We start from the raw sequence: 72089 nt of genomic DNA, 5'->3' as shown, positions 1-72089 counted from the left end.
AGGTGCTACAGAATCACCTACATTGAAGCTAGATCATGGGCACACTGGAGTCCTCCACTGAACATGACAATTGCCACAGGCAGGGAGAAGACGCAAAGGAAGCCAAGCGGAGGGAGGGGAGGATGAGGACACCAAGGAACCAAAGAGAGAAAGGTGGATAAAGTAACAGCAAGACTAGAGAAGATGTATAAAATGTGGGCGAATGTAGCCAAGCCTAACAATGCTAGTTAGTATGTGAAGGGGTTAAGTACCACAGAGTTCTAAATGACTAGACTCTGTGATGTCACATCCCCTTTTCTCCAAGGAGGGAGGAAGTAACACTTGTTTCCTGTTCCTCTCTTTCTGCTCAGGATGGGGTCAGACATGACTTAACTGAGCTCTCTGCTTCAGATATGTGTCTGAGGCTGCCTTGCTGTATTTTTACAACTAAGAACATTTACCGGCATTTTATCATTGCTGCTAAGGCAAATGCAAATATGAGACCTAGAAACTGTAAGTAAAGCATTTAAACTTACCTTGCAGTCTGTGGTCTGCTTCATTGAAAAAGTGGGGAAAGGGGCCAGCTGCCTTAAGGAGCTTTATTCAGGCTCCGCACTCCTAGTAAGGATGAGGGCCACAGCCAGATAGGCCTCCATCCACAATAAGACTCAAGTCATGCAGTTGCCTCTTTGGTCCCTCCCCTTCAGCAGAACTGCCTGCATCTACTCCTATGCACATTCCACCTTTCCTCCATGACTGTGGTACGGTGGCAACACTGTGGCAAGGAAACAGGCAGGCTGTGTCCTCATAAAAGTCTGTGAAGGTATTGTGAAGGAATGAACCTTTTATGCCAAGAGAAATCAACAGAGCCTTATAGTACATCTTTTGAAAGATCCTAATTCTATCTCATGGGATAGCAATCCCCAAATTCGTCTGGAATCTGAGTTACTGTACTGGAAATTAAGTGCTGCACCCCAGTGATTTAGTATAGCTGGCTCTTTTGGAGAGACAAAAGAGGTGGTTATGCAATTGATTTTGATGATGGACGTGTTCATTTGGAAGGGATCCAGCATAGCCCCCTTGGGTACCCAAGTAAGGAGTGCTGGCTTCTTGCAAAGTGGCTAGTCAGCCTGCAGTACACAAGAATTGGGCACACTGGGAGAGTCATTGGCACATGGAATCCAGTGCCAATAAAGTGCATGGTCATGTTGTGCTAAGGCATTCAGCTTCCTGTTGGGAATGCATGCCCCTGGGTTTACTTTTGATGATGGGAGACGAAAAGCATAACTAAGCCCTAGAACCAGCTTTTCTTCCACATCCTGTTGCTAAGGTCTTGGATGATGTCACCTCTCAAAGGTCTCATGGTGCTGGGTGTGTTTTCTTAAGCACATATTACAGGCAAATCACGAGACACTTGGGTTGCTTTAAAAAGGTCGTTAAAAGGGGGTCAAATCAGCAGTGATAAGCTTGCAACCAGAACCTCATATCTTACAATCAGACATTGTAAACACGGATGCCTGGATCCAATGGGAAAGAAATTGGTACACAAAGAGGCATTACGCATGCATGTCCCTCAGATGCAATGCCAGAACCCAGGAGCAATGCTCTGCCCCAGTCTGCCTGCCTTTAAAAGTATTAATCATTTGCAGGAAGCAGAGAATGGGCTGGATTCAGGCCCCTGCTAGCCCTCCATGCTCCCCTTGAGCAGATGATCAGCACTCCTGAAGGCAATTTGAGTGTGGTTGCAGGCATGTGTGGTTCTTCTGAGTGCACAGCTCCTGTTTGCATGAGTTTTTCCTCCTATTGAATCAGGATAAAATCTGAAAACAGGCGATTTGCTTTTCCCATGCGGGAAAAAGGTTCCCACTTCCATTGTGAAAGGGTCACACACTCAAACACCCAAACACATTTACTGCGAGAAACAGGTTTGAGTCCCATTGGGTACCCTCGCCTGGTTTAGGTGCCAGTTGAAGCCATTTCCCAGACAGTGGCTGCTGTCGCATACTGGCAGCTTCTAGGAGCCACAGGTGAGAACTGAATGTGGACCAAAGGTGGACAAACCACCCCAGAAGGAGCCCGACGTGTCCCCCACCAGAGGTACTACCCCCCAACACCCCATATACCCCTTAAACAAAGCAGTAGCAAGCAATCTGCTCCTTCCTTCCATGGAGGGAGTGACTGTGCACTGTTCCTCCATGTGTTCTATCTCTGATGTTCCAAAAAAAAAGAACATGGAAACAATCTGAGGCATGGACGTTTCACCAGCAGAGCAATGTGTAGAAGAGATGCCCTGGTGTTCACCTACAGAGAGGGTGGGATTTCCCCCCAGAGAATCCTGGGAATCCTGGGAAGTTTGTTAAAGATCTGGGGATTGTATCTCAGTTCCCAGGATGCTTTGGGGGAACCAATGTGTTTTAAAAGTGTTAAGTTGTGGGTGAACATATCAGATGACACAGCGATTCTTCAAACAGCTCTTGTTTATTCACTGGCCAGAACAGAACTGAACTGAAGGATTCAGCCAGCCTGCTTATATAGAGCTCCACTAGAACGCAACAGTAACCATTTTCTGTAACTATCCAATCACTGAACGTCACTTTCAATCCCTTATTTGCATATGTGGATCTGAGTGAAAACTATCTACAGTATCCCCCTGCTGGCCCAGGGTGAGAACTTCAGTACATAACAAAACGTATGGTGTGTGTGCAGCCACAGCCTTACTGGGTGGGCTTTATGAACCAGTGATGGTGTACCGTGTACCGTGACTGGGTGTGGATGGGGTGGTCATAACTGGGAGTGGGGAGCTGCTTTTTAATTGACTCCCCCCACATTGAACTCGTTATGGAGACAGATGTGGTTTAACATTGTGCCATCACTGTGGGTGTGGCCAGTGCTTGAGGGAGAAACTAATCTTCAGATAAAACCTTGGAATCAAGGTTTGCCTGTGGTAGAGTTTCTGGATTGACTTCTTCCCCCTCCCCTCCTTGTTACGGTACCAGAAATGTCAATCAGCAGCCCTGCAATCTCTCCTTTGTACAATAGGCTGTTGTTGTCACTACAGAAATTCCATGACACACCAGCTTGTTGTGCAACCTCTCTGAAGCAGAGCTTAAAAAAGCTCCCTCGATTATAGGAAATTGCCCACATGAAATTGCCCAACATCTTTGTTCTTATCAAAGGACTAGGTCCCATAAAGAGGCCAAATGCCAATAAGAGGAGCTGAGAGTGCTACTTCAGCTTCCTTGCAACTTCAGCAGCCTCCACGGCAAGCAAATAATAAGACTTGGCAGGTATATTATGCTTTGGGAATTTTCCAAATGCTTTGAGGGGAGGAGCTGTGCCTCAGCGGTGGAGCATGTGATCTGGAACAGAAGGTCTCTCGCGCAATCCCTGGCATTGCTGTGAAAAAAGAATCGGGCAGCAGGTGCTCGGAAAGACTTTTACCCGAGACCCTGGAGAGCTGCTGCCAGACAGAGTAGGTAACACTAAGCCAGAAGAACAAAGAGTATGACCTACATTGCAGCTTCCAGCTACAGCAGGGGTGGAACAGAGGAAGCTGCTTTATACTGAGTCAGACAGTGGGTCCATCTACCTCAGTATTGTTTATGCTGAGTGAAAACAGCTCTCCAGGATTCCAGACAGGAAGTGAAATATACTCGGAGTCAAGTGTGAATTTCATGCTCTTTATTCAGCTCAGAGTAGCAATGAATGAAGCTTTCCCCAAAACGCCTAGCTATCTATTTACACAATGAGCCCTGCATGATTGGCTAATTCCGGGCTGCTCCTGTAGGCCAATCAGGTCACTGATTCACTTCCACCCGGAGCTGGATTGGGTGGCTCCTGCAGACCAATCAGACCGCTGCATTCTGGATCCTATTGTTCTAGGATTCAGCTCAGTACAGAACAGGAAGCATTCCCAGCCTTACCAGGGGATGCCAGGGATTGAACATGGGGGCTTCTGCATGCACAGGGGGTGCTCTCCTACTAAGCTGTAGCCCTTCTCTCAACTGCAACTCCCATCCTCCCTGACCACTGAGCATGCTAGCTGGGCATAAAGCAACAACACTTGCAATAAGCTACTTGAACTGGGGGGGGGGGCACAATACAGTGGCACCTCGGGTTAAAAACTTAATTCGTTCCGGAGGTCCGTTCTTAACCTGAAACTGTTCTTAACCTGAAGCACCACTTTAGCTAATCGGGCCTCCTGCTGCTGCCGCACCGCCGGAGCCCGATTTCTGATCTCATCCTGAAGCAAAGTTCTTAACCCAAGTTACTATTTCTGGGTTAGTGGAGTCTGTAACCTGAAGCGTCTGTAACCTGAAGTGTATGTAACTCGAGGTACCACTGTAGATGGAAATGCAACTTCTTCTTCACTGATTCTTTCCCTTTCAGAAACTACTTGTTGGTAAAGCAGATCATTTCCTTGCTTTACTTTACTGGTAAAGCTTACTTTACCAGGCTTTACTTCATGTTCAGTCAGTATCAGTATGAGTTAGCACATGCTAGTGCTAAATGTTTTGGCTTCCTCTCTTGGCTACGTGGAAAACCCATAAGCATTGTACAGCCTTTATTATTATTTACCCATATGAAGGTATGTTCATGTTAGGGACTTAAACCTGAGCTGTTTTGCCTCAAGTGTTTACCCCAGGTGACATAAGGAGTGGGCCTCTGGCTCATCCCTGCAGGTGGACAGCAGTGAGTGAAGTGGGACACCCTGTGCTAAAATAAAGATGGGACAATTGGTTCATCCACGAACCTCCGCCTGCGATAAGGACAACAGGAAAGAGATCAAGGCCTGCTTCTGCCTCACTCAGGTGGAATGCCAGGGCAAAGTAACATCTAAACTCAGCATTACTGACATTCCAAAGATTTCTTTTTTTCTAATCCACATGACTTTGTATCATTCGTCTGCATTAAAGCTTTCGTTTCCATCTCTGGCGTTTGCTTAGAGTTGGGTGTGTTTGTGGCTTTGGCTGAGAGAATATCAAGGTTTTTAATCATCTGAAAATTGAGCAACGGCAGAGGTCGTCCTAGATCTGTTCCTGTCCCAGGGTACAGTCTGTTCTTTCCCAAGGCACAAGAGGCGGCACATTTGCTGAAGCAAAGCAGGGCTGGGTCTGGTCAGCATATGGGTGGATGAACCTTGGGAGCAGCAGCATGTATATGTCCTTGGGTTCCATGAAAGAAGAAAGGAGGTATATAGAAATTTAGGGAAATAAATATATTATATGGCTGTCATTGCCACAATCAAGAAGGGACAGTGTCTGAAAAACTACAGGTCTCATTTTCATAAACAGTCTGGATTACACCGCCTAACATTTTTGCTGCTTGTTTCTTCTGAAGGTTTATTTTAATGATTAAATGACCCAGTGAGTTTTATAACGAAAGCTTAAGAGTTAAGCCAAAATTTCATGATATGTTTATTATGATGTCTGCATCTATCTATTCCATAGTTTCAATCAACAAATGGAACAAAGCCATTTGGATCTGTGCGTGCATACGTGTCTTTGTGCGTGCGCATGAAGGCCCTTCCTGATTTTTTTATGGCGAGCACAGGAATGGGAGATATGTTATGACTTGGGTTGTTTACAGAGCTTAAAGCAAAACCTCCGCCTGGTTCTCCGTTTGGTTCTCAAACTTAATCTGTTCCAGAAGTCCATTCCAAAACCTTAGACTAATCATATCACATGTGTCAGAGCTGCCCGAGGTCCCAGCTCACAAAGGACCAACGCCAGTTCGTTGTTATATACAAAAGTCTTTATTGAAGTTCAGTTTCACTTCCACAGCCGTAGCGTGCAGCTCTACGTCTGAAACTCTAGACCGCCGAAGCTCCGTCTGAATCTCCTCCCCCCAGACACCAGTTTAAGATCCTAGCCTTGCTCCACCCCTTCCTTTGCTCCTTCCTCCTCTGGGTCCGCCTGTCCGCTGGGGTCTCGCCCTTCCTAGACTCTTCTGACGCTGAGTCCCCTGAGTCTTCCCCCTGCCTCCGGCGGGCTTTAGGACCTGGTTCCCAATCCGGGTTTTCTGCTGTCCCACGCGCCTGTACATTGGAACTTGGCGCGCGCGCCCAGCCGGCAACCTTCCTCCTGACCGTTACACTGCTCCTGTCATAGAATCATAGAATCATAGAATCATAGAGTTGGAAGAGACCACAAGGGCCATCGAGTCCAACCCCCTGCCAAGCAGGAAACACCATCAGAGCACTCCTGACATATGGTTGTCAAGCCTCTGCTTAAAGACCTCCAAAGTAGGAGACTCCACCACACTCCTTGGCAGCAAATTCCACTGTCGAACAGCTCTAACTGTCAGGAAGTTCTTCCTAATGTTTAGGTGGAATCTTCTTTCTTGTAGTTTGGATCCATTGCTCCGTGTCCGCTTCTCTGGAGCAGCAGAAAACAACCTTTCTCCCTCCTCTATGTGACATCCTTTTATATATTTGAACATGGCTATCATATCACCCCTTAACCTCCTCTTCTCCAGGCTAAACATGCCCAGCTCCCTTAACCGTTCCTCATAAGGCATCGTTTCCAGGCCTTTGACCATTTTGGTTGCCCTCCTCTGGACACGTTCCAGTTTGTCAGTGTCCTTCTTGAATTGTGGTGCCCAGAACTGGACACAGTACTCCAGGTGAGGTCTGACCAGAGCAGAATACAGTGGCACTATTACTTCCCTTGATCTAGATGCTATACTCCTATTGATGCAGCCCAGAATTGCATTGGCTTTTTTAGCTGCCGCGTCACACTGTTGGCTCATGTCAAGTTTGTGGTCAACCAAGACTCCTAGATCCTTTTCACATGTACTGCTCTCAAGCCAGGTGTCACCCATCTTGTATTTCTGCCTCTCATTTTTTTTGCCCAAGTGCAATACTTTACATTTCTCCCTGTTAAAATTCATCTTGTTTGTTTTGGCCCAGTTCTCTAATCTGTCAAGGTCGTTTTGAAGTGTGATCCTGTCCTCTGGGGTGTTAGCCACCCCTCCCAGTTTGGTGTCATCTGCAAATTTGATCAGGATGCCCTTGAGTCCACTGCTTCCCCCTTCGGGGGGGCTAGCTGGACCCGACCTCCCCTCCGATAGAGGCGTGGTCAGTCCTGACTCATCTTCTCCCCCTGCTGGAGGAGATGCTGGCCCTGACACATGGGACTCTTCCCCCCCCACTACGCTCTGGTGGGGAAGCTGGTCCTGATCTCCCGCTGCTGCTTTGGGAGTCCCCGCTGGCCCCTTGTTTCTGGTGTGTCCCCCCTGGGACCCCCCTTGCCCTGACCATCGGCGCCTCCTTCTGGGAATCTTCTGATTCGCTGGAGAAGCTCATGGAATCTCTCGGGTCACTGTCATACTCCCCTACGCTGCCCTCAGATTCTTCCCCTTCGCTCTCCATTTCCTCTCTCCCCTGTGCCTCTGTCCCTGAGCCCCTGACAACATGTTTTACTGTAGCATTGCTTTGAGAACTCATGAGCAAATGGCTGTTTAGTACAGTGTTACCTCTAGATACGAATGGGATCCGTTCCGGAGTCCCGTTGGCATCTAGAGGTAAACGTATCTAGCGATGGCATGTCTGCGCACGCATGCGTCGAGTTTCGCCGCTTCTGCGCATGCGTGCGACATCATTTTGAGCGTCTGCGCATGCGCAAGCGATGAAACCCGGAAGTAATGCGCTCCGTTACTTCTGGGTTGCCACAGAGCGCAACTCGAACGTGCTCAACTCGAAGCGTATTTAACCCGAGGTATGACTGTAAATGGCCAATCACTTAAATCATGCCTGAGCTTTCATTTCGCTTTAGAGAAATGCATTTTTAATGCAACCCCTTTATGAAATAGATACTGTCTACAACAGCATAATTTCATTTTCCTTTTGTTTATCAGCCAGCATTTTTTTTGTGTGTCCATCAATGTCAGACTTCAAGACAGGTCGGCTGTTGGGTACTGAGACTGTCTGTCTCCCCTTGGGCTTCTTGCTTTCTGCTGATTTCCAGCAGAGGCTAGTAACTCATTCCAAAGGGTATTTAGGGGCACAAGGCACTGGGACATTCTGTTGTCTTAACATCTACAGAGCTGTGATCTTTGCACATCACCCAGCCCTGGGCTTTTCTGAAGGGCAGGGGAATGATGGGTGCATAAAATGCCTGTTACTGGCATATTGACGTTATGAAATGAAGTTCATTAACATTTATCGGCTGCATGGTTAATTTCCAGGAAAGTAGATTTATGGTAATAAAACTATTAAAATACACGAGATAACATTGTTATGAGTGCTGTTAACACGCTCCCTTTCTCAGTCTAAAAAGTTAATGAGCAGCCTTATTGACACAGACTGGAAGGTCTTCACGTCCACCTTGACTCCTGTCCCTGTACAGTGGTACCTTGGTTCTTAAACTTAATCTGTTCTGGAAGTCCATTCCAAAACTAAAGCGTTCCAAAACCAAGGCAAGCTTTCCCATAGAAAATAATGCAAAATGGATTAATCTGTTCCAGAACTTTAAAACAACCCCTACAATAGAATTCAACATGAATTTTACTATCTAATGAGACCATTTATCTATAAAATGAAAGCAATAATCAATGTACTGTACTATAAAATAAATAAGACAATATTGTAGATGATAAAAAAAATTCTTACCTGCACCATTGTTTTGATGGGGGGGGGCTTTTATCCATTTCTGCAGTCGCACAATCAATCAATCAATCAATCAGTAGCTGAACTGGGTTCCACACAGTCACAAAAACAAATAAACCGAAAAAGCCTCAAAAACACAAAATAAATAGTAAAAACAAAAGTGCCAAATATAGTGGTACCTTGGTTCTCAAACTTAATCCATTCCGGAAGTCCGTTTGACTTCCAAAATGTTCAAAAACCAAGGCGCGGCTTCTGATTGGTGCAGGCCCCCTGGAAACAATAGCCAACAGCCACATCGGATGTTCGGCTTTTGAAAAATGTCCGAAAGCCAAAACACTTACTTCCAGGTTTCCGGCATTTGGGAACCAAGGCGTTTGAGTACCAAGGTGTTTGAGAACCAAGGCAACACTGTATTGCCTTGGTTTGGTTAGATCGGGGTTAGATTGGTTAGATCGGGGCACATAAGTTGTGCCTCTCTGACTCTGTGCTACACTATTACTATTGTGTTTTAAGAACAGGTAAAACCATTTGAGGCACTCTGGCGTGTTTTTTTACAAGACTCTCTGGATTTGGAAAACACAGGGCAAAATGTCAGACTGGTGAAATCAAATGCCCAAACACTTATTTTGTCTAAGCTTGGATTTGGGGGCTTTGCTCAGCCTTGAGATAATAAAGCAGCAGATCCCTACTGCCTGGGCAGATCCTTGGCATACATCAGGGATGTCCAAGTCCCAAGAGACTGCGATCTACTCACAGTATAAAAAAACTGGTCGTGAGCTACCCATTGTCGTTGGATGGATCAAAGTTGTTGAGCTGTTTCTTAGGGAGCCAATGAATGAATGAGACTGAATGAGCATTATACACAGAACATAATCAAAAGTCGATTATAGAAAACACAGCTTAGGGCCTTGAGTTCACAGTCCGATAGTGGAACTTAATCTGATGGCCCACTTTTTTACTAGGAAGCAAAAGTTGCAGAGCTTTTTTAGGAAACCAAAGTTGTTCAACTTTTCTTAGGAAGCCAGAGTGGTTGAGCTTTTTTTTTTAGGATGCAGTAGTTGTTGAGTTTTTTTATTCTATTTTTTTAATTTTGGGGGAAGGAGATCCCTGACGGACCAGAGATCGACCAGGATCTACCAGGAACACCCCGCGATCTACCAGTAGATCGTGATCTACTTGTTGGACATGCCTGGCATACATTTAAAGTGTGTTCAATGGACATTTGAAGGAAATGACTTCACCCAAAGAATCCCGAGAATTGTATTTTTCTCCTGCAGACCTACAATTTCCCATACCCTTACCAAATGATAGCTCCAAGAATTATTTGGGGGAAGTCAGTGCTGGTCAGAGATCCAACCAGAGGGGAGTCAACCCAGAACGTAACCTTGAATGGTGCTCTGTACCTGGTGTGAGATGCAAGTGTTGAGTCAATTGGGGGCACCACTCAAGGTTATGTTCTGGGTTGACTCCCCTCTGGTTGGGTCTATGACCAGGCATTTACAGTACTGTATCTAGGAATTTTATCTCTTTGCCATGACTGGAACTTGTAAGTAGCCAGTCTACGCCAATGTAGTTAAAGTCACCCATTACTATGACATTTTCTCTTTGGGGTGCTTGCTTGATTTCATTCCTTCAAATATACTCGGAGTCCTGCAGTGAGTTCATGCTCTTTATTGCAGCTTGTAAAACAGTGATTGCATTCCGCCCCCCCCCCCCAAACCTCAGGCCTTTATATACATTATTTACACAATGAGTCCCGTCTGATTGGCTGATTCTGCTTCCCTCCTGGAGCTTGATTGGTCTTCTCCTGCAGGCCAATCAGTTGTTGCATCCTACGATCCTACCAGTCTAATATGCTGATTAACTTCCTCCTGGAGCCTCATTGGTCTTCTCCTGCAAGCCAATCAGTTGTTGCATTCTAGGATCCTACCTACTTATTGTTCTAGGATCCAAACTTAGTACATAACAACCCTCATCTCAAGATCTTCCTGAGCATTATGATCAGGAGGACAACAGCGCATCCCCAGCTCTAAATTACTCTAAGGGCCCGGTATCACCATCCACCATGATTTCTGAAGGAATCTTCCCCCTTGAAGTTTTCCGGTTTGCTGGACTGAAATACAGACAACACCATCTACAGTACGTCCTTCCTGTATAATTTACAGTGGTATCTCAGTTTACATATGCTTCAGGTTACATATGCTTCAGGTTACAGACTCTACTAAACCAGAAATAGTACCTCGGGTTAAGAACTTTGCTTCAGGATGAGAACAGAGACCGTGCTCCAGCGGTGCAGCGGCAGCAGGAGGTCCCATTAGCTAAAGCGGTGCTTCAGATTAAGAACAGTTTCAGGTTAAGAACGGACCTCCAGAATGAATTAAGTACTTATAGAATCATAGAATAGAATCATAGAGTTGGAAGAGACCACAAGGGCCATCGAGTCCAACCCCCTGCCAAGCAGGAAACACCATCAGAGCACTCCTGACATATGGTTGTCAAGCCTCTGCTTAAAGACCTCCAAAGTAGGAGACTCCACCACACTCCTTGGCAGCAAATTCCACTGTCGAACAGCTCTTACTGTCAGGAAGTTCTTCCTAATGTTTAGGTGGAATCTTCTTTCTTGTAGTTTGAATCCATTGCTCCGTGTCCGCTTCTCTGGAGCAGCAGAAAACAACCTTTCTCCCTCCTCTATGTGACATCCTTTTATATATTTGAACATGGCTATCATATCACCCCTTAACCTCCTCTTCTCCAGGCTGAACATGCCTAGCTCCCTTAGCCGTTCCTCATAAGGCATCGTTTCCAGGCCTTTGACCATTTTGGTTGCCCTCCTCTGGACACGTTCCAGTTTGTCAGTGTCCTTCTTGAACTGTGGTGCCCAGAGGTACCACTGTATATCTAAAGAAAGCCATCTCACTTGTTCTCTGCATTCCACCAGGTTTCCATTATGCCCACTATATATCAATGCCATCCTCTAAGACCAAGCAGTTTAGTTCACCCATCTTGGCTCAGAGGCTTCTAGCATTAGCTTATAAACACTTGTATGCTGTCTGTCTCTTCAAGTGTCTTGCTCCTGCCTTTTGACTTGTGCTGCTTTGGCCTTTCTGAATTGCTTTCCTGTGCCCTGTACTCACAATGCCTAGTTCTATGCTTTCCCCATTTAATTTTTCACCAGTTTTTTCATCTTCAACGCAGAGGATTCATTCTGCATTGGAGCCTCCCCAGCTCTTGTCGGCTTCCCTCCCTCCCCACAATCAGCTTAAAAGCTGCTCTGCCACCTTTTTCAAGTGCCAACAGAATCCTCTTTTCACATATACTAATGAATACATAGCCCTCTGAATTGTACTGTGACCTTTTTAGTTTGGCTCAAGGGGATTCACTCAGCAAGAGGTTTCTTATTTCTGATGTAAATCACCCTTGCTTCCCACAAGGCTCTACCACACAAACCCTCCAAGGTCTCTTACTGAGGCAGGTGGTTTCTTTCTGCTATTCTCCTCTCGCCGCCTCAAGCAATGCTGGGCTCTTTTCACACCAGCCTTTAGCCATTGTGGTTTGGCCACCAGGGGGCCTACGGTTCAATAAAGGATGATTGGAGCGAATTACTGGGGGAAACGGTTTTTATTCTGGCCCAAGATCTGAGGGAATGCAGAACGGCAGTGAGGCTGGTCGAGGCAGACTGAAGACTTTCTCCGTCTTGGCTCAATCCGGGCTGAAGCACCAGGGTCGCCTCCCCCTGCTCCCTGCCCTCTTAATACCTCGAGTCAAAGCGTGGGAATTTTCTCCCTCATTTCCTCCTAGTTTGCTGTGCCATCTCTGCTGGCTCTTTTTGTAAGTTGCCTTCTGTGTGCATCGTCCTCCCCATCTGTGCAGAAGGAAGGATGCCTTTGCCTTGGACAATGATGCTTTTGCTTCCTTTCCTGCAGCCTCTGGAGACCAGGGAGAAGGAAGGTGCTGCCCCGCTTCTTCAAGAGCCTTCTATATCCTCCAGGAGGGAGCAGAGGGCTGGAGAGGGTCATTTAACAAGGCACTTTGTCTCTCCAGAGGCGCTGCTGGAGATGCCTGGAAGACCGGGCAGGCTGAGATGGCCAGGATCCCTTGGCAATCAGAGGGGGTGGCAGCTGTCGGAAGAGCAACTGAGGTGGAGAAGGACTCGCCGGGGAACCGAGGATGAAGAGCCCAAGCCAGTTCAGCAGTATGTTCCAGGAGTAAAAGTGGAGTTTCCTCGGCCCGTGCTCCCTGGCAGCTTACGGCCCACCAAGGCCCTGGTGCCGTCCAGCACGTATCCCTCTGAGCAGCGCCAGCGGAGTCCGGCGGTCCACGGGGCCACAGAACTCCAGGACAATACGACTGTGGCATCAGGGAAGCGCCCTCAGATCCAAAACCCTCTGTACCCAGTGACCGAGAGCTCTTACAGCGCCTACGCTGTCATGTTCCTGTCCCTCATTGTCTTTGCCGTGGGCATCATTGGGAACCTCTCCGTGATGTGCATCGTCTGGCACAACTACTACATGAAAAGTGCCTGGAACTCCATCTTGGCCAGCCTTGCCTTCTGGGACTTCCTCATCCTCTTCTTCTGCCTGCCAGTGGTTATCTTCAATGAGATCACCAAGAAGAGGCTGCTGGGGAGCATCTCCTGCCGCGTGGTGCCTTTCATGGAGGTAAGAGATTCCACTGCGGTCCTCCCTGGTTTCTCATCAGCAATTTTGTGCGTCCTCTTTGGGGGGTAATGTTTGAGCATGTGCCCGGCTATATATTGCAAGCTTGGACATACCCCTCTCCAATGTAACTCAGTGCCTTCTATGCTATATATTCTAACCTCATATGAAAGGCTGGAGCAGGCATAGGCAACCTCAGCCCTCCAGATGTTTTGGGACTACAATTCCCATCATACCTGACCACTGGTCCTGTTAGCTAGGGATCATGGGAGTTGTAGTCCCAAAACATCGGGAGGGCTGAGGTTGCCCATGCCTTGGCTGGAGGCTACACCAGCCTTCTTCCCAACCAGGCAACAGGTGTGTCCCAGATCACTGAGATGCCTTTCAGAAAGTGGAGATAAGTATCCTTGTTGGATGAGGAAAGTATTGCCACAGATGGTATTTTTAAAGCCTGATTACCATGGGCATTCATCTGAACTGTGCTTAGGCCATTTGAAAACTGCTGAGGGTCTTGGTGGACCACTTCATGGTTTTTCTGCCTGTTGTAGCAATTGCCACTGTGCTAGATGCTCTCTGGTTTCTATTTGTATTTTATTGCTTCTTTTATTTCTTATAGTTATTTCATTGTATTACACTTTGAATTCCATAGAAGCAATAGCAATGCAATTAAAAATCAGTATGGCTATTTAACACGGGCATGCCATGGACCACCTGAATCAAGCTAGCCGACCACTGGTAGTCCGTGGAGCACAGTTTGGGAACTCCTTGCATAGTGATTCGTTGCTTCATTGACTCCAGATACTCTGAGCTACAGAACAAACATGGGGAAGTTGTGCATTATTTGCCTAGAAGAAAACAATATAGGATGGAAATACAGCTAATTTACGGAGCAAGGTTATAAATGCAAATACTTTTAAGTCCCCTCAGGAAGATAATGCCCCAATTAAAAATAATAAACATATCAAACAGTTGCACTGACTCCATTAACCAGCAGGGCTTCAGACTGCTATAACAATCTAAGCCAATTCAAAGAGCTGTATTCATACCATTGCAAAGTTTTATTCACAACTTTTAAAGGTTCGGAGCAGGTTTCTTGTAAGACAAGCACAGAGAAGGCAGAGCTGAAGTGGCCATTCTTGGAAAAATTCTCTCCCATTGGGTACCACTGCCTTTAACAGTCATGGGACAGGAATACTACATCATGCTGGGAAAGGCTCTACCTGTTGAATTTCTACCTGTTGTGCCTGCTTTTAAAAGAACAGAAAGAGACAGTAGTTGCAGCCCTAACTTTAAGACTTCATCCAGGTACTTATCACTTAGAGATATATGCAGCAGTGACGTAAGAATAACCTCCTGGATCAGGCCAATGGCCCATCTAGTTCAATATCCTATTCTCACAGTGGCAGGAAACCCATTAGAAGTGTGCCACATTTCTAAACTGCATAGAAGTTCCCCTCTACTTGGGTTGTGTATGCTAGTGCATGTGATGGCGCATGTTCATAATACTTCTGGTGTGTCTTAAGCTTTTGCACCTGGGGATAACCTTATCTTTTTTAATAGACTGGACAGTTAGTCTGACGTACACAAATGCTAAGTACCTCACTTCAGGTCCCAGGGGAAATCTGTGGCAAAGGAAGGAACTGAACCAGGGATTCAGCTAGTATTTGAGGAGAGCCATTTTGGGCTTGTGGATCCTCTTTTGAAATAACTAGCAGAAGAAGGAAGAGCAACCAAGTGACAAATCCCTCTTCTACACAACTGTTGAAGGCGCAATAATTCTGCCGTCTTTTTCATCTGCTCATGCTATCAATATATTTGCTTTTGCACATGAACCTCAAGCATCCCTGTGTGCAGGCAACTGCATCAGTCCTGATAATATATTAGTTTAGTGTTTCGGCATATCCAAAATACATTTTATTTTCAACTGCATTGGTTTCTAAGGCAGTGGGGTGAGAGCAGATCCTGCACTCCTGTGAGTGCTCAAAACATTGCACCTTTGAAAACAGGGAGGCTTACTTTTGAGTAAACATGGATAAGATTGCACTGCACACGCAACATTTGTGCAGAGTTCCCTGCCCCCTTCCATGCCTTGCCAGAGTGTGCCTAAAAGACAAGTCTGAATAATCAACCGCTGTCAATGAAGATGGTTGACAAATACTCAGTATGGCGGATCTCTGTGAAACTCACTCTGCACTTAAAGACATGAAAACTAGGCTGTCAGGTGGAAGGATGGCAAAGACATGATGGACCTGTACATTTGCCATGTAATTCTGCCATTAGAATATCGTTCCCTGTTCTGTCCCAAGGCACTTGGGCTTCAGAGGGTTCCTATCCAAGGAAAGCATCCTGGTGTGAGGCCAGATTCACACAATCCTTTATCTCCAGTCAGATGTGGGAAAATAAATTAACATGGCCATGTGGTGGAGCAGTTGTCTGATTGTCCAGGATTCTTTGGGAGAAACCATTATGTTTGAACTGGCCCAAAACGGATGTGAGTTAGAGCCAACCAACGATCAGGATCTAAACAACTAGCTCATGCCAGCTTCATTCCGGTTTGACCATAATGGCTTCTCCCAAAGAACATTGGGGATTATGGGGCCAAACTAGACATTAATTACATGCTTGGGATTGGCTACATCTTTCTTTTTGCCCCAATTTTCAAATATTATGTAGAATTTTAAAAATCTAGGCAAATAGCAGCTGGTGTAAAACTCAATTTCCAATGGGAAGACAGTGCAAGGAAAATGATTTTCCAATTTTAAAAATCTCGCTCTCCGGATCAGGATATGGGGCTTTGAAGGTGCTTTTTGTAAATGAAGAGACATTGCTGGTCCCAAATGCAGGATGCAAAAACATGGTTAAAGTCATGCCTAGTTTGGCTGCTAAATTTGGTGAAGGTGCTAAGAATTCTGATACTGATCCCTAGTCTCTCCCCATCAAATTACATTTCCCAACCCTCACCCCCAGGAAAACAGGTGATCAATGACTGCTAGCCATGATGGCTATATGCTACCTTCAAGATCAAAGGCAAAATGCCTCTGAATACCAGTTGCTGGGGAACAACAGTGGGAAATAAGAATGCTATTGTGCTCACGACCTGCATGTCAGCTTCCCATAGGCATCTGGTTGGCCCCTGTGGGAAGCAGGACATTGGACTGGATCAGCCTTTGGTCTGATCCAGCAGGGCTTTTCTTACAACAGAACCGTCAAGACCATTGTGTCAGCTCATGGCCAGGCTGCATTAGAGTTCATTCGACCCACAATTGGCCCAGCGAATTTGTGTGGCTGGCTTTGTCTCATATAGGGCAAAGCACATAGGAAAGCTCCATAGAACGTAGGCACCTCTCTTCTCAAATAGCTCCGACTGAAGCTGGAGTGTTCTCATTTGCAATGAATTGGAACTGCCCAGGTTTATGGTAGTGCTCTTGCACACATCTCAATCATTTCAACAGGGTTTGTACCAGGGAATATCCCAGTAGCTTATGCCTAGGACTGAGAAGACAGGTGATTTATTGAAAGGACAAACGCCGGCTCCCTCGGCCTATAGAGCGAGATGAGCACGCAACCCCAGAGTCATCCACAACTGGACGGTCAGGGGTATCTTTACCTTTACCTTAGAGTTATGCAGTAAGCAAAGTGTTGGAACCTGGAACTGGGTGATGCATGTTTAAATTCCAACTGGAACGGAAATGAAATTTTGTGCAGATTAAAGTCTTTGCGATTTCTTACAACCCAATTGTTTACTTTCTGAATGATGAATGTTTACAAATGTGGGGCTAGGCTGGTAAGTGGGGGAGACCAATGGGACCATGTGTCGGTGGTCCTGAAAGTGCTACACCATCTGCCAATGAGCTACTGGGCCAATTCAAGGGGTTAGTATTAGCATGGGACCCAAGTACCTAAAAGAGTGCCTTCCCCAATACCAGTCATCTTGGTCTTTATGATCAGCAGGTGAGGACTTGCTGGTGATGCTGCCGCTGGAGACTGTCCAGTTTGCATTGACCCATAACAGGGTCTTTACAGTAGTGGTTCCCCATTTGTGGAACCATCTTCCCTAGAGAAGTGAACCTGTCTCTTGTCCTGCATTATTGACTTTTCAGGATAAATTCTGACACATTTCTGTTTACCAAGGCATTTGGTAGCTGAAAGACAATGTTTCTGGCAACCCTGAGATCACTGGTTGAGAAAATGTTTTAAAATTGCTTTTGGAATGTTCTGAACTATTTAGTCCCCACCCCACCCCAAAAAATAATGTTTTAACATTGCTGTGTCTACCACCCTGGGCTCCTTCTGGAGTAAGGACGGGATATAAACCAAATGAATAAATAAAAAATGATGACGATGATATTCAGACTTGACCCTTGGCATGTAGGCTAGTTTTTATATAATATATATACAAGTTCCTTCTTCTCTCCTGTCCTTCCTTGCGAGAGAACGTGCCACGCAGGCTGCTTACTCTGTAGCTTCTCTGGTCGGTTCCTAACGCGAAGCAAGATGAGAGCGATGCAGGTGGTGGAACATCTGTGAATGATTCAGTGCTTCGCTATGGGAACAGCTCCATGCATGGGTGAGGCAGGGAAGACAATGCAGCCTTGGTATTGTTTGGCAGGATCACAGGCAGTAAGGGAAAATAGGGAAACGCAGTCACGGGTCAAGGACTTATTCATGCAGTCCACACATCCCAACACTGCCAGAGGCCGCTTTTGCTTGCTCTGGAGAAATATTTGCCAACATCTGAAAGTCCAGAACAGGCTGACGGTACTTGCAGACATTTACTACCCTCCATCCTAGAAGCTGCATACCCAGTGCCACTCTAAAGGAAAGCAACTGAAACCAGGACAGGAATCTTAGTATCTGCAGTCATTCAGGGGGGAAAAATCCTGTTAAATGCTAGAATGTTAACATGCTTGAAACTGCTGACTATGAAAGCAGCATAGTACATATTCCTTACTCCGCTCCGTTTGTCAGTCTTAAGTAGTTTGCAAATTGCCTTTTAATAAAACTTGCAGAGCAGTTGTGCCTTTGGAAGACATTCTGGTTTAACCCAGCAGCTCAGCTTTTGCAAAAGTTACCCTGTGCCTTTGAGTTTCCCTTTCAGAACAAATGTCAAGCACATGGCAGCTAGCATTTGTCTGGCTGCCTCTTCTCTACCTCAAAGCATCTCAGAGAGCAGAAGAGTTGTGGCAGGAAAGACGATGCTGAACCCATCCTTCACCTTCCACTTTCTCCCAAAACTCCCCATAAATGCAAGCTACTCCTCCCCTCCCAAGTTTTCTACCTTAAAAGCCCTTTTAAGGCTTTGCTTATACAGTAGTACCTCGGGTTGCATACGCTTCAGGTTACATACGCTTCAGGTTACAGGCTCCGCTAACCCAGAAATATTACCTCGGGTTAAGAACTTTGCTTCAGGATGAGAACAGAAATTGTGCTCCAGCGGCACGGCAGCAGCAGGAGGCCCCATTAGCTAAAGTGGTGCTTCAGGTTAAGAACAGTTTCAGATTAAGGACAGACCTCCAGAATGAATTAAGTTCTTAACCCGAGGTACCACTGTAACTGTTTTTCCTGGGACTGTAGTACCTACCACTCCATACTGCAGATGGAGGGTGGCATGTTTGAATGATTCTTCAGTTTTTTAAAAAACCCTATGTCAAGAAAAAGATAATGCGCTGTGGTTTGGTGAGGTGCAGAGATCTGCGATGAGGCTTCACCTGTGACTGTAAGGCCCAAGATGGGCCTTATTGGGGAGGCATTCTTTTAGGTACAGTACATGGGTTCCAAGCCATTTAAGGATTTGTTTTCTAGTACTAACACCATGAATTTGGCCCGGTAACCCACCGGCAGGCTATGCAGAGTGTTTAGGCCCGGTGACACATGGTCCCATTGAAGGCAGAGTAGGGATGCACAGCATCACATGCGTACAGAGCAACTGCTTGGAGAAGCAAAATGAAACACTTGGGCTGGGCCTACAATGTTCAAGGCAGCCCCTTGCTCCAGTCTCCCACCAGTTTCTTGGAGAGAAACAAGGGCATTGTCAGCATCGTGGTGTGTGTGTGTGTGTGTATCTTTAGATTAAGAGGGAACCTGTGGGTACCCATTCTCATGTCTTTAAAAAGCACCGTGAGAAGCAGCCCTCAGAAGCGCAGGCTGCGGCCTGGAAGCGTTCTGTTGTGTACCGGTTTGGCTGCACTTAAAAGGAGACGGAGGGTTTCTGAGGATTTCTTCCCAATTTCCGATGCTTCCTGCACTCAATGAATGTCCCTTGTTCCCCTCAGAAGTGAGCGGGTGCCTGCAATTAGGGCCCTGGAGCTCTCGCGCAGTCTATGGACAACTGTTCAAATGGGGCGTTGTGTTTCCTGAGCCCAAGGAAAGCACAGCGTTTGTAATGGAGAGGGCAGCGTGAGGGGGAGGGCAGCCCCGGCTGCTATTTATTCATGCTCTTCATTGTCTTTCAAACCCACCCAGAGTTTGGCATTTTCTCCTCCACGCTTTGCCCTCTTCCCTTTTGGCAGAGGGGGATGTTTTCCTGGGCTTCTGAATGCAGCGGAAATTAGCTGGGACTGGCTGGGGACACCAACAAACTTATTTGAACTCGCTTATCCCTCTGAGAGCGGATGCGTTTAGGTAGTAAGAACCAGAAGGGGAGCAGGGTTGGGAGGGGATTTCAATGACCAGCGCTGATTTTGTCAAGAGCTTGCTAGTGGCCTGGGAAGGATTCACAAGGAGGTCTCTCCCACCCAAGCCGGACGCTCTTGCTTTTAGTTGCTAATTGCAATCTGTAAATATATGAAAAGGTGCAGCAAAATAAGAGTCCCAAGGAGGTAGAATGGATTGTACCGCTTCTGGGTGTTCCCCAACATAATAATTTCCTTGCAGTTAGAAGTGTAGTGCATCATAGAGAAAAAGTTCTGGTCCCAACCCTTCGCCTGCCATGCTGGCTTTCTGTTTGCATGAAATGATTAAGATGGGCAGCATTTGTGACTGAGATCTCTCCACCTGTAGGCTGATGTGATACAGTCCATTGTAGCCCCTGTCTTCTGTTCCATGAGTAGAGCCTGCCCAAGTCTGGTTTCCTGGGGAGGGATAGCTAGTAAATAAGAAGTGCAGCTATAGGAAAGTTTCTAGCCATACCACAGATTCATGTTTTGACTGATATATATATACACAAACCACAATGAGCCCCCTGACTTCCTACTGTGCATCCCTATGCTGTCACCAACTGATATAAAAATATAGGCAAAAATGGTAAAGGTATAAAATACAAACACTGAGGTATAAGGAACCAAAAAAGGGTGGTAAGGGGGAACAATGAATAAGAGAATGCTGCTTAGCTGAGCCTTTGAGCATTTTTATTTCAGATACAGCTTTTGGAGAGTCCACCAGATTGCTTTACCAGATATTGACCGTACAAATTTATACTAGTGTTAAAGCAGAATAGCAGCCAATAGCATCTTAGGCTGAAAAGGGGGTATATGTGCCTCAAGTTTACAAAGCAAAGGGGGTCATTCTGATAATAGGGCTCATTTAGCACTCTGAATTTGCTTCTTTTCAATCCTTCGGGCTTCCAAGGGTTACTGTCTCTCTTTGCTTAGGCCTACATTGGAGTAACCTTTTCCAAAGCATCTTTCACCTATAATTCATTATGTATTTTCACACACTTTTGGCCTTAACCAACTGCAGTGCTCTTGGGAACGTATAAAAAAGCTGTTGGGGATTTGGGTGACCTTACCTGGTTTTACAAAAGGCATGCATATAAAAATAGCATGGTATATAAAAATATAAAAATAGTATGGTATAAATTGGGGTCTGCATCAATCCTTATACAGTAGGCCCATTTCTTGTACTCAGAAAGAGGCTTTTTGCACTCAAAAGAAATAGAGAAACTGATTTTGCAGCTCATCCATTGATGTCAACATCCCCTTCTCTCTTTAAAGCAAACTGCCCCTTTTGGTCAGTTCACTTACCCTGAACAACAGTCTGTCTCTGTTCTTTGTGATCCTAGGTGTCTTCATTGGGCGTAACCACCTTCAGTCTCTGCGCTCTGGGCATTGACAGATTCCATGCGGCCACCAGTCCGCAAGCCAAGCTGCGACCCATTGAGCACTGCCATTCCATCATTGCCAAGCTGGCTGTCATCTGGGTGGGTTCCATGACTCTTTCCGTCCCAGAGATCCTCCTCTGGCAGTTGGCGCAAGACACCTCACCAGTCTCTGGCGTCGTGACTGACTACTGCACCATGAAGCCTTCCCAGGACCTGCCAGAATCTATTTACTCTCTGGTCCTTACTTACCAGAACGCCAGGATGTGGTGGTACTTCGGATGCTACTTCTGCCTGCCCATTCTCTTCACTGTCAGCTGCCAACTGGTCACTAGAAGAGTCAGCAGCCCAGACAAGACCGACTGCCGTGGCAGTAAGCACGGGCAGTGCGAGAGCCAACTCAACTGCACCGTGATCGGCCTGACAGTGATCTATGGTCTCTGCACAATTCCAGAGAACGTCAGCAATATCGTTGTGGCTTACCTATCTCCTGACATGGCCAAGCAGACCCTGGACCTGCTAAGTCTCGTCAACCAGTTCTTCTTGTTCTTCAAGTGCTCGGTGACTCCGGTGCTGCTGCTGTGCCTCTGCAAACCGCTGGGCCAGGCTTTCATGGACTGCTGCTGCTGCTGCTGCGACGAGTGTGGTCAGGAAGCTGCCTCCAGCGACGGCGGCTCCGACGGCAAGCTGAAAACCGAGATGTCTTCTTCCATCTTCTTTGACAAGCCCCGGGAATCGCCTACCCCTGTGGGGGCAGTTGGCACGCCATGCTAAGCTCAATCAGCTAAGCTGGGAGCACTAGCAGTTCTTCCACCAGCTTCTTCCCAAGACCAAAAGTTGTTTTTCTCTTTAGTTATCAGCTGGCGAAGTGGCTGGACAGTGGAAATGGAGCAGGGCTTGTTCCAACACCAGCTCCGACCAGAGTGACTTAGTTATGAGGCCTCAACAGGCAGCTCTCTCTCCTCTGCTGAACTATTACCTAGGGTGTGAGTGCCCCCAAATCGCAGGCACGAGCAGAGAAGGCTGCTGCCATGAAGGAGGGGGGTGCTGAGGAAAGCTCCGCCTGCAGCCCCTCAAGGACTGAAGAGACCCCAAGTGTCTTAGAGAGGACATAGTACAGATTAACCCATCTTGCAGTTGTGCAGGATCTCACTGTCCCCTTCTCTGCTCCAGGCCCAGAGACAGCCTCCTATACAAAATAAGCACTACCCTAGCCTCAATAAACCAATACTCTAGATAGTGAAACATGTTTCCTGAGATGACATTTTTAAAAACAAAAGATGTGCTGTAGAGCTGCTAATTGTTGTGTGTCTTCTAAAGTGAATCTACCCACTTAGTGCCTTACCAGATTTCCTCCCTGACCAGCATAGTTTTCCGGGAAGGTATATATTCGGTACTTTTTTTTAATGTGATAAGGGAAAGCACTGGAAAGGCATTCTGATTTATCACAAGTCTCCAGGTGAGTACTACTCACTGAACTTTGATGCTCCTAACTAAGCTTATATTTGCACTCATGGTGGTGCATGTGTGGTTTTTGTCAGCACAGCCTCCCAGAAGGAAAGAGTTCAACTCTTTCCCTGCGCACCATGGTCCGTATCATAACCAGGATGCCAACAGGTGCTGTTAATGGTTTTATAAGTATTCACATAACTACATGTGACACATAAGGTATGATTCACTCTGTGTATTTCCTATTTGTGAGCCAAACGTCACAAGTTTGCCTCCTTCAGTGAGGTCAAGCAGAGAAGATAAGGGCTCACCAAACCCATGCTGAAGATCAGGAATCCTGCTGCTTAATCCCCACTGAGTTTATTTAACCCGAGTTTAAGGATATTTAATGTCTCCCTTGTGGAAACATACACTGCTGTATTTAGGCATCCCTCCAGTATCTAAAGTATTTTGCTGCCATGGACTTTGCAATGCCCTCCAAAAGGAAGCAAGTCTCTCGCATTAACACACACAGACAGGCTCAGATTCCTGTGCGCATGCTGGCGACGGCCTCCCTTGGCAATAACGTTCATCGGGGCACAATGAGCTCTCTCTGCTGGGTTCAAGCAGCACCTGTGGCTGCATACTTTGAAGAGGGGGAAGCGATGGCTTGCCCACAAAGCCAGAATGCAGCGCTTCATGAAACCCGCATATAGCACAGTCATAGACAGAGAAAAGTCAAATACTGTAGGCATCTATGCAGACCTTGAGCCAGGAAAACCCATCTCTTTATCCGGGGCTCTGGGTCTCCCTTTAAATCCTGAGTAAGGAAGTCTCTACCTTCATGCCATCAATGAAAAGCAAGTGACTTGAGAAAACACTAACTGCAAGGACCTTCTTTCAGGCTAGACATCCCTTTGGGAATTTGTAGGTCACTAAATCCTCAAGAAGGGACGCAGGTGGCGCTGTGGGTTAAACCACAGAGCCTAGGATATGCCGATCAGAAGGTTGGCGGTTCAAATCCCCACGATGGGATGAGCTCCCGTTGTTTGGTCCCAGCTCCTGCCAACCTAGCAGTTCGAAAGCACATCAAAGTGCAAGTAGATAAATAGGTACCACTTCAGCGGGAAGGTAAACAGCGTTTCCGTGCACTGCTCTGATTCGCCAGAAGCGGCTTAGTCATGCTGGCCACATGACCCGGAAGCTGTACACCGGCTCCCTCGGCCAATAAAGCGAGATGAGCGCCGCAACCCCAGAGTCGGTCACGACTGGACCTAATGGTCAGGGGACCCTTTACCTTTACCTTAAATCCTCAAGGGGCTCTTACATTCCCTGCCAATGTGGTGGTCGAGCTGTATATGTCGCCACATATGTTGCACTCTTTTTCCTCCCCAATTGTACATTAGGCAAATTCATGTAGGAACCATTTAGTTTTAGCTAATAACAGTGATAGCCTGAAGCAGAAGCTCCTTGTTCAATGGAAGTAAAGCCCTGCTTTCTGGACGAGTATCTCCAAATGCTCTGTGTCCCTAGTCTGTACTAGGGACATCTGGAATTCTATTCAGGTGTTACGCAGGTATGGGGAGGTGGGCATGCATGCATACTGCCTCTGCTCCCAGTGTCCCTGTATGCACTGACCTACCCACCCACCCTGTGCTCCATCTCAACCTTTGTGAATGGGATGGGAAGCACATTTGACTGACTGTGCTTAAAAGCCTCTGCCTGATCAGAAACCCTGCCTTATCAGGGTCCCAGCTGTGCAGAGGCCTCTAAACCCATTCAGCAAGATGCACTTTTCACACCTTCCCATTCAACGTGGGGCCTGCATGTATGCTGCATACACTCCTTACTTGTGGTGACATTCCCTATTTGGGCAGAACACTTCAATACAGCTGGCCACTGGAACAGGCATAAACATGAGCCATGCTTGGTTGAGGCTCTCAGGAATGCACTTGTAGCTTCAGCACAGCAGCATGCAAGGGACAAACAGAAGCTCATGTTTCCCTTTTCATGTGCAGTCACTGCCAGAAAAATGCTTCTGTAGCTCCAGGTAGCACTGCACTAGCATTTCCTGTGTGACTCCCAAGATATAGGGAATCCATTCAAACATTCACTACCACAGCGATTCCTCCACATCTCTCTTCCCTTTCCTTCTCTCACCGCACCAGCAAAGCTTCCGAGGCAAATGACGTTAGGCCCATGAGAATCTCATTGTGCTTCTTCGCTCTTGCAGAGAATAGCTTGGGAGTACGGCCCGCGTGTGACCTAACTGCTTCAAATCCACAAGACGACAGAAAGAACCAACCGTTTATTGATTTGGCCTTCTTTAAAGGTTAGACTGAGTAGTTTGGTTGATGCAAAGGCTCCTTAGGTATGAGCCTGCTGTGAATAGATTCACTCAGCAAGACTGAAAGTTCTAAAAAAACCTCCCAGGCCTAAGATTCTTTGCATCCTTCAGGACGCTGGCAGACTTTGGGCTTTAAAATTTCAGGGGCACACACCTTCCATTGCTCACTGTTGCGGCAGCGCCCCTGCGACACTCAGTGCTGGCGAACTGGTCACACTCCCCTAAATCTGCCTCTGCTCAGTAGATTCAAGGGCATAGGTCTTCAAAAGCTGCTGGATCACCAGAGAGCGAAAGAGACCAATGGTGTGATCTCAAATGGAAAAGATCCTAAAGTAGTTCTGAGGCAATGATGATGTTGGTGGGCTATTCCTGTCAACCAAGGTGGGGTGGACACCTACAGCAGTGTTTGCCCTCAGGCATACTCAACCATACCCTACTGGTAATCAGGAAAACCCACACTATGGACCCAGCTCCTGTCAATGGTCAGGGGCAATGGGAGTTGTAGTCAACTTCTGGAGGACAAATGGCTCTCACCTCTGTGCAAGAGACACACTGGCAGTCTGGCACAGCAGAAAAAGGCCTCTTCACCTATCGTCCACCCGTACCCATTCTAGCAGTTTGCAGCAGCCCCTGCATTCAGGCCTCTCCCGCATTTCCCTGTTAGTGAGGCTCCCAGCTCTGTTTGTGCAGAACTGTTAAAGGGCCTTGTTCTCTGCTGTCTTTGGATTGCACCCTCAGGAACAGTAAACGCCACTGCGAGAGGGAGGCAGTTGCTAGGGGATGGGCTGCAACTCAGGGGATCAGTGAGGGCTTTGTATAGGGAATGACACCCACAGTTCCTTCTTGGGACTGCTGCCATGGAGACAAAGCTCCTGTCTTTGTACAAAGAAAGTGATGTTTGGATTGCTGCCCCCATTAGCAAACAAGAGCAGTCTTGGGGTAGGCACACTTGGTATGTATCCCAAGGGCTGCTCTCTCTCGTCAGCAGACTAGGCCGCAGCTCCTCTCTGTGTGCACAGGCATGGGGGAAGCCCTTTTGCTCTGAAACTGTTTACCATTTTGCCAGAGAAGGGATTAATCTCTGGGGGGAGGAGGGAGAACAGGGAGCTGTAGACTCAGCACCACCAGAGCCAGCCAAAGTCCTCACCCACCATCCCTGGCTCATATGCGGGAAACGGCAAGGCCAAAGAGGGTGAGAAGATCACAGAGGAGGAAACTGCAGTGGTGACCGGGGTAGAAAAGGAATGCAAAGAGACCGCTTTCTCAGAGTGCATTTCTGTTTGCTACGAAACAATGGTTTTCTAGCATCACAGTCCTTTCGACATGAACGTCTGCCGCAGAATGTCACCCAGTGCCTACAGACCCTCCCACCTGCTGCAGCAAATTCTGGGAAGCATTCGAGGGTTCACACTTCACTCACAAAGGACACTTGCCAGACCTACTGAGATTCACATTCACTGTGAGCACAACCTAGAGCACACTCACAACTCTGTTTGGACACTACAGAGGAAAAGTCGCAATGGTATGGGATCACAAGGTTCTGCCCAACTATACAAAAGCCAAGATGACCGTAGGGGTTTTCTTTTTTTAATATAGTAATTTTATTAAATTTTCAAATTTTACATTTCAAATTAAAACATCTATTATAACCATACGTTCATTGACTTCCCTCCCTCCCCTTCCAAGGTTCATTTAACTTACCCACCATTCCTGCATATTTTGATATATCCATCGAATTCAATTTTCCTATCTTACAACACTTCAAAATTTATTATACTGTTGAATTACTTTAATACTATCAGCATTTTAAACTGTGCAATCATTTTCAATATACTCAACAACAAAATTCCACTCCTCTTTAAATACCTGCTCTTCTTGTTCTCTTATTCTGCTTGTTAGACCTGCTAACTCTGCATATTCTATCATCTTAAGTTGCCAATCCTCCTTGCTAGGGACCTCTCTCACTTTCCATTTTTGGGCTAAAAAACCCCTAAGCCACTGTTGTTGCATACATATTTTTTTCCTGACTCCTGGGAACCTCTGTCTGAACAATTCCTAGCAGAAATGCCTCAGGTTTTTGGGGGGAAGTTGTTATAAACACTTTTTTATCTCATTATATATCATTTCCCAATATTCTTTAACTTTTTTTGCATGCCCATCATATATGAAAAATGGTTCTTTCTACTTCTTTACATTTCCAACACAGATCCAATTCCATATTATACATCTTGGCCTATCTACTTGGAGTTAAATACCATCTACGAATCATTTCCCTATAATTCTCTTTCAGTGTGTAGCATGCAGTAAATTTCAGCTTGTTCTCCCAAAGTTTCAAATCAATAAAGACTACCATAGGGATTTCAGTGTCCTTACTTTCAGGTTTTATCAACAAACTAAATAGCTGCAGGAATTTGTCTTCCTTTATGGTGAGCATTTATTTTGGCAGCTGATCTCATTTGAGCCCCATTCTGGAGTGACATCTATTAGAGACACGTTCTAGCACTTATGGTCTTCCCTGTCTGAAATACCTATGTAAGTTGCTTTCCTTGGTTTGCTGTGGTTTCTGGAGCGAGATGACACACTGCCATTTGTGGCTATTGGCGGATCTTCTGCCTTTACCTGCTATTGTCTTTTATGGCTGCTGAGAACGCACTCCTTGCTTCTTTCAGCTTCGTTAGTTCCTTCATTCGCCAAAAACATTTGATTTGATTTGCTCAAACTGCTGCTTTCTACCATCACACTCTTGCTTACAAATTTACACTAGTGTTAAAGCAGACACACGCATCTCTCTCGAGGTTTCACTGCTCACAGCAAAATCTGCTTGCAATCTCAAGGGCTGCAGTGTGGCACTTCCACTCCACTCCCACGCCCCAGAATTGATCAAAAGGACAGAATATGAGAAAATCTTTGGACTAAACAGTCCACCTTTGGGTCAGTTTGCATAGAAGGCAAGACTCTCTATTCTGAAGAAAGCCTCTGCCTTTTGCTAGCAGGGGGTCCTGTCCTATTAAGAGGATTAGAAATCGTCCCAACAAAGTGAAGCAACCCAGAGCAATTATGAGACAGAGAGTAAGAGGAGGCCACTGTCTTGATCCTCGCCCTGCCAGGGAGGGTGAGGGGGTTTGTGCATAGCCTAAGTGGTGATGTGACCTGAATATGTAACAAGACAGCAGAGAATGGATGGGAGCTGCTATTCATGTAGTGCTTTCCCTGCTGGCTTACCCTGAGCAAGGGCCAAGTGAGAACAATGCTGGGCTTGTTGCAAAGGGTTCTGGTTGGTCAGGGAGCTGGGGGTGGGGAAGGGAGAAGAGAAAACGAGAAAGAAAAGAGATCGAGCCTGGCTAGAATGCAGTTTGGGGGGAGGAAAGGAGCATGTCTAACATTTCAAAGATGCTGGGGCCATAAAGGGTTGCCCCCTTCAGTCAAGTGTTCAAGACACAGCATCAAGCACATTATGATGCCATTTCCAATAGGGACTAGAGCCCAGGCAGCTGCTGCTGGAGCAGAGATGATCTGGGGCAATCCCAGTAGGCAGGGGCCAGATGGCCGAATCAGCATCATGCAGCCTAAGAATGGACAGTGAATGACAAGACAGGGATGTTTGGGTATGGTGGCTGCGTACACACCAGTTTTAATACACATGCGGGTTGTACAGCCCTGATTTTTCCATGCGTACTTTCATGCACATTTGCCCACATGAATGCTTTCAATTGCACTCTCTGCGTTTCCCATTCATACTAGCGAGAGCTGCTTGATGCTATGATTTGCACTGTGCGTTGAGCCATCCTCTCATTCAGTACTTTCCCACTTTTGCAGAGTTCCCTGAGGTCCATTGTAGGCATGCGTACAGGTAATTGTTTACCTGTGAATGCAGTCATTTTCAATGTATCTTTGATAGTTTTCTTATATACCAGACCTGTACAAAACAGGTCCTAACAGCAACAAAATGTTGTGTGGTGCCCAGCAGCCCACCAAGGAGTGCCTCACCAATGGAAATAGTGGGTGTGGTGATAGAAGGGACCCAGCAAAAGGTCACCACCTGCATAAAATAAATATGCCCACACAGTACATATTAGCATGAAATTCATTTTGTTGTTTTCCTTACTGCATTATATGCAGATCTGAAAAATCCAAATCAAATGGAGGGAAAGTATAGACTGCCACGAGGATGAAGACATCACAGGGACATGAAATCAAATTTAAACTGTTCTGTGTGTGCAGCAGGTGCACACCTTATGCGGTTTACATAAGGACAAAGAGAAGGCAGTTGAATTGTGTTTGGAGTTTTGTACTTTACAAGAGCAACCCAGTCAGATGGGTGGGGTATCAATAATAAAATTATTATTTACAATACCAAACCAAAATGGGCTTTGAAAACCACCAGCCCAATCATCCTCAGATTACTTATGAAACTTCACCACACAAAACCAAGATTCCTTTGCCCATCACTGCACTCCATAACCACAGGGGAACACTGGACATTTCTATAAGCATATAGACTCAAGGGATACAAGACTGGCCACTGCTCACACATATGACCAAGAAAGTGTGTCCTAATTTTAAGCAGCAAACAAAGCTACCATTGTGAATGGTTCCCCAGCATACAAACAATGTGGAAACAATTTCTGAGTATCAAAAGCCTGAAAACCACTGGATGAAGAAAACAAGATGGAAAATAGGTCTGTCATTGGACGATCACCTCCACACGAGAGGCCATATACCTGTAAACTGCCAACAAAGGGATGGATGGTCGAGTTTCCCAAGGACATCAGGCAGGCCATCGTTAGAGACAGTGTTAGGTTATGGGGATCTTTGGCCTGGTGCAGAACAGTAATTCTTATATTTCATTCTGAAGTTACCATGGACCCAAAACTGAACTCAAATAAAAGGCACACAAGTTAAATGTCAAATGATTGGTCCTCACTAGAATTTTCAAGTCTGCTTGGTATACAAGAAAGAAGTTACTGAGATAATAAAAATTCCAGAAAGGCAGCAGTATTAGCCTGCAGCAACATGAACATGTTTTAGGCAAAGTGCAATGCACCTTAGAGACTAATACAATTGCACTGTCTTCACTTCCAGAAAAATGCCATCAGCTCATTCACTCCAGAGTTCTCTTGTTGTCCCTGCTGAATGACACTCACCTCCTTCTTGGCCATAACTTCATCTCCAGTATTAATGATACTGGCCGGCTACTCTGCCTGCAGCAATAGTGGGCACAAGGTTGACAGGACACACCAGGCACATGTGTGATGCTACTTGAAGATGTTTTTCTCCATTCGGTCTAGCAAACAGGCCTGCCTACTCCTTTACTACTAGGACAAAAGTGGTTGTGTCAAAATGATATGCTTGTACCGAGAAATGTAAGCAAGAAAAAAGCTGGACAGGAACTGCTGATGCATATAATCCTGAATTCATAGTTTGTGATGTGTAGGTGGTACATATTTCTCCACCTCCCCTTCAGGCTATATTGGCACACTGAATTTAAAGAGAGACAGTTATGTCCACATGCTATTCCTGTTCCATCAGGCCACTCTCTCCCCTAGATTTACTGTAGCTTGGATAGGTTTAACTGCAAGGAAATACTGTCAGCACTGGTATTCCCAAAAGATGGAAAGTAAAGAGGTAAGTGCTGTGAAAACAAGCCTGTCTTATGTTCCCTTCAGGAATATAAAAGCCATTTACCGTCTTCCCTATGTGAAAAAGCTACACAATTAAGTCTGCAAGTGGGGAAATTGCAACAGCATTTAGGAGATATACAGAGATATGAAAAAGCAGACTGAGGTCCCAGCTAGGTTCAGGATTATGCTTCCAAGTACAAATACATCCACAAAAGTTACAAGGGAGGTTCTTTTGCACTATTATGAAAAACTGTTGATAGACCAACTCTTCTATTAATTTGTGTACAGCTTTAAGCTACTGGCCAGACAGCTGTTGGCAGCGAATTCCACAAGTTAAACTATGGCATTATATGAAATACTGCCTCCTTTGATCTAGTCTGTTCCTAGCTACTGCTAGCCAATTTCTTTGAGTGAGCCCATGTTCTAACTCACGCATCCCCAACCTGCGGCCTTCCAGATGTTTTGACCTGCAACTCCCACGATCCCTAGCTAACAGGACCAGTGGTCAGGGATGATGGGAATTGTAGTCCAAAACATCTGGAGGGCTGAAGGTTGGGGATGCCTGGTCTAACTCCCTATATCAGGGTTAGTTAGCATGGTGTCCTCAAGACACCTGATGGACTTCAAGTCCCATTACTGCTGACCATTGGTCACACTGGCAGGGGCTGAAGGGTGCCAGAGGGCATACTGGCCACCCCTGCTCCACATCATTTATAAAGCTCCCTTGTGGACTTGTTTAGTTTCTATATTTTAAAAAACCAAAAACCAAGGTGCCTTACATTAGCTTTTGTTCCCAAGCAGCATAACACAGCCCCAATAGTTATGCTTGTTCTTTTCTGGTGCTGCAATGTCCTTCTTAAGATGTGGTGACAATAATTGTTCACAATACTCTAAATGCAACTACACCACAGATTTATCTAATCTAGCTAAAGATTTCTGTTAGCGACAGCTTTGTTTCCATTTCCTTGCCTAGTAATTCTCAACTACGCTTGTCTTTTTCATTGCTGTTACACAATGTACTGACTTCTCCTGTAAGGTGTCCGCTGTCACCCCAAGATGGGCAAGCCCTAGCCAGTTCAGTCCCCATCAGCGGATGTACACATAGGTGTGTGGGTGTGGCAGGCAATTTGCCAAACATGAATCCTGGCAGGTGGACACATCTAAAAATATGAAAATTACATTTGCAAGCCTCCAAAGATAAACTCCGATTTCCTTGGTTTGCTGCCGTCATCCTATAGAAGCTGTGCCCCAAGGCCATGAAGGTGCTGCTGGAAAAAGAAGGCTGATCTTCTGAGTTTGAAGCAGAACAAGCTCCAATAAAGTGAGTGAGAGAGACGACAAACCAGTTAAGAGGAAATAAGTTCACAATGCAACCACCACCAACACAAAATTGTTAATTTATTGTTATTTAGGAGGCAAAAAATGTACTGTTACAAGATTCATTTCCCAACAGAGAAGGTCAAAAAATGAGCCAAAAATATATTTTAAAAAAGGAATAATGACACTTTACAATTCATTAAATTAAAAAAAAGTAAAATATCTCCTTGTGCAATTCTGTGAAAATGAGAAAAGAGGAGGGGGAAAGATGCAGTTAGAAAGCCCCCCTCCCCCCTGAAGGGAGCAGCTCCGTGCAGGATAGGGCCAGGCAAGGGCAGGAAGGGCCCTGCAGTCTCACACCTGTCCAAAGCTTAAGTGGGACGGGGAAGACACGGCCACATGCAGCCTGCTGCCCTTCACAGGGAGACAAGGGGGCCAGCATACAAAGCCTTTTAATGATCCTTCCCATGACCCCCTTCCTGGACCCTGTTGAGGCTGCTGTAGATTCCAGGGTGAGCAAACACCAACACAGGACAATTGCCAACTCTGCTAGGCTGGATTAATACCCCTGACCAGGAATAGCTCCTCCTTGCTACCACAGCCCTTTACCTATAAACTCAAGCACCCTATTGCCCAGTAGGGTGTGAAGCAAAGCGTCTCCCACACAGCCTCATGTGCGCTTGAGAGAACAAGAATGCCCTCCTTCTACTCCACTGGTTTAACCCAAGACCAAAGCCTCACACCCTAGCTTGAGGGACAGGCAAGTGTGTACGCTCAAGCCCTGGGCTCAAGGAGGGGGACACGCTCAAGCTTAGGAAACTGAGGGACAGCCCTTGCTCCTAAGGACTAGGCTGCGGCCTGCAGAAACACTTCCAAACTGGGCAGAGCACAATTTCTACCCGCTATGTCCTCCACTCTGAAATTTGCAGCAGTGGGATATAGGATTTGAGGGAAGCGCCTTATGCCTTGTCCAAAGGGCTTTGAAGGGAACTCTTGCATAGATGTCTCCTCCCACTGTCCCTCACGAGCTGAACAGGCCGCAAGCGTTTGGCATGAGTGGGAGGCCCAGGAACAGGGTTATGAGAAACCCAGACCACTCCAGATCTGTTATCTTGCTCTGGCAGCGCACAGAAGCCTGGGCCCTTATTCTGCCTTCACACAGTCAAGGGATGTGCACCATCCACTGCCTACTTCTGTTCAGGTGCTGGCTGAGAGAAAGACACCAGACCGAGAAGGAAGGTGAGCACAAAGGCTGCAAAGCGTGAGTGCCCAGCATCCACCAGGCATGCCAATTCATCAGGCAGGGCGCAGGGGGAGATGATACTGGGGGGGGGGGGAGCAAGCTGAGTAGGAGCCAAAGCTCATGTACAGGATTCAACATTTGGCCACTGGGAAGCATTTGCTCCCCACGGCTCAGTGGACACTGGGCAGGAGGAAGAGATGGCACCAACTCTCCTCTATAATCTCAGACCATGAACAATACTGCTCTATGAACCTTTCCCAGAGGCTCATCCCCTAACCATAGTGCTGAGCAGCTTGGGGCAGCAGAGAGGGGAGAGAGCTCTGGATCCTGTTGCAGAAGGAGAAGGGAGGGGCTTGAGGTGAAAAGTAGGAGGTCTCTTGGGAGAAGATACTGCCCAAAGCCATGGTCCCCTCCAGCAAGATTCCAAGTGCCCCTGACTGCTCGTAACATTCCCAATACTGCGTTTGGTACTTTCCCCACCCCATCCATTTGCTGCTGCCCCACCCGCACCACCCCCTGCGACAGCTCACAGGCCCCATTTAATAACAGCAAAATTGCTTAAATTAAAAAATTAAAATATATATACATATATATATATATACTGTACACACACCGACGACAACAGAACAGTGCCAAAACCAGAGTAAGGAGCAAGGGGGAGGGGGAGGAGGCAGACAGTTTCTTTACAATAAAAACAGGAGTTCAATCTCAGCAGAAGAGGAATCTGGGGTCCCCTAAAAATACCCATCTAGGGAGAGGGAGGTGGGCGAGAGGGTTGGAAAGAGCAGGAGATGGGGGAAGAGAAAGGAGGAGGTGCGTTTGGGCTTTTACAATGGCATCTTCCCGATCCAAGACCTGGCCAAAGGGCTCTCAGCTTCGCCGGGATTTTGAGTGCTGAATAAGCCACTGTAGGGTGATATCTGTCAAACACAAGATACGGTTAATGACCATCACGAAAAATAGAGGTTGTAGCGAGCGGCTTAGCTAGAGGTAAGGGGCCTCACATGAGATTACCAAATTATGAGCCGAGCCCATGATTCACTTCTGTAACCCTTCTGCCAGCAGCCCAACATGTTGTCCTGAAGGGAATGACCTTTGCATGTGAGTGAACTTTTTCTCTATCATGGCTTTCAACAGAGGTGGGGAACCTCCAGGTGTTACTGGACTCCAATCCCAACCAGCCTGAGTCAGCATGGCCAACAGGCAGGGAAAATAACAGCTGTAATTCACCAATACTCAGAGGGCCACAGCTTCTCCATGCCTGGGCCTACACAAACCTTTCTTGCCCTCCTAATTATGTATGGAGGGGGCCAGACCCCAGGGGCATTCAGTGCCATCACAGAATCAGTCCCACAGTTTAACCCATTTGGCACATAGTGCTCACAACACAGGAGAGCCAAAGAGCATAAGGAGAGATCTCCCCATGGGCAGTCTAGGTGTCACTGTGCATTCAAGCCCCAACCATTCCCCTTAAAATTGTCAGGCACTCTGACGCTGCAACCTCCCGTTTCCCTTCTACACTCACCAATGTTGTCCTTTTCTTTGCAAGAGATTGAATAGCAACAGATCTCTCGGTCCTGGATGGCAGACAAGTTCCTGCAGGAAAAACAGAAGCACAAGAATATCAGGCTTCCTTGGGGAAAGCACTGCATACAGATAAAGGCATCCACAATGAAATGGGCAAAACGAGCTTCTCTCCCTGCAGCCGTGACTCCTGTACCTTTCCCTGCCAGTCCCATGTATAATATCCCACTCACAATCCAATGGGGGCCTATACATGTGGATTCCATGCATACAACACCCACTCATGGATATATGGAGGGTCTGGAAGGCACTACTTCATTCTCTCAGAAGACTGTCTGAGCTCGCCCAAATAGACAGCTACCGTCAACCTATTATTTCTAGGTTAACCAACATTTCCACAAGATGTAAGGGAAATCTATTCCTCACAAAACCAACATTTCCTGTCACCTGTATTGATTCCCCTTTAATTCCTTCGTGAACTCCAGTGCTATTGCATTGCAATTTTCTTTATTTAGTTATAGTAGTAAAGGTAAAAGCTGGCCCTTTTCTATAAAACTAAACAAAATCCACACTTCCTCTGCATATCTCTATCCTATTTAGCCATCCACTTGGGTTTCTATTCAGCGTTTCTTTAGCAATATATTTCAGAGAGTCAGATGCTTTCCTTTCCCCTCCAATAATAGGTGAAATTCAGTTTTTTCATTTCTTATTCTCCTCACTCCAACACCGCCCCCCGTTAAACTCCAGGACAGGAAAGCAGGCAGGGCATTGGATAACAGCGCCCACTCCTCGGGGAAGGGTGCTGCTGCCCAAAAGCATCCAACAACATGTGACAATGTGTATACATTGTCAGGAAAGACAATGGGGAGGGGCTTGACAGGAGGGGAGCTGGTGACTCCAGTTTTTGGTTTAGCCAGCAAAGCTAGCCCCAAACAGCAGCCCCATGAGGACAAAGCACCTCAGCTCAGTGGTGAACAGGGGGGTTATTACTGTTGGATGCAAGTTATCAAAATGTTAACCCTGGTAGACAAATAGCATGGGAGAACGATAGCACAACTCCGGTCTAGATCTTATATACATAACACATTTGAGAATTTTCTTTTTCCTCTCTCCAGTTCCCTTCCAATCTTCCAAGATGCTCGCCTTGAACCAAGCTTTGTTTTCTTGAATTGCGCCATTTTAGCACGTGACAATCATGAAATTCCTAGACTTCAGTTCAATCACATTATCCAGCCAGTACCATAAAAAGGAAAGATGAAAACACTGGCCTGCCTTTGGCGCCACCCTGTGGTACATTCACAAGACTCCAAGGTATTTTTTTTAAAGAAAAACAACAACCTGATATCAAGTCCAAAGTTTCCTTGGCTCTTTGCATTTCCACTAAAACTTAAACAAATTTAAGCTCCATATCAATCATCGATCCAACAGAAATGGTGATTTGTTCTATGGCACCTAAGAGACAGGCAATTCACTAGGCATGGCTTAAGCTTTCACAGCTTGTCAGACACATAAGTTCTTCCTTGCATTGCACCCTATGTACAGAGGAAAAGGCACTGTAAACCACAAGGCATATTGTACACCCGACATTCCTATGTAAAATGCACAGTACTGAAGTTTGTGGCCAGACCTGCTGTGTTGCCAAGAGGGGAAATAATCCTGAAGGCTTGTATGCTTCTATACCACTTGGGCACATTCTGCATACATGATTGCCAGGATGTTCACTGGTGGATTTGTCATGGGCTGTAATTAACTGAGGAAGCCATAGGGCTGGGCAATATGGAGATATATAATCCAAAACGGGTTTGTAGTCAACATCGTGATAACCGTTTCATAGTATCTGACCTGGCAATATATCACAAATCACGAAAAACTGTGAAGCGGGTCATCGCTTCTCTCATGATTCCTGCCACCCCGTTGTAAAAATATGTTAAAGGGAAGTAAAAATGTACTTAAGTACTCCTAAGTAGTAGCAGTTGCCAAGACATCACCCCATTCACCTCTACATAGTTTCATCCTTATGTCAGGCATCATGATATTTTGGTATATCGTGATGTTTAGCTGGTGATATATTGCGATGTTGAAAACCAGATATTGCCCAGCCCTAGAAGGCAATAACACTCCCCAAATAATGTAATATGGAGCCCGAGAATGGGACACAGTCAGACAACTTGCCAATGCCAAGACAACAGGGCACCAAGCACATCCAGTCACAAAGGTTTGCTACTTTGTGCTCACCCACAATTATTTTAGATTTTTAGACTTCCCGGCCCTTCAGGTTAGTGGCAATGCTGTGAGTACACACACAGCTCCACATTATGCCAACACATTCATTGCCCACTTTCAGCAATGCTATCTCTTGTGCCCAAATGCCTCACCTCTCCCTGAGAAACAACAGCACCATTATCATCTGGAACCATGAGAAAAAAGGCCCACTAAAGAAAGTGACAAAACATCAACTGTTGCCACCTACAGCTTCAAGTGAGACCCTCTCCCAACATGTTTTATCAATGAACTATAGGACATCATGGGCAACTGTATTCCTTGTGTGGTAGTTATGTCATCATTAGAAGACATCACCCCAATCTTAAATATCTATCTACCGGAAAGAAAGAAAAAATGGGACTATGCCTTATGACAAACACAGGTCCATTCAAGCAACACTATTACTAAACCTAATATTCTCAACCATACTGTTGGATGTTTATTCAACTGCTCAACTTCCAGTGCAACATATACCCACAGTCCAGAAATAAGGTGCCTTCTAGATAATGTTGGAATCAACCTCCTATCAGCCCCAGACAGCATGGTCAATGGTTGGGGTGATGGGACTTGTAGGCTAGCAATATCTGGAGGGTACCATGTTGGCTATCATTGCTATGACCTCTTGATAATGCCCTTCTGCTGCCCACATAAGATAAACAGATCTGGCTCTATATATGAAAACGCACAGACATAATTCGGACACAGAAATGATTAGCACTCGGAAACCTAAATGAGAACTCTCTCAGAACACACTGCTGGTGACCTGAAAGTCAACATGTCTACAAAGCTACTTCAAACTGCTCTAATATGAAACACCAGAACTAGATTTTGTAAGTGAGTTTGATTATATTGCATCTGTGGAGCTGTGGATTTCTTCTCCCCAAAACAAGAGTAGAATTGGCATAGCTAGAAAGGTAGGTGATAATACTATGACAACCAGTGTGTGTGTTATTTCCACACACTCTCTACTGAGAAAAACATTTCATGTAGTTGACAAAGCTGGCTCTAGTCCACAAAAGCTAGTGTCACAATAAATATAAAGGGCTTTAAAAGGGCAACACAAGACTCCATGCTGTTTTTCCTGCAGCAGACTGTAACAGCTACCCTTCTGGAATTTATGCCACAACCTTGTGAAAGGAATTAAGGATCTGCATAGCCCAGCCGTGGGGGGGGGGGTGGCGGAGGACCAGACCTATGAGTTCAAAGCAGCCTTAAAAAACAAGCAGATGTCTCCCCATTGTCGTAACAGCAAATTTCCCCTTTAAGGAATGCAGCAAGAGATCCAAATTACTGAAGATTTTTACAGCTGGAGAAATAGATGCCTTGGCCTAGTTCTTTTTCAGTCACTTGGTAGCAGCCTCTCATCTGTTGGAAACATGTGCATGTCTGAGGGAAATAAGTGAGCAGTCAGAAATGCAGCAGCACTAAAGCAATCCTACAGCAGCCTTGCCAGTGTTGACAGAGCATGAGGTCATACCTGCCCCTTAAGAGAGCTTCATACAAGCACTAGCTCTCTTCCAGCAATTTATGTTATTGGTTATTTGCAGATTTATAAACCACTTCTGATTCTGATATGGCAAAAGATAGAGATGGGGGCAGTGATGCAGGTTTTCTGGAAATTTTTTGAATTCAAAGTATTGCATTGGAATTTTTTCTGAAGGCCAAGACAGTGATCTAATACAGCATGCTTCTTTTACTTGCATTCAGCAAACAAAGCTAGAAACTTGCTTGCCTAATATCACATTTGCAATTGCCATGCATTCATTGTTATTAATGAACTTATGAAACACTTTTCTGCAGAAAAGCAGTGCAGAAAATTTCACTTTCCACACCACTGAGGGAGACACATGCAGATTCGGCAATGGGCAACAAAATGTACAGGACTTCTGATTCATTCAAGAATGCTGCTGTGATCTAGGATTATGATCTTTCAACCACATCAAACATATCCAGATCCAATTTCCCAAACTCTTAAACCGACTTGTGTGTATGAAAACCAATTAATCAGTGCAATGTGAATGCCTCAGTCAAGCTCAACAATGGTGCATTTTGAGATGCAAAAGCCCACAGTAGGCAAATACCTGTAACTCCAAGTCCTAACAGCAAATACTTACATCTTCTCAATGAGCTCCTTCTCATCCAAGGCACCAGGCAGATCTCGCTTGTTCCCAAGAACAAGGACCTGAGAAAGAAAAGAGGGTAGATCTCTCAGTCCACAGCTCACATAGGCAGCTCACATCTACCACTGGATCAGCCAAGGGTGGCCATTGGTTATGATAAATAAACCCTATATAGCCATGTTTTTAATAGAACTGACACCCTTGAAGCAAAGAATTTCTTTATAATCCAGGGGAACGTCTTCTAAGCATAGAATCAGAAAAGCCAGGTCTACATCACAGTGACAACAGATGTAACTACCACAAGAGCTTCAAACTACATGGTCAGTTCCTGAATACAAGGAAAACACTGGTGGAATTAAAATCAGCAGGGTTTCAAAAAAACAAAAACCTAGCCAAATATGTCAATTACATATTCTCCAATTCTCTAATAAGTGCTTTTTGTTGCGCTCAGCTGCAACGTATGTTGAAAAGGACTTCAGATTCTCTGGTGGCAGACAGACTTTGCAGAACAAGGGTATTTTCCCATTTCATGGATGGAATATTAATACAATAGCAAGCACCACTCATTTGGCTCATCCTAGACTTTCTCACCTCAAACTCACATACATTGTACCCTCAAGGACTCACAGCATTAAGGTAACAGCGGTATGTGGTGTGTCCTTTATCTCTTCCAAATGGTGCAGTAATAAATTTTCTATATCACACTCTAAACAGTTTCCCTGTTCTAACCAAACCTTTTATATCTTGGAAAAGAGACATCCCAACAACACAGTCCAGCAGAGCAAAGCATGCAAATAGAGAGGAAGGATTTAATCCAGAGTCTGGTCTGGAAGGCTTGCCACTAATCACCCACTGCTAGTTATGATCCACCACACACTCATACGGATCTGTTTGCTTACTTAGCCTCTCTCCAGAACTGGAGCAACTTACAGGGATGCCCTGGAGCTGTGGCTTATCAAGCAGGTTGTGAAGTTCGTTCTTTGAGGCTTCAATCTTCTCCTGGTCTGCAGCATCTACCATGTATCTGGAATGAAATCAACTACATTAGCTCTGAGGACAAGAAGCAACAGGTGCTATTGCATGGAGTAGCCAAACCAGAGGAAGAGAGCAATCTCCAGAAAGCAAGGTGGGTTATACTGAATCTTCATTTGAGTCCCAGCCACTGAATATAGGGTCCTAACTAACCACTACCTTGCATTAGATTCAGTTACTCTCCCCATACCATAAGTAGGGGGAATTGCAATTCTGAGACCACATACTTTCATTGTGGCCACCATAATGCTACATATCAGTCCAAATTTGTAGAAATCCTTTTGGTTTGCAAACTTCATATAAACTGGTGAGAGGGCTAGTTTTGAGTTTTGTTTTATAATTTATGTTGATATTTTTTGCTTGGGGATGGGGATAGACTGATTTTTACTGAAGAGTGCAAAGAACAAAGAGCAGATCCATACAGGTGGGATTAAGTTTAAGATTTTTATCAGCCATCTGCCAACATATGTTTAAATTCAAGAGAGCTAAAAATTGGGGCGGGGCGGTTGGAGTCTGCTGAAAATATTTTGTTCAAGATACTTGATTTTGTGTTAGAGGGACATTCAGCATAACGAAGGGTTCAGATCCTTAGACCCACTGACCATCTATTACCAAATTCCTAAGCCGCCATAGAAATAAGGCCCTTGCCACTGCCAGTTCTGATTTCTTGTGGCACACAAATTGCTGCTTGTGCCACTACCTTAATGGGCAATCCTTATACCTGCCCTTTTCCAGAGTGCCTCCAATGCTCAACACAAGAAGCTGCAAGGTGCTCTTGTGCAATGCAACAATTCAGCTGCTCTAACTGCTGGTTACACAGCAGGAGCTTGGCAAACCGCATCTATGTTAAATTATTCATCGGGCAAAATGTGCTAGGCTGGCTCACCTAGAAAGCCAGCAGGCAGGGAATATGGGACGCAGTGTGCAGATTTCCTACATGGAGTTTTTATGTTATAGTAGATATCGAACAAGCACAGAACATCTGAGAAGCATTCGATAATGTGGAAATCTACAAGGAAATACTTCTGCAACTGAAACAGCATACACAGTACTGGATTTCTAACTGAGCCCAGCTTGTATTGCCTCTGGTCATTGGCAGTGGCCATCAAGGTAAGCCCAGCTGAGAAGTGCCAAGAATCTGGTATGAAGCGCGCAGAAGCCCTGATCTAAGGAAATTAAAGAGCCTCTATTCTGTACATGCTGGTTTCTGCCATTCCCCAGTTTCTGCTGAATTATGTAAGCTACCCCTTAAGTGCCATGTACAAGCTATCTGGAAGAAGCATCTATATTTTCTGCTTTTGTTATTTTGCAAAGTGCAATGTATATTGAAGACACTATATACCCCTTTTAACAGTTCTGGAGGGATAAAGGCTTCCCTTCACTCTACATTTGTGTATATATAGCTTCAGAGGTACACATAATATAGCTTTTAATGCACACATTTCATGCTTAGAAGACCAAACCCTGCAATCTGGTAAGGTAATTAAATATTCTTACGAATGGGGGCCTCAGAGAGAGATGATGCTTTTGAAAAATGGAGATCATAAAAGCATCCATCTCTGAAGGAAAGTAACTGCTTCTTGGAGCAGACTTCTTCCTTTTCAAAAATCACTTGTCTATGAATACTAGTATCCAACTGTCTATACCAACACACATCTTCTCCAAAAAAAATGGCATAGAAACCAGCTTATAGTCAAGGCTGTGTAGTCTGCGCATGAACTTTGAGGAGGAATCACAGGTCAGTGGTAGAGCCCATGCTTTGCATGCAGAAGATCCTGGGTTCAAATCTGCGGCATCTCAGCTTAAAGAAAGTTGCTACTAGTGAGAACAAACAATTCTAGGCTAAATGCACGAACAGCCTGACCTGGTATATGGCAGCTTTCTAAGGAATCCGAAGGGTGTTTTTTTTTTTGCTAAAAATAAATATATATTAAAATCTATGGCTTGAATAAATGTTAGAATTAATGAATTTGGTTGTTTTTCCAACCTCTCTCTACCTCTAGTAGACACAGGGAAAGGAAGAAACAATACAAGGCACTGAAGCCACATTCCCTGACCACTGGAAATTCAATCCTCTCCAGTCACTCACCAGGCAATCTCCAGATCAGAGTCTTGTGCCAGTTTCCTACCAAAAAATGCCCTCCACCTGGCTGCTCTTCACTCCCTGAAGGTGCTATTCTCCAAAACAGAATTGGCTCGTTTTTAAAAGGCGTACTTATAATCAGGTGTAGCCCAGCCCTTTGGCAGAGGCGCTACAGAAATACTTTGTCTTGCTCTATTTCAGCCCAAGAGAGGAGAGCAGCAGAATGGCTGAAGGTTATTCCGTCCACCCGTACCAGGTACTCAAAGGAATAAAGAGGGTTTCACAAAAAGCAGCACCAGCAGGAACTGAAGAGTCAGCCAAGGACACTGAGATCTTTCAGAGACAGCACAGAAGTCTGCAGCTGTCAATAAAAGGCCCTGCCCTGCCCCACAGCCTACTGACAGTGAGGGTTTGAACTGAACGGCTGCCTGAAGAACCTTCCTCCTCCTGCTGCCTTCCATGCAGTTAATCAGACTCCACAAGCAACCCTTTGTGTGTCAAAAGTGGCCTGATGCAGAAGCGGTGCTTTATTTGCAACTTTATTTGGTACAGTGTAGCTTAAGTGCAGCCATCCAGTGGTTATGTGTGTGTGCAGTAACCCTCAGAGCAGGGGCACTCACTTATGGTTCAAAGGCAGGTAGGATCCAATGGAGTCATTGTGACATTCTATAAGAAATAAAGAATGGATTTATGGAGTTGTAGTTCAACAACATCTGGAGAGCCACAGGTTCTCCGGGCCTGATATAAAGGATCCCAGCCTGTGCTTAGAAGTGAAGCCACACCTGTAAGGTAGGTAAGAATCTCTTTACAGTTCCAAATGTGATCCAAGAGACAGTGGATATGTCCAAAGAAGCCTCAGGGTTTATCATCTTTGCCTGAGTTTATTGGACTGATTTGATCCCACCACCACCACCACACGGCTCCAGTGTTCAGAGGAAGCCTAGGACCTGTCTTGAGAGTAGCACACAGCAATCTCAGAGCTTGGTGACAGACTGAGAATCGAGGCATGGAATACTTACACTATGGCACTGACTCCACGGCAGTACCGCTCCCACATGCTACGAAAACGAGGCTGGCCCCCAATATCCCAGAGCTGTGGGGAAAGAAGCAGCAAGTTAAAATATGGGTGAGATCTACGATGTGAGAATTTGCAAGCCCAAGCATTCTCTCTGACTTGCACATACTTGGCCCCACTGCCTGCTCTACACTTTCCCATGTCTTCATTTTATGCATGGTCATCCAGTCTCTCCACAGCCCACACTCTTTATTATTAAGGGAGCCATCTGAAGCGCTACCAGAAGATTTCAGAGAGCCTTGGGTTTCTGAGCAACAGTGGTACAACAATGGCCACTTCACAAAAGCATTCTCACACTTGCAAATACTGTAAAGAACCCAAGTATTCAAATTACAATATTATGATGAATTAAAATTTACTAGGATTAGCTCCACAAAACTCTTGAGTGATGGAACTGATATCCAAACTAATTAAATAATATTTGCAATGTTTTCCCGGTCAAAACACATAAATGGAACTGAAGGAGGCGAACAGTCTACTGATATATTTAGAAATCCTGGATTTAACCAGACACACTCTACTGCCACTACTCTGCTTAGGCAATTCCTTTTAGGATTCCCACCAAACACCTACTCCTCTCTCTAACAGGAGCAGAGCTAATCATTCAAATAATACACAAAAACAATAGGGTATCTAGCAATAGTGAGAGAAAGACCACCCAGAAATTCACATCCACAGTTTTGACTAGAAGACACCCCAGAATAACCTTAACTTATATTGTAAACCACCCTGTGATATATTGTATACTGCCTTGCTACCCTCAGATGAAGAGTAGTATACAAATTAAACAAACAAACACTTCTATATTTTGTCCTCATATGTATCTATAAGCAATCTTCTGATTTAAGAGTGATTTATAAAGAGTTATAAAAATTAAAAAATTTAACACATCATATAAAAACTGAATAAAATATTACAACCAGAAGCAGTAATCAATTTAGTGCTCAAATTGTGTTGGAAAACAGGGCACCATCAATAAAATAAATTCATAAACTCCATTCCAGCACCATTCAGTCTGAGTTAAACTTTTAGTCTAAAAACTGCAGGTGCGGGAGGTGGGCCTTCTCTCTCCGCAAACTAAATTCCCCAATAATTTGAACATTGAACCAATTTTAAGAAAAACTTATCAGAGCATCCCTAGAGTCCTCTAGAAAAGGGTTGGCTCAGCTTGGCACCCAGAAACCAGTTTGGTGTTATGGAACAGCATAGTTTTAAAAAGCTGGTGTTAATTCAACCCTGTCGATCTGCCAGTGCTTCCTTAAACCCCCAAGCTTGCCCGCAGCACTATGTTGCAAATCTAGGAGCACACTTGCCCAAGACATACTGCATCTTACCTTTATAGTAACATTTCCCTTGGTGATCTTCCTCATATTGAAGCCCACTGTTGGGATCATATCTTCATTGAACTGCCCCGACTAGAACGAAATAAAAATAGATCAGTCTTTCATATGGAAGGCTTGGCTGTTTCTGTCTACCGCATTCCACCTTGGCTAATCAAGCTCCCCTGAGAGAAGAAAAAGTGATGAGATGTGTTCATTCCTAGAGCAAAAGAAGTACCTATTTAGCATCACACATTTTGAGCACTTTGAATAATATACCAGACGTAACCCTCAAGTACTGAGGGTTAATATCAGAAAATATTGCAGTATTTCTAAACTGCCTTACATCATGTAAGATTCCAAATATTTTGGAGGTGGTGGTGAGGGAAAGAAACCAGAGGCAAAGCCTCTTAAGTAACACCCTCCTGGCTACCACTGAATAAACCATGGTTGGTTCTACACAACCATATGCTTCACTGGTAGTAATCAGCTGTTATATATCAGGTATTCACTGGAATACCCATTCACCAAGTGCCTACTTTGTTTACATTTAGGCACCAGGTAAACACTATTCTTTTTGCTTGAGCATTTGGGGTTGACACTTGCCAGATAGATTACAGTTTGCCTTTATGGGGCTTTAGTGCTGCCTTGGGGGCAATATTTGGAAGAGAGCGCAGGATTTTTTTCAATTTTTATTTTTAAAAACAGCTTTGTTGTTAATAGGCAGTGTTTCAACATGTCTGTAATTAAACTGTTTCTCTGCTGATGAAGGTTGAGAGAATTTATGAGGAGGCAGATAACCTTTCGATGGCAAGCACTGGAAACAAAATGTGCAGGACACACAGACACATCAGTCCTGTTGACTGCACGGACCAGAACAACATGAAGCATCTTATAGATTGGAAGTGCTGAAACAAATCAAGGGTGGGTGGGTGCAGAGAACGTATAATTTCTCTATTTTGTGCAAGGTTTTCTTCCTCTCCTTCATTGTATAAAGATAAGTGACAGGGAAGGTGAGATGTATTTCAGGAGAAATAACCTTATTAACAGACAGAGCCAATACTCAGGTTATACTATGAAAGGACATGGGAAATGAGAGTGCTGCTGGCAATGTTTTTTAAAATAAAAAATAAAAAGAATGATACTCAAGGGTTGGATAAAGTTACTTTAATGAGAGGTGTTCTTTATGCTAAGAACGCAAGTAGCAATAATGGAAGCTTGCCACCTTGGCCGTACAGTTATCTGCATGTCAATTAATTTGGTCCCCACGGCCCATTCCATATTTGGCTTCTGCTGAGACACAGCCTATAAGACAACTTAATGCAATGTCTGACAATCTCCCTGGGAACACAACTTGCATGCACCGGAACACAGGACATGAATTAAGAGCCAACAAGGAATAAGAACTTTCACTTGTGACAGACTTGCTTTGTTCAGAGAGCAGAAACCCTGAGCCAGCATATTTTTACCCTTTTTTCCTCAATTTTGTTCTGCTGGCTTACATTTCTATAATAACTGCAGTATAGTACTCTGTGCTTTGCTCCAGCCAAAGTGCCTGCAGGGAATTAACTTTCACATACCCATTGAGCAATTCTTCAGCACTTGCTGAGTCAAAAAGGTCTATTATATATATTCTGGTCTGTTCATTTTTAACACCCAAATTTCAATTTTTACCTGTTTATTAAAAGAAAGCTTTCTAAACAAACAGCAAGTGTGCTCACAGTATGTTGCAAATAAATACAAAACTAAACACTTGCAATTCCTATAGGAAGCACATAAATATGTACAGGAAGTGTGTGAACCTCAATGAAACATTAAGGGACAAAATGGCAATGAAGGCGTCCAGTTCAGACATAACCCACCCCCGCTCCCAGCAAGAACACTTTATTTAAGGTTGACAAACTTAGAGCAGAGGAAGCAGAAAAGGGAATGGCAACATCTGCCCTGTGGAAAGGAATTATCTGTCCTACGTACAATGAGTTGCAACATTAGATTTCTCAATGTCACAAGACCTTAGAAATTAATATGTCTGTCAGCAGAGTTCAGCCCACTGCTGCTTTCTTTCAGTGATTTACGGTTTTAAGATTACTAACATTCTTAAACTTCTCTTGCTTTTAATCTGGCCTCCAAAGTTTTATGAGGCTGCGAGTCTCCAGCTCATATCTAACTGTCAGCAATGAATTTATGTTAACTCTCTGATTAGAAAAACTGAGTGCTTTTAGCCATCAGCTTCTCAAGATATGACACATCAGCAAATCTTCCAAGGTTCCGAGACTCTTCACAAAGATTTTGTGCTTATTCTCCCAGCGTTCCATTTCAAAAGGCATAACCTGATACTTGTCGAGAAAATAACAGACTGCTCAAAAACAACAAGCTTCAAAAAAAAAGGCCAACCATTACAAATTTCACCTGGGTTTTAACAAACCATGCTACTCCAGTCCTTGGGCCAAAAGGTCTTTGGTGGGATGAGCTCAAGCATTCTGTTTCCCTGGTCTATAGCACTTGTGAAATAGGCTATCAAAATTACCTGGAAAATTGCGGGTGGAGTCCAATTTCAATATGCACACAGTGTATGTTGAGATTCCAGAACAAAGAGATGAACAAGTCATTTAGAGTTATGGGTAACACAAGAGGCTTTGCAGATACTGAGGTGAACGTTTGGTTTTAAAGCCTCAAAGAAGTGTGACTCCACAGGTAAACAGAAACCTTGGCCTGCCCACTGCTTCAGACCAAAGGCCCATCTAGTCCAAAACCATGTTTTCACAATAGCCAACCAGATGCCTATGGTAAGCCCACAAATAGGACATCAGCACAACAGCAGTCTCCTGTTCACAATTCCTAGCAACTGGAATTCATAAGAAAACCAACCCATTTATTATTTGAAGCATCCTATTCTACTCACTGGGCACTCAGAATGGCTTCACAGAACACAGATGAAGGACCTATTGGATCAGAGGATGGACAGTGACCAAGTCACAGTTTCACAGAGCTGTTAAAAGAGTGACAACCACGCTCTAGTAAACTCCATTTGGGGCTAACGTATGTGGAGCTATCCTTGAAGGCAGTTTGGAGACTGCAGCTGGTTCAAATAATAATAATAATAATAATAATAATAATAATAATAAATTTATTTATACCCCGCCCTCCCCTGGGCTCAGGGCGGCTAACACCAATAAAATTCCAGTAAAAACATAATAAGAAAAAAAGCAAAAGAAAAAAAAACAATTTAAAATACAGGTTAAAATGCAATTTAAAATGCAAAAGGCTCAGCTGCCAGAGTTCTGCCAGATTTTCTGTATGGGATCACATTACACCCATACTTAAAGATCTGCAGTGGCTACCTTTTCACCACCGAGCCCAATTCAAGGTGCTGGTTTTGATGTATAAGGCTCTGAACCCAATTACCTGAAGAAGTGCTTCTCCCCATACTGTCCACCCTGTTGGTTACACCATCTCTGAATGAGGTCTCTGAACCTGTGACATGCCAGAGGGTAACCTCAGCACTTACACCCTGGTTTTTGGAATAACATTTTCCCAAGGCTTGGCTGGCACCAATATTATCCATTTTCCAGAGTTTCTAGTATGATCCTACAGGACCTGCATTGGGACAGATGGGTGATGTACTGCTTTGTAATCTCCCTGTTTTCATTTACCACACCATGTTTTGTTGGTTTTGATTTTATTTTAAAAATTGCTATTACCCACCCTGAGATCACACTCAACAGTAGGGTAGTGAATAAACTGCATAAAGAAAAACAAAAGCCACACTTTTATCAATACAACTTTCGGGGTATTTTTCCTCCCTCGATTTATTGTGACACACAAGGCTTAGAGCCAGAGGTCATGGTGCTCTCATATGACTAAAGAGCAAAAAAGGCCCTAGCATTTGTTTTGAAACAACTCATACATGCACAGAGCAACTTTACTGTTTTGCCAAGAAGCGCCTGTTGAAATCTGGAGCAATTTGTTCTGTGTGCAGACTATCATACAGATAGCAGAAACGCTGCTTGATAGCAGAAAGGCTGCACAACAACAACTTCTTTTAGCTTGCCGATTAAGCAGTCTTTGTTTTCAGCTACAAATGTAGCAAAAGTACTGGAACCCAGTTCATTCCATGATAGCTATGGAGTACAACTGGGTATCCAGATTTGCCGCTCCTCTTTATCTTCATCCCCTTGAAGTTATTTTGAGTGCTAGTTAGTCTATTGAAGGATTGTTCAGAATTCAATTATTACTGCTGTTAGACAATCTGTCAAATCAGTGAATTTTGTGATGGATTTTAGTAGTTGTAAACCACTCTGGGAGCCAATGTTGGCTGAAAAGTGAGATAGAAATATAATTTATCTAACAAATTATCTAACTTGACCCAATACCCCTTTGCTCAAGAACTTCTTCATATTTTTCATTTGGGAAAACAGGTCTTTGTTTACAAAAACCCACTTGTAGACTTCAGCAACTCTCCCATATTTGGATATGTACATATATATTTAAAAAAAGATTGAAAACTTGCTTATTAATAGAACCAGTGAGACCAGCAACACAATGCTGTTGTGCACCTCTGTCCCCTAAGACTGCTCTATTCATGGCTCCAGCCAGTCTGGAAAAGGATCCTTTGAGTGCTTTTCAGATCTCCCAGGGGAGGGTTCCTGAAAATCTGCCACCTCCTATTTAGTTAAGAAAGGGGCAATATTTTCAGATAGGGAACCAAATCTTTCTGATACGAAAGTGTCCATCTGGTCTCAAATCTTTATATAGTATTTTGTGAAACTGACACTGACTCAATACTTGAAATAGTAAGGTTCAGTTCTTAAACTTTCCAGTGGCTTCCTGGGGTGGGGGTGGGTGTACGTTTGTGTAAAAGTATTATGTCCATCAACTTCCCTGTCTAATAGTTCAGGATTGTTTCTGCACCCTAAGCAAGGGTTTGAACTTCAGCTGACATGCAAGATAGTAAAGATTAATAATGATGCCTGGATCACAAAAAACCCTGTCCACCTTTTGAATATCAATGCAGAATAATTCACAGTTCAAATGACAAATGGTAACTATGTTTAAGAGCATGGCAACTAATTTCTAAGTAAAGTGCAGGGTCAGGGATAAGGGAAAAACACAGGGCCTTTTTTCTTTACATGGTTAATATGCATTACCCAACAGAGATGTGCTCAGTTTGAGTGCATGCGCTCATAATTGGTCATCCTTATTGGATAAATGAGATCAGGCCAATCTCGTTTGACAAATTCACCGCAACCTGCTGAGTCACACTCAGTTCAAGCACACCACTGAGCATTTGGCACCCCTGAAAATATAAAAGGCATTTCCTACGAAAACGGAAAGCACAAAACATATGAAAAAAACCCACTGTGGTGCACAGCTTCATACTGCACACAAGTAGCTGAAACAAGAGAAGCAAAACTATGCTAAGGAAAGATTATATGTCTTTAAAGAAACACTTGCCAATATGTTTTCATAAGCCAAGGCTTTTAAAAAAGCAATAAAGGCCTACAAATACTGGACAACACAATTCAGAATAGCAAGTGTGATTGGAAGGGAGCGCACACTGTGTGAAAGGGTGGCTGTTTTTGAAAAAAAAGGCCTTGTGAACTCCAACAAAGATATCCCCTTCTAGAGTCACTACCTGCTTAGACTATTCTCCACTGTTAGTGGTTCCCCACTCCCACCCCAAGGATTCTGGAGAAGGTAGTCTGTGATAATTCTTAAATCCTTATCTTCCCTCACAAACCTATGGTTCCCATGAGTCCCTGAGGCACAGGAATGATGCCTAAGTCACTCTCACGTCTCTGGTGTAGATTTATGTTCTATAGGTTTAATGCTAAACAATACAGAACTAAGTTAGCCCCATTCTCCAAATGCTTTAACAAATATGACCTCTTATCCCCACCACATTGGCAGGTCAGTTCATTTGGAAGGAGATGCACAACATTAAACAAACTCACACTAAAACATACTGTAAGAGGCAGGCCTTAAGCTGGTGCCTGAAAGTGGCAATTTATTTTGTGAAGAATGCACAAGTTTCAACCACAGGTGTTGCTGTGGTCTAAACCACAGAGCCTAGGACTTGCCGATCGGAAGGTTGGTGGTTCGAATCCCCGCAACGGGGTGAGCTCCCGTTGCTCGGTCCCTGCTCCTGCCCACCTAGCAGTTCAAAAGCACATCAAAGTGCAAGTAGATAAATAGGTACTGCTCCAGTGGGAAGGTAAACGGTGTTTCCGTGTGCTGCTCTGGTTCGCCAAAAGCAGCTTAGTCATGCTGGCCACATGACCTGGAAAAACTGTCTGCAGACAAATGCTGGCTCCCTCAGCCTATAGAGCAAGATGAGCGCCGCAACCCCAGAGTCGTCCGCAACTGGACCTAACCATCAGGGGTACCTTTACCTTTTATATTCTTTAGAGATGCTTTTGGTATATTCTACCCAAAGGTTTGGGACAACAAGCATCTTCATATCATGGTCAAAACATGTTGGACATCATCTACAAAATAGACCACCACTTTGGGTGTACTTTTATGATGTGTTTAGTAAGTTTCCCTCAAACTTTACAATGTTACATCTATTTCTGAAAATAATACAGGTGAAGAGCTCCGATTCTGTATGAGTGTAGCTACTGGTCCCAATACTTCCTTCTTTCCCAATAGTCCCTCTTTATTTTTGCTTAAACATAGTGTTGTTGTTTTAAAATAGGATTTTCTGAAGCTAGAAATAGTTTACACACATGAACCAAAGCTGAGAAAGTTAAGACTTTAGAACTACAGTATATAGCATAAAAAGGGATTGTGAATGTGCATGCTGAAATCAGTGAAGCAAACTGGGTTCCTAGCATTTTGTGCACACTAGGGCTGGATGATACATCAACATAATCATCCAAAACCGGTTTGAAGTCTGTATCATGATACTAATGACCTGGCAATATATCATGAAATCAGTGTGTGTGTGTGTGTGTGTGTGTGTGTGTGTGTGTTGCAAAAACAATGAAGTGGGAAAATTGTGAAACCAGCCAATCTTTTTACATAGCTCCATCCTTATTTCAGACATGGTGATATGTCAGTATATTGCAATCCTTAGCTGCTGATATATCACAATGTTGAAAACCAGCCCAGCACTAGTGCACACAAGAGCACCATTCCACCAAAATTTTGAAGAACCACATTTAGAATAGGATGCAAACACATGGAAAAGAAAAAGTTTTACAAGGGAGAGATAGGCTTTTAACTTGAATGCAACAGACCGTGTTTACTTTGCCCTGCTCTTAACCACAAGGGGGTATGCATGGAAAGAATTAAGTGCCACGAACACATATAAATTTGAATATGTCTTAACAGAGCACAACAGACTTACTTTTTAAAAAAGTCACAAAGGAGCTTTAAAGCAAGCATGTGGACATGCCCTGAGGGGTAATCATGAAGCACTGAGTTCTCATGTGTTGAAGAAAACAAGAGAAAGTGATGACTGATCACAACAGCAAAAATAGTCGCATGCAAATAGTAAGCAAGCTCATGCTAAAAACATATGGAGCAGCCCCAAGATATTTTAGCTGAACAGGAATATGTAAAATAATGTGCTTATGTGCAATGTAGAGTGCCTCTCTTCCTATGGAGCAAACACACAGCCTATCTTCTTACATTCTTAAGAAGAAAACGTTAGGCTTCTCTGGGCAGCTGTTAACTCTCTTTTTAGAAATTAAGCAACAGGCCTGTCTATGCAAAGCATGCACTATCACTGAACTACAGTCACACACCCTTATCATCTCCCTGCTGCTTCAACGCAGAAGCTCTGAAGTTCGCATAAACCAAAACGCCCCAGCAAAGTTCATCAGCTGCCACCAACACACTTGCCCTTTTTCTATTGTAATCAGATTTTTCACAAAACTCACACATTAATACAAGACTGATTTTCTATATGAGATACATATTTTACACATTTATTCCATGAAGTTTGCAAATCTTTTTACCCCGAGGAAAATGGTTTCATCTAAGCCAAGGATGGCCAACTCCCAAGAGACTGCGATCTACTCACAGAGTTAAAAACTGGGTTCAGGTCAAAGTCGTTGAGCTTTTCAAAGAGGAGCCAAAGTTTTTGAGCTTCTTTGGGGGGTGCCAGTGATCTGCCAGTGATCTACTGGTAGATCATGATCTACCTGTTGGATGTGCCTGATCTAAGCAATCATCCCCCCTCTCACAAGCCCTCTAAACTTAGCCGTGTTGCATTCATATTGCTCTAATAGGTAGAGATATTGTTGTCTGCAGGAAATATCAAGCAGACAACTGTATCTAGTTTATTCAAGGATAGTAGTGATCTATCATGGCAACTTCAATGTGCACTAATTAAAGAGAGTTCACAAATTAAGAGAAGATGGAGCTTTGATTTCAAATAAAACAGGAGGCATTAAAGTTGTGACAGTTTTGACTTCATATGGCCTGTAATGTGTCAGTCAGAATAAAACTGGAACTACAGTCTGATTTCAAGATCATTCAAAGCTCATTATTAAAGTGGCTACCCTAACTAAGTTAGAACCCTCCTGCTGGTTCAGACTGAAGACCTATCTAGTCCAGCGTTCTGTTTTTGCAGTTTGCAAGCAATGGGAAACCTACAAGCAGGGCATGAGCACGGCAGCACTTCCCTATATACTATCTCTGATATTGGAGACAATATATAGCCATTATGGCATGCAAACATTGCTAGCTTTGTCCTCCACGCCCAATCCCTTTGAAAGCCATCCAAGTTGGTGGCCATCTCTACGCATTGCAGTAACTATGCACTGTGTGAAGGAGTTATCCATCTTGTCTGTCCTGAATCTCCCACCATTTAACTTTCTTGGATGACCACAGGTACTAATTTTACAAGAGAGAGGGAGAGAAATTGCACGTAACTCTGGGGTAACAGTACACACACACAAAATCCTACAGCATACTATAAATCTAAAGTCGCAACATTCAACATATCAGAACAGCATTCCAAGAGAGATACAAGCAGTTGTTGAGATTCTTTCAGCCTTTGCCAGCACACACAACCTGATTTTGAGGGATCAAGATCAGAAAGGTAGCCAAAAGTCAATAGTAGTTGGTGCTTCTTACATCAAGTAATTAAATTGGAACCAGTATTTTACCTGTTTCTCCATCTCCCTCATAAAACTCCTTTTAATGTTGCCTCCAGATGTGGAGATAAGTGCACATTTAAATTTGCCCCCAGGTAAGTGCAGTTGAGCTGTCTCCTCTTCCTTCAACTCACAGAGACCCATTATAACAAAATTCAAGCCACTACCATAGGGTATTCCTTGGCTAAACAGTCCTAGGCAGCACATGAAGTACCTTCTCAAAGTCACGCAAAATTTGGAAAGCTGCAGTTAATGAGGTGCCACTGATATGCTAAAATGGTGTGCCTTTAGATTTACAGCCCATGGCGCCTGCCACAACCATAATGCAATGATCTCGTCCCTTGGCCTTTTCTCATTTATTCTGACAACAATCCTGTAAGGCAAGTCAGTATCATTTTCAATTTATAGGCGAGAAGCACAGTTCAGAGGTAGACTTGCCTCTCTGCAAGTCCATTTATAATCACTGAGTTGAATCCAAGCTTTCCAATCTAATATGTTAGCCCAGCGATTCTTAAATGGGAGTCTATAGCATGCACTTTAGGCAATTCCCAAGACAACTACAAAAGCAGAGGGAACTGCTGGAAATCTTTCCAGAGTAATGAAAATGCACTCTCATCTGGATAAAGTTGCACTGCATATGAAGAGAATGCAAAAGTGGTGCTAGGTAACAAATAAGCATTGTTAAGTTTGCAAAAACCTGGTGTCACTGAGACAACTCTAGCTTTTGTGCTTTGTATGAATGTGAATGCCACAGTAAAGAACATACATGCCATTTGTCATGTCTGCAGGGCACATGCATTTCCAGCGTGATACTTGTCCATTTAAAATATGTACTCTAGAACAGAACCTAATAACCTTTTCTCCAAGTCCCAAAATGAAGAGCAAGAATAAGCTCTAGGGTGTTTGTCTATCAAGTTGCCTTATTCCAAGTATTCCAACGTAGGGCCTGTTAGTTGCAGTATTTGAAACTCCCATTGTTATAGGGGCGTTTTGTGACAGTTTGCGAGCAGTTTCTGAGCTCTGGACATAGTACTGATCTTACGATTTCAGATTAAATCTGCCACTGCTAGAAGAAAAGGAGGAGCTTTTTCTGCCTCCCCACTTCCAGCCATTCTTTGAAGACTGGAGAAGGGAACCTCATAAGAATATTTGGAGGGGTGGGCAGGGAAGTATGGCTTTGTTTTTTGAGGTCTTCAGATGAGGACTAGACCATGTGAAAAATGAACATAAGATTTTAGCTGCAGAACTAACTAAAATGGTTACCGCAAAATATGCAGGAATGAAAGATAAATAAAATGAACCAAGGAGAGAGGAGAGAAGTTGTGGGGTATCTAACAGTATGTAAAACGTTTATTGTAAGATGGAAAACTGAAAATTTAATTATTATTTTTTTTTAAAAGATAAAAAGTATTCAGTACACTTGGGCTCCTATTCATGCACTGTTGTCAGGTTGGGTACACACATTTTAAAATTATTATTTTTTTGCAAATTTAACGAAGAAAAAAGAATAAAATAAAATAAATTAAAAATGTATGTAAATAATACAGTTTGGAGTCTGAATACAGTAGCCATCAGTACATTCATCTTAAGTTAAACACGTAAGTTAATATAAAGCTCTCCAAATGTCCGCACAAAGTTGATGTCTATACGAAATACATTCAGTTGTAGTTATATGTATGATTTAGTTGAGATTCCTGCATCACAGGGAGTTGGACTGGATGACCCTCAGGGTTCCTTCCAATTCTTCAAGTCTATTATTCTAGCCATCCTCAGAACATTGTGTAATGATTGAGGGTATTCATCCTTCTAGTCTCTAGTATAAGTCTCTTTTGTTGCCCTCATGTAAATCCCCATGTAAATCTCAATGATTTTGCCAACATAAAATGCAAACACATTTTGAAGCAGTAGAGCTCTGCTTGCTCCTCCCTGATATCTTACGCTTAGGGTAGTCCCACTCCGATACCCACAAGCTGAGGTTGCAAGGGAAGCCCCTATGCATGGGCTGATGCCCCAGTTCTGCAAATATCTGTTGCCCCCAGTACACAGCTCTCCAAGGGAGTTTACATTTTGGACTGGCTAGCCAGCCAGGTTTAGAGTCTCCCGGGAAATGCAGTCTAGACAGAGCACATGGTTGTAGCTGAAAATTGAAGCAGTGCAGCAAGGAAAAAGTGGCTGACACCAAATAGCTACTGTCTAATGAGACACAGATTTTCACCAAAGGGCCAATAAATTGTCTCCTATAAAATCTATTCCGTGTATTTTCAGGACCCTGCTTCTGTTCAAGCATCTACTATTGCCATCTGCAAGGCCAGTGATTATGACTGCATCCTATTACGGCAACAGGAAAGCATGCACATAAACAAGGGCAGCCTTCAAGGGCTCGGCAGGTGACAGGAACCTCTAGTACAGTGTTTTTCAACCACTGTTCCGCGGCATACTAGTGTGCCGCGAGATGTTGCCTGGTGTGCCGTGGGAAAAATTGAAAAATTCGAAAGATTTAAAAATAAAGTATTTTATAATTTTTCACATTTCTGTTTACTTACTATTTCATAATAAAGTAATTATAAAATACTTTCTTTGTGTTTATTTGATTCCTATTCAAGAGAATTACTTTATATATAGTCAATATAGGCACAGAGTTAATTTTTTTAACATTTTCTAATGGTGGTGTGCCTCGTGATTTTTTTTCATGAAACAAGTGTGCCTTTGCCCAAAAAAGGTTGAAAAACACTGCTCTAGTATTCGCTACCTTTGCAATAGGGCAGGAACATGCCAGATGTTTCGGGTTTATCCCTGAAAGTGAATTGTTTATGTATTTTTAGGCCTATGTAATCCATCTACACCAGCCTTCCCCAATCTGGTGCCCTCACGATGTTTTGGCTTACAACTCTGATCACTTGCCTCGATAGCTGGGAGTTCCAATAGTTTGGAGAAACGTGGATCTAGGCTATTATTATTTATTTAATTTATGAATTGCTTCCCATGAAGCACTCAGAGGTGATTCACAATACGGTGACATACATAAACCAGCTACATATATAAAATCAGTTAAAACAATGGCCTATATAAGAACAATAAAAAACAACTATAAGTATAAAAACAATTTAACACACCAGGACATACATCAAGTCAAATCAATTTCAAGACAGATACTAGTTGGGATAAAGATTAGAAAGCTTGTTGAATGAGACCACTTTTCCTCATCAGGACTGTCAAATGAAGGCTTTGATGGGTTGCAGTAAAGTTTCATCTAGAGATTTCTTGATTCACGCATATTCAGTTCCCAGGAGCTTCATCCAGCCTTGGTAGGCTAGAGGTTTACAGTGCTGGAAAAATACTTGTACAGGAGGCAACCATTTCGCATGGGGGTTCTGTTACCGGCCCCTGAGTGCCTCCTGTCCTGTTCCACCCAGCCCTGGTTCTGCCCTATTTTTGCTTTCTTTCTGTGTCCAAAAGGACCTGATTGTCGGTAATTGCATGTCCATTGGATGCACCTAAAATGGTCACTACTTGTAACAGTATGACACTTGGGGGGCGGAGAGAGGGGATTAGCAGACAATATTAGATTTTAGGTGCAATTCATGCCCAAGCCTGTATCAAATTCTTTGGCAGCAATGATTTCTGAGTCCTGTATGTTAAGGGATTTGCATTATTTATGTTTGCAAATGTGGACACCCACGGACACCCACACACACACACCCTATCTGACTTGTGTCAGTCTGCTGTCAATAACCTTCTGCTAAAATTACAAATATATGTTGCTGGAAGTATCCAGTATTTTGGACACATGTCAAAGGTGATAGGATCCTTCAAATGCTGTTATTAGGAGAACCTTGATACTGTACCGAAATCTCAGGTCACAGCAGACTTGCAGCACAGCTTTATGATGGACATACACAGTTAGCATCCTAAACAGATCTCCTTCTGATAGTTGATAATGTAAATCACAAGAAACAAATAAGATTTTCCTTGAGAGAAGATGAAAATAACATTGAAATGTAACAGAACCAACAACGAGCACCTAATCTGCTATGGTAGCGCAGCTGCTTTGATCTATCATAACTGCAGAAAACTGTGAGCCAAGGACAAGCTTGAGATAGAGGGCCTTACGCAGAAAGCGCTGCTCTGTAACTCACTGCAGGGTGGGGAGGGAGGAAGGACTGCAGAGAATTGAAAGTGTCTTCTGTATCTCCTCAAATGCAAAAAAGGGAAAAGAACACAAATCTTCAGATACTCTATCAAAACTTCTGGGAATAGGAACAAGTGATTATATGAAGTCATATTGCTGCCAGCATTAAAGCAGATGTGCTGCTAAACACACACTGACTGTACTCACTTACTTGACCTACATTTTAAGATATCTACACACTGGTGCATGGACTGAGCTAGAAACTGCTTTGTGTGAGTTGCTGATTTCTTTGATGTTTATCTCTATGTTTCATGACTGTACAGCAGCACAGATTTGTTTGTTAATAAGCAAGGATTACAACAGCAGAGTAGGTTAAAAAAAAAAGGGGGTGTGGGTTCTATAGCTCATAATTAGGAAATGGTTCAACAGAATGATTTGATATTTAACAGTGTATAGGAAAAATAGGTCTGAGGGCGGCTCACGCGGGTGGCGCTATGGGTAAAACCTCAGTGCCTAGGACTTGCCGATCGTATGGCCGGTGGTTCGAATCCCCGCGGCGGGGTGAGCTCCCGTCGTTCGGTCCCAGCTCCTGCCCACCTAGCAGTTTGAAAGCACCCCTAAGTGCAAGTAGATAAATAGGTACCGCTTTATAGCGGGAAGGTAAACAGCGTTTCCGTGCGCTGCGCTGGCTCGCCAGAGCAGCTTCGTCACGCGGGCCACGTGACCCGGAAGTGTCTTCGGACAACGCTAGCTCCCGGCCTCTTAAGTGAGATGAGCACGCAACCCCAGAGTCGGTCACGACTGGCCCGTACGGGCAGGGGTACCTTTACCTTTACATGCTGAATTTGGAGTAGAAATGGTAAGAAATTGCTTATTCGAAGTGAGTTCATTTAGTAAGAGACTTTGGCAAGCTGGTAAGTGGTGAGTGTTTTCCTTCTATAGACTTTGATGAGGAGGGTTTCTTTGTTTGAACTGTGTTTTTTGGGAAACTGTTGTGTTAGGTCAAGGCAAAGGTCTACTTGGTATCTGCCATTATTCATGAGTTGTGTAACATGTTTGCAGTTTTTATTAAAAAGGGCATTTTGGTGGTCAGTATTACTCAATGCAGTTTCGTAAGTGTGCGATCCCCACCCACCCACCCCCAGTATGAACCTGATATGGAGAAGGTTCTGGGGGGGGGGGCTGTTGAATGGAGTGCCGGGTGAAATGAGAGAGAGAGTGTGTTAGAGATGCTGATTTGAAAATGACAGTATGTGGTTGTGTGAAACAGAAAAGAATGGGGGTGGAGGGAAGAGATCAAAGTACTCACAAACCAGGCTTCAGCCTTGAAGTGCTTAAAGTTCAGTTAAGTGGTTAGGTGTGAAAAGAGATGGGCAGAAGAGACCACAGGAAATGTGTAAAAACTGAGAGGCATTGAGGGAAGGGGAAAACATTTCTGGGGTGCACAATGACTGGATTACTGATAGACAACTTTGAAAGGCATAGGACATCTTCAGAATAAAGGGGAAGGAGATTTAGGGGCCGCCTGTGTGGTTCTATATGTGCTTTACCTGCTGAATTTCCACTTTTTATATTAAACCTTTAAAAGCTAGGCTTGTCGACTAACTGGAAAATTCATGGCAGGGATTCTAACAACGAACCAATACATAAAAGTAAGCCTGGGTAATTGTAGGCCATGAGAACCACAAATCCCCCTGCTAATGTCACCCAATGAGCTGGCTGTTACAGGTTGAGAAGCAGCCACCAGTAAAAGTTGGCAACCCCATGAGACACACAGCAGCCTCATCAGGAAATAAACCTGATAATCTTTATTTCTAATCTCTTAATCCTTTTAAAATATGAACTAGTTGTTACATGTAAAGAAGGAGCGGTAGCCACCAAAAGTTGGCAATCCCATTGAAGAGAGGAGCCACAGGAGAACCTTCAGAAAAAAGGGGAGACATTTAGGGGCCAACTTTACAGCTCTGTGTGTGCTTTATGTACCAAGTTTCCTCCTTTCTTACTGCAGGTTTTAAAGGCTAGGCATGTGAATATGGCCATTTTCTGTTGAGGGATACATTCAACATTCTCCCTTCCCCAGAAGACGGCATATGTTCTCTGAAATAATGTGATGCTTCTCTGGGAGTCATTCTCCCTCTGATGGATAGAAACACTCTGGGGAAAACCAGGCAACTCCACTCCCACAGCAGTTTCATGAGGTTGTGCGTGTGCAAAAGCTATGCTGAGGTTTGGTTTTTTTTAGGTACTGCAGGCTCTAAAATCTCTTGACACAATGGTTGTGTCAACAATTCTTTGCTATTAAGTTTAATGCATATTTTGCAATATAACATAAGAGCGTTGCAAGCAACTAAGAGCAGCTAAACTGTCCACCCCTCCTCTAACACTACTTCTCCTCCCACTGCCACCAGCTCCCTATGGTCTCTCACCCTGCTTTTGATTTTTCCTTGCTGGACTATCGTCACAAGTCTTCAGACTCCAAGACAGTGTAGGCAGCCCAGATAGGCATGTGGCATGTTTTTTTTAACACTGAGAATATCTGCACCACTCTTTTCTAGTATACAAAGGGCAAACCCACACAGCTTACCCACGTGGCTTCCCCCCTTACACAAGAAAAGAGAATTATAAGACTGCTCTCCCTGCACAGCATTCTTCCTCTGGGATGGAATCTCTAGTAATAGAAGGAGGGGCACATTTTCTGCCTTTCACCTGAAGGCACCAGCAAGAATCTGTGGCAAGATAGTTCAGGCAAGGAAACAGTCATGGCTTGCATAATAATGTCAAAATCATTCCGTACTACATAACTGCGAAGGTTTACAAAGTATAGCACACTAGAGTCACTTCCAATTTTCTTCAAAACTGTGACCAAATCTAAGTGACCACAATACAGAATATTTCCCCTTCAACTCTCTGCAAAAAAACCTATCCAGTTCCTTCTTTCAGGCTACTATATCCAAGTTGCACATACGGAATTTCATGCTCTATCATGGAAGGAATTTCCGGAAGTCCCTTTTCATTTTTTAAAACCCCAGTTTTCTAATCTTCTAACCTTTTACAATTTGCTGAGCAGCGTGCCTTAATGACAACCCTGTGTGTGTTTACCTCTCTCCCTTTAGATGAGATCTTACACTATATATTCCTACTTTCCAAGCGACACATCCTAGCCTTAATATGAGTTCTAGAACGTAACTGAGTTAAGACGTTCCACAGATTAACTGCAAGCTTCCAACAACAGGCAAATGTTTTATCTAGCACAATCATATTTGAGAGATACAGTTTCCTCAAATGTTTTTGGAGCATTACTATTATTATTATTAAAAACTTTTAAAACTGGTAACATGTTAACAAAGGAAATAAAACTAACAATAAAAAGTCAAAAACATTTCCCATGAAATTTGGCATTTGCCTGTAGGGCAATTACTCTCCATCTGGCCAACTGCCCCTTTCAGAGGGTGCAGACAAGGAGGTTGAAGTTGTCCTTAAGACAGGGCTGTGTTGTCTATTAACACAGTGTAGGGCATTTGCACTGCCACCCCCACATTGTGAATCCAGAACACAGGCTAATGGATAGCCCAGCAGACAGCAGCAGCGAGAGGACGGACATGTAGCACAAGGTGAGAGGCACAGCTGGTGGGTAGTCAGCCACCGGTCCTCAACAGTTATTTGAAAAGATTGTTTTGGGTCTTTCCATCAAACAACAGAGGAACAGATGGGATGCGTGTCTCTTTCTACTGCAGATTTTGCTTCCCATGGTTCCAAATACAAGAATGGAATCAAACTGTTCTCCCAGTGAACTCAGAATAGCATACATGGCACAAGGGGGAGGGTGGAGTTATCCCACTTTAGCTTCACCCCTGCAATTGTGTGAGGTAGATTAGGAAGAAGGAATAGGAGTGGACCATCAACTGAGCAGGAATCTGAAACCAATTTTCAGATTTCCCCCACTTCAAACATGCCTACTAGCTTACTAGCTGGAGGGTCATGGATACCAGTTCTGGGTTACAGCCTGCCTAGCATATACTAACACCAACCTCTTAAAACTGCTTTTCAACAGGGCAAATGTGTACCCTTATTCCTCTTTGCTTCACTCAGGCTTCAGGTCTACCAGGATGAATCCTGCAATAATTATAAAGTCTGCCAAGAACTGCCAGATTTGGAAGTCATGGAACTCAAAACAAAGGTAGGCCACCAAGCTAGGCTGCACCAATCCACTTCTTTCTGTTAGCCTTTGACACCCCCCTCTTGCATATATTGAAAGTTGCACATCAGTCATGCTCTGTTGTTCCCCAAGTCCATTGCCATGCAGCACACCAGCAACAGCAGTAAGTTAGATGACCCCGCTAACCCTTCCAACAAGGTGCCCTCCTCTATTTCATCTGTCATATGTTGTTCTCTAACAACCATGACCCCTAACTCCTTGTCTCTTCCACTTCCTCTTATTTACTACGCAACATCCCTTTATCATTCTTTGGGTTTTTTGCCAGTGTGAAAGCCAGTATAGCATACTAGGTTAGAGGGCTAGAGAAAGAAGACTCAAGACCTATGGCCCTCAGTTTAATTTACCTCACAGGGTTGCTGTGAAGCTGAAAAGCAAATTATGCTGCCTTGAGCTCCCAGGAGGAAAGCCATTATATAAATGTGATTTAAAAAATAAAATAAATGCTGTAATCCTACACACATTATACAGAAACAACCTGATGACAGTGATCACTGCCCACCTTTCACCAGCAAATTCCACACATCTTGCATGAAACCATTAACAATATATCAGGTGAAGCTTCTGACAAGGCCTATATGGCGGCTTCACGTTCAGGGTGTTGGATTCCTGCCCAGCCCCAGGTCAAAAGGCCTGCACAAAGTCAGAGGAGGGATTTCTTCTTCTTTTTTACATTTGTACAATCAGGTGTGTTTTTGTGCAGTGATTACACACAAGATTAGGCTGAAATGTTACCTTTTTTCACCCTCCGGAAGTAGTTATTTATTAGACATTTGCCCTGCCTGCTTTCCCGGAGGACTCAGGACAAGTAAGGAACAAACAGAATGACATCAGACACTAAAACAGCAAAACCTGACTTACGGAGAAGAGAAGCATTCATCTGTTGTCTATCTCAGAACTGGTTTGTTTACATATTTTTAAAGAGACAGGGTAACCTTATCATACCTGTCTAAAGTACCATCTAGCTATATTACAAAAAGCACCTAATAAATCCTTTTATTGAAGTGCACAAAATGTTCTACTGTTCACATTTTTAAAAAATTCAACAACACTCTGTAATGACTGCTTCAGGCATGGCATTACACCACAGAAAATATTATCCTCAGCAAGTAATGTGCTTTCAATTACGTTGCAATATAATACAATATATACAAGTGACCTCCCTCCTTCCAAAAGTGCTTATGTGGATGATCTGATGCAGCCTTATTTTCCACTTCACACAAGCTCTTGCAGAGCAACCATGTATATTTAAAGGAGCTTTATGTAGCCATAAGACATTCCTAAAGCCATACAGAACCACAGTTAACACATTGATGAAGTCTTTTAGGAAGGACATAACGTGCCCAAGGACACGGTCTCTTTCTCAAGATGGTAGCTTTACTTGAGATGGCTGTTAACAAGAATGAATGCTGCAACAGGATATAAGTGTACCACTGCCTAACATGACCAGTCCATTCAGACTACTAACATCAACAACTGAGTGTCATTGTTTCTGTCAAATACAATGAAATAAACCTCTCATCTTCTAGAATTGTTGGCTGCATGCACCCCATACATTTAAAGCACATGATTTCACCCCCAAAATCCTAGGAACTGTACCATGTTGAGGGTGCTGAGAACTGTAGCTCTGTCGGCAGTACACTAGTTCCTGGGATTCTTGGAGGACGGTCATTAGCTCTAAATGTATGGTGTGTCTGCAGCCACTATGTAACCAGGAAATTCATTAATAAAAGACCTCTAATATTGATTCTCAACTGAGGAAGGGCAAGCCAAAAAGAAAAATAACTTCATAAGAGCTATGTCAGTAAATCCTACAACAATCCTGTAAGGAAGACCAGTTTTATTCACATATTACAGGAGGGGGTGGGGAGACCGAGGCAGCAAGTTGGAGACATGTCTAAGGCAACCTACTTAGCACATTCCTTGCTTGATGAGTGGCTTAAGATTCACAGTCTTCAGCACAGCATTGGTGCATCACTCCAAGGGCATGAGATTTCACAACATGTGAACAGAGCAATCATCAAGCAATCCCTGTTCTGCAGTGCTTACTACACATCAGCTGTCAATAAACATCTTGAAACAGGATCTTTTTACTGCTGCTAATCATTTATTTAGCCATGCTGAACAGTATATGCTAGATGCTTTAAGGGACACAAAAAGAAAGGCCCTGCATTAGCCAGATAAAAATGGGGGAAAGAGTTGGGAAAGAAAGATACTGTATAGAGGTTTCTACAGGCAAAAGAAACAGCATGGTAAAAGACTGGAGTGGGAGAGAGAGAGAGACAAAGGCAGCTCGGAATAAATGTATACTCCAGGACGACTCTTTAAGTCTGACACAAAAGTAGGGCTGAAGAGAGTGGTAGGCCTCTCACTGTGCTGGCTGCCTGCTTACTCATCTCTCTCCCACCTTCAAGTTAAAAAGGCTCCAGCTGTAACCAGAGACTGGTGAAGATTTCCTCAGCATATGCCCTGTTCTGTCTTAGCAGTGGGCAGAAGGTAGGTTGGGATCTACTGATAGATCTATGAATGATTTGGGGTAGATCAGCAAGGAATCTGACTCTCCAACTGTTTAGCAACACAGAGACCTTTCTTCTTCTAAATTAGAGTGAAAAGATGAAGAAAGCTGGCACGAGGTGGAGAAACAGGAGTGGACCCTTGTGTGATAGGCCCGTAAGCTCAGTAAGTTCTGCTACTGAAAACAAAAATTCCAAGGGTATGTTTCCACCCACCCACTATCATGTACCTGGCTCTTGTCAGTAGATCTGAGAGTTCTGCTTAAACAGAGAAGATCCCACAAGCCTGAGGTCTACCTGCCCCTGTTCTATATCATCCTGAACACTGAAATCAGCAGTCACTGCAAAACAATTTTGAACAACAAGGTGATTCACCCACTGTATCGTAACACAACGGTTATGCTATAGTAGTGTGCTGGCAGCTTGGGATATAGGACGACCAGGATCAACCTAGTGATGTAGGAGATCTTAAATTGGGGGGGGGGAGATAAAATGTCCTTATTTTTGACACCTCCCCACCCACCCCATCTACCTTTACCTTTTTTAACCTTTTGAGGCCAGCTGACACTATGGGGAAATGTAGTTTCCATGGTTCCTGTAATCCAGGAGTGAGGAACCTTTTTCGGTCAAAGGGCCCCATTCCCTTCTAGACAACTTTCCAGGGTACACATGCCAGTGGTGGACAGGGTCAAAGGGTAGAGCAATGAATGTAACCTTTACCTTACTACGTTGGTTAGTTTCTATACATACCCTCAGAGCCTTTCTCTATCTTCCAGCCAGGCAAAAAACACAAGGAGGAGGTGAAGCAGCAGAAGGGGTTGAGTCCTAAGGCCATGAGAAACTAGAAGCAGCCTGCTGGATCACTCTAGTGGCCCATCTACTCCAGCATCCTATTCTCACAGCAGCCAACCAGATGCCTATGGGAACCCCTAAAACAGAACCTGAGCACAATAGCACTCTACCCGCTTGTGATTCTCAGTAACTGGCATTCAGAGTCAACACAAGAGAGGTTTGCAGGGCTGCATTCGATTCCCTCCTGTAATCCCTAGACAATGCTGGAAGGACATAAGGAACTGCATTTTAATAGTTCTTCATGCCCCTGAAACCTGACACAGCATGTTGCAGCAGCTACGTCCTAATTGGGGGTTTCCATGCACATCCTCCCAGCTGCAGGACTGGGAGGCCTCTGGGCATCATCAAGAGTGACCATCTGTTATGAAAATAAGTTACCTTTCTCAAATCAAAACAATTTGGCTTGGAGAAGGGATATCCATTTCTGGTTCAATTCACAATTCGTTGTTGTGGAGATAAAACAATGTAACGATCTGTTTATCTATCTAAGGTCTGGGCACAGAATAATTTTTTAAAAAGAATATGAGTATACTAAAAAAATAAAGGTGAAAGGTCCAGATTTCAAATCAAGGATCAGTTTAAACCTTGAGAAATCACATGCCAATTCCATGGCTCTGTCCAGAAAACACTGCTGAATCAGTGGTCAATGATAACGCATCTCTTCTGGAGCAAACACATCAGACAGGACTCACTATTTAGCATATTATCCAGTTTGCATTGTCATGTCTTCGCCATTCAAAATTCAGGAGTACATAAATGAGAGGCTAGGAATCCACATCTGCAGACCCTCCACAAGGGTTACAAAAGATTATGAATGCAAGAGACAGACATATTAAAAAGTGCATTAAAAAGTGCATACTATATTCAAATTCATACTGAACCACAAAGTTTAATTTAGATGCACTGAAGCCAAATGTCTCTTGATGTGCCTGGGTTCCAGAATTACTTACAAGAAATCACCTACAGTAAGGCAAACACATTCTTTTTAAGAGTACATATGGAGTGGGGGAGAATAGTGAAACATTTGGAATTTCTTCTGAGAAATGAAAGCTAGCAGGCAATAAACTCAAACATGCCCCCCCCCATTACTGTATTATAAAGCTGGAATGAAGTGGAACAGAGACTCAAACATGACAAAAGGATCCCAGGATTTGTGACAGACTGATGGAAAGAAGGGAGAGGCAGTAGGCTATGGTAACCTTCATCACTGCCATCCACTTCCTTGTACAGGCAAAAATGCTTAGTATTCAGAGACGGTGTCTCGTGATTCTGAGCAGAACCATGCTGCAATCCTCTTTCCAGGAAGAGCAAAAGATGGAAGAACTCCAGTTCCGCAAACTCACCTAGAACAATGCCCCTCACTAAATCCAACAGCACAGACCTCACAGTTCTGCCAATTCCATTCAAGGCCCTGGGACAGAAGGCTCAAGATAGCTTATCAATATTCCCCACAGCTAATACTCCCCATTCCATGTGCTATCTAATGTCTTTCCTCTACCTCCCCCCCTTTCATTAAATGCACACTTTGAAGCCATTACTGCAGAATGCATGTGGGAGGGGGAGAGAAAGTCGTGGCTTTCCATTTGGGAAATTCTCCACAAACTGAAATCTTGCTGCTTTCCTAAGATGGTTTCTTAAGACTGTGCAATAAGACGCTCTAACAAAAAACCCTATCGCAATTTTAAATTTCCTTTCTAAATTAAACAAAACAAAACAAAAAAAACCACGCAGAGAAACCCTGCTAATTGCCATATTGATCAGGAAAGATGGAGATGAAATTACCATCCATCACAGGAGATGGAACGGCGTCCCTTCGTCTCACCAGGGACCCAGCCTTGTTCATAGCCATCTCGAGCGTAGATTCTCCGCTCAACCCCCCCCCCCGCCAGGCTCCCACCACCGCCCCGAAAGGGATTCAAAAGCCGCACGAGACAGACGCTCCAATTCGAATGCACACGGGTGCATAAATCCGGATCGATTATTATTATTATTATTATTGGATCCAAGACGACCTGCCTCTTCCTCCTCATCGCCAGCAGCAAGTAACGGAGCCAAGAGGACACGCACTGCGAACGGCGAGAGGGGCGCGGGGGGGGGGAGTGTAATCTGAGAGGCATTGCCCGCATTGCATACACCGTCGCTCCCTCTCCCCGCCCCATTTAAACGGGGGAGAAAAGGAGGACAGGAGGAAAAGCGCTTTCTGCGCCGCAAAGGGTAGCTGAGAAACGAAGGCTGCTAATAATGTTTTCCCCCCCCGCACCCCGCCCGGAGAGGGGTGGGGTGGAGACAGGCCACCCTTCTCAATGCACATGATCTGGGGAGGGGCGTCCTCCTGCCTCGGGAAGGGAGGCCTCCATCCTGCCCGGGCGGCCCTACTAGGAAGCGGCGACGGGGAGAGGCCCTTGCCGGGAGCTCCCGTGCCCTGGCTGGCCCCCTTACCGCGATCACGTTGACGAAGGTGGTCTTGCCCGAGTACTGCAGCCCCACCAAGGTGAGCTCCATCTCCTCCTTCCAGAAGAGCGCCCGGAACCAGTCCAGCAGCTTGGTGAAGAGCGCCAGCATCCTGCTCCTTTCTCCTGCCTCTGCTCTCCCCGACCAGGCCCGGCGCCTCTTTATTGTCCCCCAGAACGAGCCGGCCTTGCCGCCGCTGCCGCCGCGCTCTGCCTCGGGGCTCCGCTCGGCTCGCAGACGCGCACACGCTCGGCTCCGGCCGCTCAGCTGCTCCTGGGTGGGGTCACGCAGCGACTGAGCCGGGCGGAGAGGCGGCTCTCGACGGCCTCCGCCGCGGGACCCGGCAGCGGCCTCTGCAGGCCGGGAGGACTCGGTGCAGGCGAGGCCTAGCACGGGACGCTTGAGGCTGCGATCCTATTCACTCCGTTTCCCGCGAGTCAGCCCCACTGAACGCAGCGGGGCGGACTTCGTGGTGTTCTCTCCTCCTGAGGCGGGGTTCCCAGGTTTCCATTAAAGCGGGGCTTCCCGGCTGCCCGGGGGGGGGGGGACGGACCCCGAGGCCCCTACCGGATAAAAAGTCAGAAATGCAGAACAGGTTTTCTGAAAGACAAGCTCGCTGCCACCTGCTCAGTCTTCTTTTTGTTCCCGGAAAGATAAGGTGCTGTCAAGGCCTGCAGGCCTTCCCTCGTAGCGCGCACTCCGACCTCGCCATCGCTCGTTGTGAGCTTGCTTCAAGGGGCAACAGACACTGCGTCAGAATCTTTCCCAGAATCCTTTCTGAGTCCTTTGGAGGCAGGGGTGAGGCCAGGATTGGACAGGTGGGATGTAACTGGAGGGGTTTCAGTGGGTTTGCTCCCAAGTGTTGTAGCCTTATGAGGCTTTGCCCTCGGGTGGGAAAAAGATTGCGCCTGGGAAAGGGAAGTGGGAGTCAACAGACACTCAAGGAATAGTTTCGGAGAAAAGGCTTTTATTTCTACCATCCATGAACTGGTAGAAGGAGCAAGTGTGATAAGTCACAAAAAGCATGCACGAAGTTCACAGTCATGTGCACAAGCATATATACCCCTTTCCAGTTCCCTCCTCCTTTCTCCTCCCTCAGGAGTCCTGCCCCATGTTGAGGTTCTTGAGCATGTACAGAAAGCTGTCTTGGGACTATTGTGGACTCTTGGCAGGAAAGGGGGTGAGGGGGTTTTCAGAGTGTTCCCGTTGTTTCATTCTTGTGCTTTGGCATGGTTCCCGGAGAGAAAGCAAGTTTCAATGTGGTTCTGAGAAAGGCCTGAGAAGACAATGGGCTCTGTTCTCTACCTTGTTGCAATCTTTTTAGTTACAGAAGCGGAATGTTTCTGATGCTTAGCTGCTGAGAAAATGATTTTGAAAAGCTTTGAGAAGCTTTGAGCCTGCTTGGGGGGGGGGGGGGACTTCGGGCCTAGGTTAGGTCACCTGTCCTCACCTTCCTTCAGTGTGACTTAAGTTTGGATCCAGTCTATAAGAAGTCTAAAGAGGGATGGCAGCTTTGGCTCCAGTTGTTGTTGTTTTGACATATGCCTTTGGAAAGAAATGGCATCAGTTGGCATGATCCAGATCTTATACTTGTAGATGGAGCTGGGCTGAGAAGATGTGTCTGGGGAAAGCAGGTCAGGGGAAGGAAGAGCGGACAATAGAAGCAAAGAAATGCCTTCCATCTTACTGAGTACGATTAGGTCAAATTTACGGATCAGTAGCAAACTGGAGGTGGGAATTTCCTGAACTAGAAATCCTTTTTTTTTTTTTTTTTGTATTCCTCTAATAGTTCCTAATTTCCCATCCATTATGCATAGACTCTGTGCCCCCGCCTTCCCACTCTTATGTGGGAAGGTGGAAAATGCAGGTGGTGCCTTTCCATTTTTTATATTCACTGGGCCCATCACCTCCTGGCAAACAGAAGGGGAAGAAATGGAGGCAGTGAGAGATTTTACTTTCTTGGGTTCCATGATTACTGCAGATGGTGACAGCAGCCACAAAATTAAAAGACGCCTGCTTCTTGGGAGAAAAGCAGTGACAAACCTAGAAAGCATCTTAAAAAGCAGAGACATCACTTTGACAACAAAGGTCCGTATAGTTAAAGCTATGGTTTTCCCAGTAGTGATGTATGGAAGTGAGAGCTGGACCATAAAGAAGGCTGATCGCTGAAGAATTGATGCTTTTGAATTATGGTGCTGAGCTCTCAAGAGTCCCATGGACTGCAAGAAGATCAAACCTATCCATTCTGAAGGAAATCAGCCCTGAGTGCTCACTGGAAGGACAGATCGTGAAGCTGAGGCTCCAATTCTTTGGCCACCTCATGAGAAGAGAAGACTTCCTGGAAAAGACCCTGATGTTGGGAAAGATTGAGGGCACAAGGAGAAGGGGACGACAGAGGATGAGATGGTTGGACAGTGTTCTTGAAGCTACCAGCATGAGTTTGACCAAACTGTGGGAGGCAGTGGAAGACAGGAGTGCCTGGCATGCTCTGGTCCATGGGGTCACGAAGAGTCGGACACGACTAAATGACTAAACAATAACACTGTTTATTTTAAATAGAAAATAAACAGATGCCATGTTACAAAATTTTGTGCAGTGCTTTGTAATATTTTCATTTGAATACATATTTTTGTTCAAATATATGTATTCAAATATATGAATACATATATTTGCTACAAAGCCGCATTGAGTAACTGGTATCTAATGTACATAGAAGTCATACAGGTTAATTTTACGTTGCACTGAAGCTCTGCTTTACCTACAATATAATGAAGACAATTGTCCAGATATGGAGAAAACTCAGAACTCTGTATTGCAGTTACTAACCAGCAATGACACACACTTTACAACCCCACAAAGAGTTACTTTGGTAAAGGGTTACTTCCACATTTTTCAAACAGTAGCTTCCTCCTGCTGTTTCCACATGAATTTTCAGTTGTGTGCCTGTCATGCATTTCCCCCCTCTTTCTATTTTTTTTCCAGAAGGCAAACTCAGAGTACAGCCACTACTACAACCCAATTTTTCCAGTTTCCTCGCCACCAAGAGATGACAAGTACTGTGAGATCAAGGCTTCAGAGTCAAATTTTGAAGTGGAGGCATTCTTAGAGGGCAGATCGCCTTTGGGGAGGAACAATGAAGGCAGGACTGGGAGAGCCTAATTATGGTCTTTTCTCCAGAAAGCCTCTGAAGTTTAGATGGCTTTAAGGGATTTATGCAGGATACATCTGTCAACAGCTATTAGACATTATAGCTAAATGGAACCTCCAAGTTCAGAGGCAGAATATCTGAATATAAAGAGCTGGGGACAGGAGAAGGCAGTTGCCTTCCTGCTCTGCTTTCAAGCTTGGAGAAGCAACTGGCTGGCTACTGTCACTAACATAATGCTTGACTAGATGAACCCTTGGTCTAGTCAAGCAGGGTGTTCTGATGTTCTTAATTAGGAGAAGGGACTAGATTGGGTGTTTATCTCCTCTCCTCCACCATCCTCTGCTGCCACTAGACTCATTTGGGACTCAAGCTGATATAACTCATCTTCCTTCCACTGACCACAGATCTACACTTGTAGACAACAGCATGAACATGATGTTTTGAGTGATGCTGTGCACTGTGAGTCCAAGGAGACTAGGCAGGGAAGAGAAACCACTATTCTCACCCAATCCTGGGTTCAGACAAAACACTAAGCAAAACTTTGACTTAGTTGGTGTCCTGCATTGACTTAAAACCCCCACAGACCAGCCAAGTGGATGCAGGATGCTCTCTGGGAGCCAGCACATTCATACTGTCATGGTAATCCATACTTTGGCATACTCTGATGTGCAAAGCAAGCTGCTATCTCTCCTGCTCAGAGATATGCACTCCTTTCTTCTCCTCAATAACCCACTCCATCCTCATATCTGCCCACTGGAAACATGCCTAGTCCAGCACCAAATACAAAACCCATTCTGCTACTATTTTTTTTTTAAACATCCCAATCTTCCTTTGAAGTTGGCATTGTGAATTTTGTTGGATTTTATTTTGCAAAGCAGTGGAATATTTAGTATTGTAGTCTAAATCTTCTCACAATTAGACACATGAGAACTATCCATTGGGATGTTCTCCTGCACCCATTGAAAAAGAAAGAGGGAGTGGACAGGATTGGTAGCACCTAAGATTAGCTTTGCCCCTCCTTTCATTCA

General features: G+C 44.5%; 2 protein-coding genes and 2 long non-coding RNA genes across 4 annotated transcripts; 2 read left to right on the top strand and 2 right to left on the bottom strand.

The window, feature by feature from the left end:
• Positions 1–12064: 12064 nt before the first annotated feature.
• Positions 12065–22522, top strand: GPR37L1 (G protein-coupled receptor 37 like 1). The gene is made up of 2 exons (XM_083508569.1): positions 12065–13245; positions 21242–22522. The coding sequence occupies exons 1-2, from the start codon at positions 12466–12468 to the stop codon at positions 22049–22051; spliced, it is 1590 nt and encodes a 529-aa protein (XP_083364695.1). The 5' UTR covers positions 12065–12465; the 3' UTR covers positions 22052–22522.
• A 9529-nt stretch (positions 22523–32051) lies between these two features.
• ARL8A (ARF like GTPase 8A) lies at positions 32052–68037 on the bottom strand. Its single transcript, XM_083508628.1, has 7 exons — positions 67902–68037; positions 44664–44744; positions 43274–43347; positions 40070–40163; positions 39134–39201; positions 34759–34829; positions 32052–34153 (listed from the first exon to the last, which is right to left on the bottom strand). The coding sequence occupies exons 1-7, from the start codon at positions 68022–68024 to the stop codon at positions 34104–34106; spliced, it is 561 nt and encodes a 186-aa protein (XP_083364754.1). The 5' UTR covers positions 68025–68037; the 3' UTR covers positions 32052–34103.
• On the bottom strand, positions 50874–63524 carry LOC310709261. Its single transcript, XR_014527432.1, has 3 exons — positions 58721–63524; positions 56487–58361; positions 50874–56155 (listed from the first exon to the last, which is right to left on the bottom strand). It is a non-coding gene; the product is annotated as an uncharacterized lncRNA (long non-coding RNA).
• On the top strand, positions 67624–70499 carry LOC310709260. The gene is made up of 2 exons (XR_014527431.1): positions 67624–68772; positions 69374–70499. It is a non-coding gene; the product is annotated as an uncharacterized lncRNA (long non-coding RNA).
• The last annotated feature ends 1590 nt before the right edge of the window (positions 70500–72089 follow it).

The sequence above is a fragment of the Podarcis liolepis genome (genome assembly GCF_965112155.1).
Source record: "Podarcis liolepis genome assembly, chromosome: 6".
NCBI classification, from domain to species: domain Eukaryota; kingdom Metazoa; phylum Chordata; class Lepidosauria; order Squamata; family Lacertidae; genus Podarcis; species Podarcis liolepis.
This window is presented reverse-complemented; position numbering and strand designations above follow the sequence as displayed.

Excerpts from the sequence above, each read along its gene's own strand:
- GPR37L1 (XM_083508569.1), top strand. The coding sequence starts at position 12,466 with ATGCCTTTGCCTTGGACAATGATGCTTTTGCTTCCTTTCCTGCAGCCT. Across the intron at positions 13,246-21,241 it reads GCGTGGTGCCTTTCATGGAG|GTGTCTTCATTGGGCGTAAC; the intron begins GTAAGAGATTCC and ends TTGTGATCCTAG.
- ARL8A (XM_083508628.1), bottom strand. The coding sequence starts at position 68,024 with ATGCTGGCGCTCTTCACCAAGCTGCTGGACTGGTTCCGGGCGCTCTTC. Across the intron at positions 43,348-44,663 it reads AGGGAAATGTTACTATAAAG|CTCTGGGATATTGGGGGCCA; the intron begins GTAAGATGCAGT and ends CTTTCCCCACAG. Across the intron at positions 40,164-43,273 it reads CGTGGAGTCAGTGCCATAGT|ATACATGGTAGATGCTGCAG; the intron begins GTAAGTATTCCA and ends ATTTCATTCCAG.